The 71,582-nt window shown below is 44.9% G+C and overlaps 4 protein-coding genes across 6 annotated transcripts in view; 2 read left to right on the forward strand and 2 right to left on the reverse strand.

Moving 5' to 3' along the window:
* Positions 1 to 14,244, reverse strand: part of lingo4b (leucine rich repeat and Ig domain containing 4b) — a gene marked incomplete at its 3' end in the record, with an annotated part of 15,716 nt that extends 1,472 nt beyond the window's left edge. The window contains exons 1-3 of one of the 2 annotated variants that reach the window (XM_080005962.1): positions 14,144 to 14,244; positions 540 to 658; positions 1 to 348 (exon numbers count right to left, since the gene is read on the reverse strand). The exon at positions 1 to 348 is cut by the window's left edge and continues 1,472 nt beyond it. In XM_080005962.1, coding sequence (XP_079862088.1) covers positions 1 to 340 — 340 coding nt within the window. In that variant the 5' untranslated portion in view covers positions 341 to 348; positions 540 to 658; positions 14,144 to 14,244. Of the gene's footprint in view, positions 349 to 539; positions 659 to 806; positions 837 to 14,143 lie in introns of those variants that run through there. The other variant, XM_080005963.1, reaches the window with a different exon arrangement.
* A 16,491-nt stretch (positions 14,245 to 30,735) lies between these two features.
* Positions 30,736 to 46,534, forward strand: ctsk (cathepsin K). Of its 2 annotated transcripts, XR_013844297.1 has the most exons (9): positions 30,736 to 30,856; positions 31,815 to 31,941; positions 35,761 to 35,883; positions 39,264 to 39,416; positions 42,102 to 42,320; positions 44,046 to 44,211; positions 44,592 to 44,700; positions 45,794 to 45,945; positions 45,980 to 46,534. XR_013844297.1 is itself a non-coding variant. In XM_080006031.1 (8 exons), exons 2-8 carry the CDS (start codon positions 31,816 to 31,818, stop codon positions 45,891 to 45,893), a joined length of 996 nt encoding a protein of 331 aa, XP_079862157.1. In that variant the 5' UTR covers positions 30,736 to 30,856; position 31,815; the 3' UTR covers positions 45,894 to 46,534. The 2 variants fall into 2 exon arrangements, 1 of the variants encoding a protein (XP_079862157.1); XM_080006031.1 differs by having other exon boundaries at positions 45,794 to 46,534.
* A 1,834-nt stretch (positions 46,535 to 48,368) lies between these two features.
* On the forward strand, positions 48,369 to 60,456 carry ctss2.1 (cathepsin S, ortholog2, tandem duplicate 1). The gene is made up of 8 exons (XM_080004922.1): positions 48,369 to 48,458; positions 50,632 to 50,759; positions 51,965 to 52,087; positions 54,230 to 54,382; positions 55,395 to 55,619; positions 56,354 to 56,519; positions 58,167 to 58,269; positions 59,985 to 60,456. Exons 2-8 carry the CDS (start codon positions 50,637 to 50,639, stop codon positions 60,082 to 60,084), a joined length of 993 nt encoding a protein of 330 aa, XP_079861048.1. The 5' UTR covers positions 48,369 to 48,458; positions 50,632 to 50,636; the 3' UTR covers positions 60,085 to 60,456.
* A 5,406-nt stretch (positions 60,457 to 65,862) lies between these two features.
* Positions 65,863 to 71,582, reverse strand: part of onecutl (one cut domain, family member, like) — a gene marked incomplete at both ends in the record, with an annotated part of 8,116 nt that continues 2,396 nt past the window's right edge. The window contains one exon of the mRNA XM_080006115.1: positions 65,863 to 66,173. Within this exon, the coding sequence (XP_079862241.1) occupies positions 65,863 to 66,173 (311 nt within the window). The remainder of the gene's footprint in view (positions 66,174 to 71,582) is intronic.

Raw genomic sequence — 71,582 nt, forward strand, 5'->3', positions numbered from 1 at the left:
TATTCTTAATGTGCAGAGTCCTGAGGTTCTGCAGCCCCTGGAAAGCCTCCACCTCAATCATGGAGATCAAATTATCACTGAGGTTCAACTCTTGAAGCTGAAGGAGTCCAGAAAATTGTCTGCGGCCCAGAGTCTTAAGCTTGTTGCGGGATAAATCCAAACGCCTGGCATCGCTGGAAAAGCCCTCAGGCACAGAGGTCAGATGTTTTCCGGAACAGTTTACTTCTGTTGGCTCGGGTCGACACGCACACCGCAGAGGGCAGCCCCCAGCTGAAACTCCATATCCAAACTGAAGCAGGATGCTCCATGCCCCCCATCGGACGACAGACTCCACAAACATCTTGCCCTCTGCCTGGGGAGAAGATACACACATAAGTCATGATGACTTTAATAATAACTGCACTAATGTCAATGACAGAAAGTTGACAGAATGATTCATTTTATGAAATACATTACATATCCTTAAAAATTATGAATTCCCGCTGGGATTTTCTTGCACATATCAACTGAAAGCCGTACTTTAAGTCGTAAAGTCATACCGTTTCAATGTGAGTGTGCAGATTTTCATAACCAGAAGCAGTCGGGTTGGAATCAGGCTTGAGTTAAGTCCCCTGTAGAGATGGAGGTCCTGTGCTTAAAAATGTCCTGAAGACCGGGCCTGCAGGCGGCGAGAGACAGAGACAAAGAGAGAGAGAGAGAGACACACAGAGAGTGAGATTGAAATTACCGAGAGAAGGAAAACAACTCAACCTAAACTGATATAAAAAGAACTAAATGCAGTTTGGATTAAGGCTTGAGTTTGCAACCTTTTTCGGAGAACACCCAAAACATCGTCTGGGATCTTGACATATCAGGAAGTGCAGACGTGGATCTGGATAAAAAATGAATAAATAATAAACAAACAAATAAATAAATAAACGAACAAACAAACCAGGATGTGCTCATTGTAGGTTGCACACAAAGGAGCATCACAAAGCAGATGTCCCCGGTGACAAGAACGGCGCACGTCGTGCCACAGACAACAAAATCCCCGCTTAACCGATTATCAAAGAATACATCCCGTCACACACTCTTCAGCCGGCACGTTTTATCCCCGTCTAACTTTCAGGACAGAAGAGTTCGAGCAATTACCAAGTGGATTTAGGCTTTTAGGAGTCAAGGCCTATGCTATAGCCCAGCCTATGTTATAGTGTCCTAAAAGACACGTGCGGTATTAGTGATGTAGAGTTCTGCTCGGCTGCCCTTACTGGGGCAGATGAGACCGCAGAGGGATGATGTTCGTTCCCTTGGGCAAGGCATCTGTGTTTAAGGAGGGCGCCTGGAGTGAGTACATGGGGAGTTTGGCTCTAAAATATGGTGAATAACACTTTGAAATTTAGTTAATAATTGCGACTAATTCTGACTAATTCTGACTTCGCTGTGAACTCAAAATGAAAATTGTTAAATCCAGAATGTTTTCATTAGTTTTTTTTTTAATAATAGCCAATGGAAATGTCCAAATCAGTCAAGTAAGTCGAACTTAGTAATTGAAATCACTCAAAGATGCTCAAATGAAATCGAGGCACCACCCTCTGTCTAAGAGTGGAGTCTTCAGCATCAAAAGGAAGTAAAACAAATGACACATTTCAAATGAATATAAAAAAGGGTTATGGGGGTTCAACTAGAGAGCACCATATAGGTGAAATGCCTTGCAGCGAGCCAGGTTCAAATCTGGCCTGCCGTCATTCTCTGCATGTCACTTTCTCTCTCTCTCTCTCTCTCTCTCTCTCTCTCTCTCACCCTCTCTACCCCAATATTCCATGACTTTCTTCACTTCACTCCACAATAAAAGCAATATTTGCCAGCGAAAAGAAAAGAGTGTTATTACTGCCAATACCACTCTAAGCAAGAGATTCTGAGAATAATCTGCTCAAGTCTGGGTCAAACTACTTCAACAAACAGGAAAGTGATTAAAATATGTACTGTAGTGTGACATGCTCAGAGCAACAAAAGTAGGGTAGCATGCAAAAACATCGCAATTTCTCCAAAATGTTCCAGCCACGCATACATTTTTTTTATAAATAAATAAATAAATAAAAACTGCCCCAAACATGCTCCAGTTCTATCCTACTAATCTGATATGAATTAGAACTTGTTTTGTACAGAGTTCAGACAAAAGGTACAAACAAACAAAGTCTATTCTGGGCTCAGTCCGACCTGGTGCAGCCGCAGGCTCCGTCTGGTCGCGCTCATCCCCGGTCCCGCCTCGCCGGGAACGCCGACCCGCGACCGCAACCCTCTGCTCGCGCAGAGCCGCGCAGTGTATTGAACTCTGTGTGTAGTCCCACGGAAAGGGCTTTACACAATTTGAACGTGTTGATCCCTGCACCACCCCTACCCCCCCTCCCGCCAGGCCCCCCGATGGAGGCTTGTGAGAGACGGGGTCGGGCAGGTGTATGATATCTGTGGCTGGTGGGCGTCGACGCGGAGCGAAGCTGTCAGTCTCCTAAGCCCCTCCGAGCCTCGCGGGGATCAGGGGCCCCCCTGCCCTATGGCCCCCGCGGACGGCATAAAGCTTGATGCCGGCCGGGGGGTCGCGGCAAGAGATGACCCCCGTCCGTCAAATTAGAATGCGGGGGAATAAATACATTTCCGAAAAGATTTCAATCTGCGTCTCACCCTTCTTGGGTCGCTGTCAAGGGCTCTTGAGTTACGGTTTAATTGCGCTAAGTATGTTTCTTTCTTCCCCGCCGCCACCTTTGGTCGTATTCATGGCACGGTGCAAAGTGAATGGAGGGGAGGGGGGGTGTTGGGGGGGTACCCTTCCCCCTGATCTAATTTTAATGAACATGAGTCTCTCTCTTCCACATCTCAAACGTGTTTAACCATCACATTAAAAAGGCAGGACCGTGCGCCGAAGAGGTGTAATGAGAGTGTGATTTTCTGTTGGCATTTCAATTAACAACAACAAAATTAAAGTACGCTTCGCCACAAATTCAACTAAGCTAAGCGGATGACGAAAAAAAAAAAGGCATTCGGTTGTGTGTGTTTTTTACACAAATACATCTTGAAAGTGTTCAAATTATTGAAATATTTCAAAAGTAACTGTACAAAACGGTACGATGAAATATTTGGGCGGTGTGATTTTAAACAAATAGCTGTAACGATATAATGTAACGATATATCTAAAGCTATGTAATCACATAAGCATATATGCACACGCATGCTGAAGAACATAACCTCAGTCACACACCTGTATTTTCAGCACACAGTGTTAATTCCCACAGAAATCCCAACCTTGGATTCCTGCCGCTGCCATCTTTGTTTTCGGCCTCACCGCGATGCAGCTGCAAGAGCGGGAACAACACCCCATTGTCCGTTGCGCGTCACAGAGTTTGCCTCATCTCGAACACGTACCAATCTGTGAGGTCAAACTGACCAAATATTATTTCTGACTCCCCGAAATAAACAGTTTGTCTCAGGGAGCTGCTCCTCGAGCACATCGCTGATCCGACCCTCGTGACAAGTAAAGACCTGCGTCCGTCTGCCTCTTTATTTAAAACCACCGACTGACAAACTGCAGATTAAAGTGACCCTTTCATTTCTGTAACATAGCCAGTACAGGAGGAATGACTACAGCGGGGGCAGCCAAAAGGGTGGAGGCCGCGGTTTTTTGACTGGAGAAGTTTGGATACGACTTGGTTTTGGGTTATTTCAATCGATACCTAAAAGGTATTGAGTACCAATACCCAACTTGACTGTAGTATTATATCTGTTGTTGTATTGCATCTCTATGTATATTGATCGGATTTCAAGACTTTCAATAGTATTGAAAGTCAATAGTATTGAAAGTCTTGAAATCTGATCAATATACAAGCTGCAAAATCTTTTGTATATTATACAAAAGACTTTGCACCTTTCACAGTTACACACTTAACTATACCACCAGCAAAACTGAAACAATTTTGAAAATGATTGCAAATAAAATAATTCGAAAATTCAAACTCGAAACCTAACATATAAAACTTGAGTGGCAATTTAAATGTCTAATTTCTATATTCCAGTACAGTAAAGCCTTAATATACGGTATAAAAAAAAGAAAAAGAAAGAAAATGCAAAATAATCAACATACGAACAAAGTCATTACAACAGCGGAGGAGAAACCAGAGAGTCAAATAAAATAGTGCAACTACAACGCCGCCTGTTAGTGTTTATAGGTCATCGTGCTGTGATTTATGTATTCTTATCACCAGAATATTTTAATTTTTTATTCTTGGGACTCGTTTGCAGCGTTTTGGTAGCTTAGCGCCTGGTGGTGCAGAGATCTCTATCAGATCATAACGGATGGTGTCTACAGTATCTCATCTACGCCCCAACAGATTCCGTATCGCCACCTTCCTCCCAATACGCGGATCCCTGCGATATGGATCACAGGAGGAACGCAGAGGCGGGAACGGGAAAAGGAGTTTTCATCGGGTTTGAGCGCCGAGAAGCGTCGAAGGCAGACGACAGGCTGACGGCGGAGCCTCATCCACATGAGGCGGCGGTCCGACAGCGCGCTCACCCACCTACAGCGCCGATATCCACGGCTCCCAAAAAAACCCCGCGCGGTGGGCCAGCTCTTACCTAACAGGGCCCCTCGCAGCGCCAGACGCAAGCGATAACCGAGCCAATCGGATATAACCTTGCCTCAGACAATCCCTTGGCAAATGTGTTTGTGGGCACGCAGAACAAAAGCTATTGCGTAATTCACCGAGAAACAAAAGCCTTTCCATACTGTGATTCGTTTATCCCCTCCCCACCGGGATCAAATAAACCATCGCAGCCAGGAAAACCAACGGCGTTGCGTCAAAAAACCACCGCTCTTCCGGAGAGCACACAGTGGCAGATTCAGTGATCTCTGCGCCTTTGAAATGACTTCTTCCATCTAATATTTACCACAGCTCCACTGAGCCCCTGGAGCTGTCTCCTTATCCTGAACTAACCCGTGAGAAAAAAAAAAAAAAAAAAAAAAAAAAGAGGAAGAAGCACGGAAGCCATTTCCAATTCCACGTGCATCCTCCCCTTTCCCCTTTCCTTCTACTCCGTTGTGGATTCATTATCCTCCAGACGCGCGGCGAGGCGTGATGGCTCCTCGGCGGCCACCGCCGCCGCCGTGCGCTCGCACAAGGCGCGAACCTTGGGCGGGAACTCAACAGGTGTTTGATGTCCTACGCCGCTGCACCTCGGTGTCCCCCCGGGAGGGTCCCCCAAGTATTTGCCTCCCAGAGTCGACGCCCCGGGATATAGAGAGAGAGAGAGAGAGAGAGAGAGAGCGAGAGAGAGAGAGAGCGAGCCACACAGCGCCTGACGGAGGCTGCTCGGTTGTAGTCATGCTTCACTTTGTGACTATTTTTGTCTTTAGTCAGAGGAAGAAACACAAGAGCTTGGCTCAAATCCCCAATTAGGGAGACTGGGACTGCACATCAGCGACATAAATGGCAGTGTGTGTGTGTGTGTGTGTGTGTGTGTGTGTGGGGGGGTGTGTGTGTGTGTGTGTGTGTGTGTAAAGTAAAGAATGAAAAGTGTAAAACAAATGTATAAAAGTTTGTTTGTTTGAGCACATTCATTTGTTTGTGTGTGATTATGTGTCTGAGGTTGAAATTGTTTCAATTAAATGTTGAAACGGGACAATATGCGGCTGTAATAATGGGGATGTTATCTGGTGTGTGAAAACAATTATAGTGTGTGTGTGGGGGGTTGTAGGTTGATTGTGTGTGTGTGTGTGTGTGTATGTGTGCGCGCGCGTGTGTGCGTGCGTGTGTGCGAGAGAGAGGGAGAGAGAAAGAAAGAAAGAAAGAAAGAAAGAGTACAATACATCTACATCCCATATCATCTATATCCTAAGTGTGTGCATGTACTCCTATGTGCAAGAGTGCACGTGTGTGTGCGTGCGCGTGCGTGTGTGTGTCTGCGTGCCTGTGTGTGTCTGCGTATGTGTGTGTGTGTGTGTCTGCGTGTGTGTGTGTGTGTGTGTGTGCGTGCGCGTGTGCGTGCGTGTGTGTGTCTGCGTGCCTGTGTGTGTCTGCGTATGTGTGTGTGTGTGTGTCTGCGTATGTGTGTGTGTGTGTGTCTGCGTGTGTGTGTGTGCGTGCGCGTGCGTGTGTGTGTCTGCGTATGTGATTGTGTCTGCGTGTGTGTGTGTGGGTGTGTGTGTGTGTGTCTGCATGTGTCTGTGTCTGCATGTGTGTGTGTGTCTGCATGTGTGTGTGTCTGCATGTGTGTGTGTGTGTGTGTGTGTGTGTGTGTGTGTGTCTGCGTGTGTGTGTGTGTATGTGTGTGTGTGTAAGTGTCTGCGTGTGTGTGTGTGTGTGTGTGTGTGTGTGTGTGTGTGTCTGCGTGTGTGTGTGTGTGTGTAAGTGTCTGCGTGTGTGTGTGTGTGTGTGTGTGTGTGTGTGTGGGTGTGTGTGTCTGCATGTGTCTGTGTCTGCATGTGTGTGTGTGTCTGCATGTGTGTGTGTCTGCGTGTGTGTGTATGTGTGTGTGTGTGTGTGTGTGTGTGTGTGTGTGTGTCTGCGTGTGTGTGTGTATGTGTGTGTGTGTAAGTGTCTGCGTGTGTGTGTGTGTGTGTGTGTGTGTGTCTGCGTGTGTGTGTGTGTGTGTGTGTGTGTAAGTGTCTGCGTGTGTATGTGTGTGTGTGTGTGTGTGTCTGCGTGTGTGTGTGTGTGTGTCTGCGTGTGTGTGTGTGTGTGTCTGCGTGTGTGTATGTGTGTGTGTGTCTCCGCGTGTGTGTGTGTGTGTGTGCGTGCACGCGCGCGCTCGTACTCCCGGCACCTGCTAGCAGCATTTATTAAAAGCTTTATGGGCAGAGCAGCTGTCGGGGGCGCAGCGAGCTAAACAAAAGGGCGCGGAGGATGTTTATCTCCCCGCGCCGCATCTCGGCTCTGCCGGGGAGCGTCTGGGAGCGGGCGCCGGTGATGGAAAAAAGCAAATAAAGAAATAATTAAAAAACTCTGAGTCACACATTTCATTCCGTTACAGAACTCCGTCGGTCCGGAAAAGCAGCTGCGGAGGGGGACGCGGACCTCCCGTGTGGATGTTGTTGCGGCGCGGCGGGGCGGCTCCTGATAAAGGAAGCCTCGCACCCTCGCCCTGGCCCTTCGCCTTCGCCGCGAGCCTCTGTGACAAACGTGATTGCGTTCGTCGTGCGTCTCCGCCCCGACGCCTTCCTCTGATGTTTTAATATTTTTCAGTGTTTGCCTCCTTCCTACAGATCCTGAGAGGTTCCTGTGGCGGGCCGAGGACGTCTGCAAATTGGCAATAGAGTGAGTGAGCGAGTGAGTGAGTATTACGACTGTTGTTGCTATTGTTGGTATTTATTCATTTTTTCCCGTGGATTTCATTATTTCATTTTTGCGCTTCGGCGATGCAAGAATTATTTCCAGTAAAGCAAATTAAAATTTTAAAGTTTGTGAGTGAGTGAGTGAGTGAGAAGTAAGAAAAGAGTGTGAGTGAGTGAGTGAGTGAGTGAGTGAGTGAGTGAGTGAGAGAGAGAGAGAGTAGTAGTGAAACTATATGATAGAATGAGTAACTAAGTTCATGTGTGTGTGTGTGTGTGTGTGTCAGAGAATGAGAGAGAGAGAGACAGCAAAAGACTGAAGGAGATGGAGGGAGTGGGAGTGGCAGACAGGGTAGAAGATTGAATTCCCGGAGGACTTGTACCAGAACGTGTAGCCGCTCTCGCGCGCGCGTGGCGGGCGGCAGGGCGCGGGGGGGGAAGTGGGTCACAACGACGACCTGCTGGAAAGAACCGGGCGTGTACCCGGGAGGCGGGCGGCGTCGCGTAGATCGTAATCCCCGATTCTGATGCGGGGAGGGAGTTGAGACGCCGCGCGAGGCGGCTCAAAGTGCACCGTCTGCAATATTAATAATAGCGCAAATAAATGAGGGAAGGGAATTGGTCTCAGCGCAGCGCCGATGCGACGCCAGCGCAAATGAGGTCGTCTCATCGCTGTTGTTGGCCCCACCTCGCTCCCCCCCACCCCCCACCCCCACCCCACCCCCCCAGCGGGAGCGAGGTGGGGCCAAGAACAGGGCTGACGACGGAAGGCTCTGGAACCGCGATGGGGCTCGCCCGGGTTCCTCGGAAAAACACGCCCGTTCACCACACCTCCCGAAATTCAAGCGAAATCGAACCGAAACGAAGGAAAAATGGATTCATATTTTTTGGTTCCCCCGCCCCCCTCTTCAGACCGGGGTTGATTTAGAGGAAACGGAGCTTGGCTGACCTCCGGGAAATGGCAAAACAACAACCCCCCACCCCGCCCCTGCCCCCACCCCGCCCCCCACCCGACTACAATTTGTTGTGGTTTTACCTACGTAATCCCCTCGCTCTGCTGACAAGGGGAGCTTTTTCCCCCCTCGCTCTGGCACACTTACGGAGCCGCTTGATAATCCGCTCAGGCTGCTCCGCAACCACACCTGCACGGCGATGTGCAAAGGCACAAGGGAGCGGAGCGGGTGAATCATTCTTCCGAGCCTGTTGCCCGGAGGTGGAGGCGGGGGGGGGGGGGCGCGCACGGAGCGAGCACGGCAGGCGCGGACGGTTTGAAAAAAAATAAAATCAGAGGGACGGTGCCACTGGCGTGTTTCGGTTCCTGGCAGGGGAGGCGGCGGCCTTGAGCAATCACGGGGGAGGCGGGCGGCGCCCCGTGCTATGACCCTCAACCCGGTGGTGACTACGTGCGTCCGGGCGGGGAACTATCGCGACGGCGGACGTGCGGCGACTTGATTAGCAAACTTTCAGCTGTTTGGTTATTTTTTCTCGATGCTTTCTCTGTCGGCCGCGATCGCATTTGATGTGGGGCCAGGATTTGATGCTGATTTTTTTAGACTTTCGGTTCTGGTTCAGTGTGCCGGCGTGTTCCCGCTCACAACCGGTGCTTTTGTTCTTCTGATCTCCTGAAAGGCGAGCCACTTTTCAGGGCCAGCCTGACCCAATTTTGTTCACACTAATTGTTTTTTTGGGTTACTTCAAGGAAAGTGAAACGCGCTCGTTTTAGCCGTCTGCTCCCAACACACAATTTAAAAAAGTGCAGCTTTGGGGGGGTGGGGGGGGGGGGTGTACCTCTTATATTTGGGTTATTTAGCATCTTGGGGTATTTTTTCTTCCATCTGTTTTTGTCAAATTGCACTGTTTACGTGATGCAGCACATTGCACTGAAATACCAAGATGGGAACCAGAGCTGTTAAATGGCCAAATACACAAATATTCAGCTGAAATAAGTGGGTTTGTCAATGTTTTTTTTAACACACTGGCAATAATTTGTAACATTATTAGTAATATAATTAATAATGTATTATTAGTAATGCTGCAATACTGTAACTTCTACTTACCGTAGACTAACTACCACCCGCCCATATTGTGCTCACTAGTTAACTGTATGAATAGGTAGTTAGTGTACATATGTGTTATTTCTGATCTCATTTTAATATGTATTTCATTCTTGACTGCACTGTTTTTTTGCTGCTATAATATTATCTTATCTTATTTTACAGTATCTTATCTTATCTTATATTTTCTTATTTTACAGTGTCTTATCTTATCTTATCTTATCTTATCTTATCTCAATGATCTCCAACTGACGTGACGTAGTGCTTCGGTAACAGATGTCTTCTATGCGTGGAGTAATCAAGCACACTAAATCCCACGTTCAAACTGAAAATAAACCACGTGACACAATGAGCATGAGCATCATCGACGTCGACGAAAACCAACAAAAGAAAATGTGCCACACAAAGCAACATGGCCGCCGGCGGCAACCTCCGTGACCTACAGTACCTCTATTCAAGAGCAGGCATTGTTGACCTTGGTCGCTGGCCGGCTGAACTCACTGCTTCATTCATGGTTTCCCTCTAATGCTGCACCAGTCGCCAGCATCTGATCTACTTATCGGCCACAATAACTTAAAATGGCCACGTGGCCTGAAAAGAACACTCGTGTGCGTGATGGTACGCTCTGTCCAGGAGAGATGACGTTTATGCACAAAGGATCCAGATCCAGGGAATGGTCCTGGTCTTCAGAAACACACACATATGAATTATGTATGAGATATATGTGTGAAATTTAAACCACTTGTACATACAAAGAATTATGAGTGTGTGTGTGTGTGTGTGTGTGTGTGTATGTGTGTGTGTGTGTGTGTGTGTGTGTGTGTGTGTGTGTGTGTGTGTGTGTGTGTGTGTGTGTGTGTTTGTGTGTATGTTAGTGAAATCAATGGATTGGAGTCTTAAAATGTGCACCATCATTTCTGAATTGAAAAATAGGTTTTAGACATTTAAGCACAATTTTATGTTGCTCTAGTGACTTGTTCCATTCTGTGTGTGTGTGTGTGTGCGCTTTAGGGACGTCTGCACACACATTGTTCGCCAACGCACACCTAAAGATATGTTGTATATGCTTTTATACACACATTTTACACACACACGCACACACACACACACACACACACACACACACACACACACACACACACACACACACACACACACACTCACACACATCGTAATAAAGCCTGGTATTAAGGACTGCGGTTGGAGGGGCGACAAGGCTGCAGCAGAACAGAAAATTGTAATTTCTTTTAAAGGGGCTCTGCCAACAGCCCTCCGGCCTCCACAAGCTGCAGAATATTAAACAAGTTGAACTTCAGAGTAACAACCGCCACGATGACAAAGCAAAACAAGTTGTTTTTTTTGAATGGGGACATGTGTAAGTCCACCCAGGTTCGGAGCAGTAGGAGGCTCCAGCTGAAGCAAGGAGAGCGTTGCATTCCCTGCATATCAACTGCCCTCTGATTAAATTGCCCATTTGGCAGAGTTCCAAACGGCGGATCCTCGGCTCTGTCTGGATGTTGATCTATGAGCCTCCGTGCAGCCGTTATGATGGCTGCCCTCTTTATGGAGGAGGAAGAGTTTAACTCGCCTCCACCCATCCCATCCCACCCCATCCCATCCCATCCCATCCCAATCCACCCAATCCGCCCAATCCCATCCCATCCCATCACATCCCATCCCATCCCAAACACTAATCCCGGGCCATCCCAGCAGGTTAGACATTAAACAACAACTGAATCTAGACTCAACCAAGATTGACAATTAAATCATTCGATATTTTGCGGATTCCACAACCAAAATGCTTTCCTGTAAAACGAGGGGGGGTGGGGGGGGTGGGGGGGTTATTTGAGGGTTGAATGCAAGAGGTCGAAAGGAAAGAAGAATGGAGCCATAACTGATCAGGGACCGAGCTTTATTCCCAAAGACCAACGGTCGGAAAAATGTCTGGTTCAAGATGTTTAGGGTTAATGTTATAGATGATTAAGTTTAGTTAAAATGTTAGAAATCGTTAAGTTTAGGTTTAATGTTTTAGGTGGTTAAGTTTAGGTTTAATGTTATAGATGGTTAAATTCAGGTATAATGTTATAGATGTTTAAGTTTAGGTATAATGTTATAGATGGTTAAATTCAGGTATAATGTTATAGATGGTTAAGTTTAGGTATAATGTTATAGATGGTTAAATTCAGGTATAATGTTATAGATGGTTAAGTTTAGGTATAATGTTATAGATGGTTAAGATTAGGTTTAATGTTATAGATGGTTAAATTCAGGTATATCGTAAAAATGGTTAAGTTAAGGTTAAATGTTATAGATGGTTAAGTTTAGGCTTAATATTAATGTTATAGATGATTAAGTTAAGGTTTAATTTTATAGATGGTTAAGTTTAGTTAAAATGGTAGAAATGGTTAAGTTTAGGTTTAATGTTATAGATGATTAAGTTTAGTTAAAATGTTAGAAATCGTTAAGTTTAGGTTTAATGTTATAGATGGTTAAGTTTATGTATATCGTAAAAATGGTTAAGTTAAGGTTAAATGTTATAGATGGTTAAGTTTAGGCTTAATATTAATGTTATAGATGATTAAGTTAAGGTTTAATTTTATAGATGGTTAAGTTTAGTTAAAATGGTTGAAATGGTTAAGTTTAGGTTTAATGTTATAGATGATTAAGTTTAGTTAAAATGTTAGAAATCGTTAAGTTTAGGTTTAATGTTATAGATGGTTAAGTTTAGGTTTAATGTTATAGATGGTTAAGTTTAGGTTTAATGTTATAGATGGTTAAGTTTAGGTTTAATGTTATAGATGGTTACGTTTAGGTTTAATGTTATAGATGGTTAAGTTTAGGTATAATGTTATAGATGGTTAAGTTAAGGTTTAATGTTATAGATGGTTAAGATTAGGTTTAATGTTATAGATGGTTAAGTTTAGGTTTAATGTTATAGATGGTTAAGTTTAGGTATAATGTTATAAATGGTTAAGTTTAGGTTTAATTTTATAGATGGTTAAGTTTAGGTATAATGTTATAGATGGTTAATTTTAGGTTTAATGTTATAGATGGTTAAGTTTAGGTTTAATGTTATAGATTGTTAAGTTTTGGTATAAGGTTATAGATTGTTACGTTTATGTATAATGTTAAAAATGGTTAAGTTAAGGTTTAATGTTATAGATGGTTAAGTTAAGGTTTAATTTTATGGATGGTTAAGTTTAGTTAAAATGTTAGAAATGGTTAAGTTTAGGTTTAATGTTATAGATAGTTAAGTTTAGGTATAACGTATAGATGGTTAAGTTTAGGTATAATGTTATAGATGGTTAAGTTTAGGTTTAATGTTATAGATGGTTAAGTTTAGGTTTAATGTTATAGATGGTTAAGTTTAGGTATAATGTTATAGATGGTTAAGTTTAGGTAAAATGTTATAGATGGTTAAGTTTAGTTTTAATGTTATAGATGGTTACGTTTAGGTTTAATGTTATAGATGGTTAAGTTTAGGTTTAATGTCATGGATGGTTAAGTTTAGGTATAATGTTATAGATGGTTAAGTTAAGGTTTAATGTTATAGATGGTTAAGTTTAGGTTTAATGTTATAGATGGTTAAGTTTAGGTATAATGTTATAGATGGTTAAGTTTAGGTATAATGTTATAGATGGTTAAGTTAAGGTTTAATGTTATAGATGGTTAAGTTTAGGTTTAATGTTATAGATGGTTAAGATTAGGTTTAATGTTATAGATGGTTAAGTTTAGGTTTAATGTTATAGATGGTTAAGTTTAGGTTTAATGTTATAGATGGTTACGTTTAGGTACAATTTTATAGATGGTTAAGTTTAGGTTTAATGTTATAGATGGTTAAGTTTAGGTATAATGTTATAGATGGTTAAGTTTAGGTATAATGTTATAGATGGTTAAGTTTAGGTATAATTTTATAGATGGTTAAGTTTAGGTTTAATGTTATAGATGGTTAAGTTTAGGTATAATGTTATAGATGGTTAAGTTTAGGTATAATGTTATAGATGGTTAAGTTTAGGTTTAATGTTATAGATGGTTAAGTTTAGGTTTAATGTTTTAGATGGTTAAGTTTAGGTTTAATGTTATAGATGGTTAAGTTTAGGTTTAATGTTATGGATGGTTAAGTTTAGGTTTAATGTTTTAGATGCTTAAGTTTAGGTTTAATGGTATAATCTTAGAGATGATTAGAGGTAGGGTGTCTTCCATGTCCAATTGGACATTTTTCGGACTACTGGGGTTTCAGAATAATGGGCCATCAGAACAATGGCATGGCACAAAAATATCAGTCAACCAATTAAGTCAATCAATCCATCAATCAATCAATAGCGGTTTCTCTATTGATTGATTGATGGATTGATTGACAGATCTAGTTTGGGTACGGGGCTGCAACAAAATACGTCTTTAGAGATGCTCAACAACCAAAAAATAAAAAAAATAAAAATATCTGATCGAACCCACCTGGATTAAACTATTTGTTTTGCATCATACGCATTGGACATCCGAAATGTGCTGCTGTTTATTATGTCCAGAACTCGTTGTGTGTCCGGAAATAAAACGCTTTCGCATCCAATATGACTTTGAATAATAATGACGTCTGGGTTTTTTATTTATTTATTTATTTATTTATTTATTTTTTAAATATGTTTCTTATTATATTGTTTCTTTAATTACTTTGCAGCTTACGCTTTCACATGCGAAGCATAACCTGAAAGTCGTGGTGTTCTGAAGTCGCGCATTGGAAACAAAAGTTTCTACCAAACTGCATTCGTTGTAGAGACAAAGCAGAGAAACTTACTGTACCGGAGGGAGGTTTCACTGAAGCCACAGACTGTCTCTCCACCTTCCCCCCCTCGCAAAATCCAGAAAATGTTCTTTGGGTGGAAGTGATAAAGGTGAAAACAACATCCCTCCTCATGCTGATGGGCGCAATGTGGCGCGTCCGCCGGACTCGAGTGCGGCCGCCGCGAATGTCCGCCCGCCCTCCTCCCTCCGCCACCCGCGGTTCCTCTAAATGTTGTTTCGGGGAACGGTCGCCGGGATGAGGCGACGCGGCTCGTCGCGCCCCCGCTGCGTCCCGGGGCTTTGGAAAGCGCGCCTTGCCCGCGCGCGCTCCCGCGGCGGTGCTGATGCTGAGGCCGCGTGCGCGAGCGGGCTCCCCGGAGCCGGCGGAGCAGGTGGGATCAGCGGGGCGTCGGTTCGAGCGGGCTCCGAAGGGGCTCCACGGGCGCGCAGGTAATGACAATATGGTGAGAAAATCCTCGAGCTGCCTGTCAGCTTGGACGGGATTTGCGCGGTCGCGTGGACGTGCGTGCGCGCGCGCGTGTGTGTGTGTGTGTGTGTGTGTGTGTGTGTGTGTGTGTGTGTGTGTGTGTGTGTGTGCTAGTATCCGTTATACTGAGCGAGTGCTGGCATGTGTCCAGGGCAGTACACTGTCACGTAGCGTGTGTGTGTGTGTGTGTTTCTGAAGGGAGGGCATGTCAGATGGGCCTGCCAAATCTCTGGATTGAACAGCAGCTGCTTACTGTGACCACAACAGAAATTAAGGCTAGGAATCCCCCCAACACACACACACACACACACACCCAACACACACACACACACACACACGCACGCACGCACGCACGCACGCACGCACGCACGCACGCAAACACAAACACACCGAACACCACCTGTGCTGATTCCTCACTCATCCTCATCACATTGTGTTATGAACGTCACAAACAAAAGGTTTCTTGGAAAACTGTCCCTCGTTACAAAGCCAGTTGGCAGTTATTATTAATAGCATGATGGCACTAAAATGTTATCAATGTACTTGTGCTACGGAGAGTTATCTCGCAAACCTACCCGCGGATCACTTGGGTTGGCAGGTTTTACGAGGTGGGGTTTGCCCGGTGGGAAAGTGCATAATTACATTTTCCTAAATATAAAGTAATATGGCAAGTGTCAAAGTATCCAAAATGCACCCACATCATGTACAATACAAATTTGTTATCGGGGAAAACAATATATTTCCCGAAATTTCACCAATGGTGGATTAATAAAGTATTTTCTTATCTTATTTTATCTCATCTCGTCTTATCTTATCTTATCTTATCTTATTCTATATACCAACTCACACTTAAACAGATGTATAACTACTGATACTTCCTCTGTTGCATTGGGTCTAAGCCTTTAAAGTTGCACAAGTCTGTATTCGGAAAGCAGATGGAATGAAACTTCTTTATTTTTTTTAATTTATTTTAACATTCTTCTTCTTTTCAGCCAAATTATTGACTGAATGTGAAAATGTCTGCAGCATTCTCCCCCCCTGGTGAGGTGGTGGCTTTTCTCCTCAAGTGACCGCGCCGGGTCCATTGAGGCAGATAATAGAAAAGTAACACTCACTGAGCAGAGAGCGCGCTCCGCTCTCACGCACAATGCACCTTAGAAAGATGCGGAACACAAAAATGCAATTTTCCCGACATTAAGAATTTACTCTGTGACGTCGTTTCTTTTCAAAACAACTTGAAGTTCACGTTGGGGCGGGTGGGGCAAGGAAGCCGGAGGAACAAGTGTTTACTTGACTTTACATTGACATTTATGCTGCACAGAGGAGAGGAGAAGGGGGGGAGGGGGCGAGTTGAGGAGAAGAGAGAAGAGAGGAGATATAAGGAGAGGAGGAGAGGTGAGAATGGAGAGAAGGAATGGGGAGGGGAGGGAGGGTGGGAGGAAGCGAAAGGGAACGAGAGGGTAGGAGGCGAGAGGAGCAGATAGGTTAGGAGAGGGGAGGAGAGGAGAGAGGGTGAGGGGAGGCAGGGATGAGAGAAGAGGGAGGATGAGGGGAGAGGGGAGGAGTAGAGAGGAGAGGAGAAGGAGAGAAAGGGAGAGAGAGAGAGGAGAGAAGAGAAAATAAGGCGGGAGGAGAGGGGGAGGAGGAGAGGAGGGGATGAGAGAAGAAGGGTGATGAAATGGGAGAGGGGGGAGGAGAGTTGAGGAAGGGGGAGAAGGGAAGGGAAGAGGGGAGGGGACCGGAGGGTGGAGGAGAGGAGCTCGGCCTCCATCTAAGGTTTTCGGGGAGATTGGGGATCTGGTTCTCAGGGTATTTAACGATCCCTCTCATTCCTTCACAACAGCTGCGGAAAATGAATCCTGCAGGAAATAAATTCATACATTTTTAGTTTGCAATTATCAGATATGCACTGAGAGAAATGAGCCTGCCCCACGGCATGCTGGGTAATCCCCCGCCATACTGCACGTATAACTGTAAGATTAAATTTATCGCCTTGTTAACTCTCGTAATTGATGAGTCGTCCACGCCGTTCACAATCGAAAATCAGGATTTTTACAGTTTTGTGGCTTTAAACGTTCAACATGAAATGGTTTTGCCTCGAATGTGATGTTTCACCCCCAATTTACAGCTGTTCACCTTGTTTATTTGACGCACTTTCAGTATTTACAGCCATGTTTACAGTGCATGGTGCTGGGACGGAGAGAGAGGAGGAATGAAGAGAGAAGAGGGATGGACTGGAATATTACATCATGACATCATGAGAGAGGAGGGATGGAGAGAGAGAGGAGGGACAGGGAGAGAGGAGGGATGGAGAGAGAGAGGAGGAATGGAGAGAGAGGAGGGATGGAGAGAGAGGAGGGATGGAGAGAGAGGAGGGACGGACTTTAATATTACATCATGACGTCATGAGAGAGGAGGGACGGAGAGAGAAGAGGGATGGACTGGAATATTACATCATGACGCTATGAGAGAGGAGGGATGGAGAGAGAGGAGGGACGGAGAGAGAGAGAGAGGAGGGACGGAGAGAGAGAGAGAGAGGAGGGATGGAGAAAGAGGAGGGACGGAGAGAGAGAGAGAGGAGGGATGGAGAGAGAGAGGAGGGACAGGGAGAGAGGAGGGATGGAGAGAGAGAGGAGGAATGGAGAGAGAGGAGGGATGGAGAGAGAGGAGGGATGGAGAGAGAGGAGGGACGGACTTTAATATTACATCATGACGTCATGAGAGAGGAGGGACGGAGAGAGAAGAGGGATGGACTGGAATATTACATCATGACGCTATGAGAGAGGAGGGATGGAGAGAGAGGAGGGACGGAGAGAGAGAGAGAGGAGGGACGGAGAGAGAGAGAGAGAGGAGGGATGGAGAAAGAGGAGGGACGGAGAGAGAGAGAGAGGAGGGACGGAGAGAGAGAGAGAGGAGGGACGGAGAGAGAGAGAGAGGAGGGATGGAGAGAGAGAGAGAGGAGGGATGGAGAAAGAGGAGGGACAGAGAGAGAGAGAGAGGAGGGACGGAGAGAGAGAGAGAGGAGGGATGGAGAGAGAGAGAGAGGAGGGATGGAGAAAGAGGAGGGACGGAGAGAGAGAGAGAGGAGGGACGGAGAGAGAGAGAGAGAGAGAGGAGGGACGGAGAGAGAGAGAGAGAGAGGAGGGACAGAGAGAGAGAGAGGAGGGATGGACTGGAATATTTCATTGTGATATCATCGTTTGGGAAACAAGCGGATAATTCCCAGAAAATAAAGTTTGGTATTTTCATCTGACGGTGACATGTTTATTTTCAAACACACATTGTTTGTTACCTGGACTGTAGATATATAGATAGATAGATAGATAGTTAGATAGATAGATAGATAGATAGATAGATAGATAGATAGATAGATAGATAGATAGATAGATAGATAGATAGATAGATAGATAGATAGATAGATAGATAGAAAGATAGATAGATAGATGTTTGTGTGTGTGTATGTGTCCTTGAAGACATATTTTACACACTTGCACGCACGCACCGCACACACACGCACACACACACACATACACACACACACACACACACACACTTGCGCTCTTTCGTTCCTGAAAAGTCAAATCAGCAGGGGGCAGGGTGTTTCCATGCAACGCTGAGATTGTTTTCTCGAAACAGAAGCAGATTTCCAGTCGAATCCCGTATCTTGGCACCAGGCAGGAAACGCTAGATTGGGGCTCAACCTCACGTGCCATTTTAATTAATCCTCATCTGGCCGCCTGCGGCTCTCTGATTAGAGCGCCGCGGCCTCGCCCTCCTTCTCCTCCCCGGAGCCGAGCAGCGAGCATCTGCCAGCCAGGATGCTCCTTCCGACACTCCGACCGGAGGACGAGCGGAGGACGAGCGGGCCCCACGCAGCCCTCACTGCTTGTTCATTCAGGTCTGAGGGCCACTGGGGCCCCAGACATTCTGCAACTGGATATAGATTAGATAAGATAAGATAAGATAAGATAAGATAAGATAAGATAAGATATGATAAGATAAAATAAGATAAGATATGATAAGATAAAATAAGATAAGATGAGATAAAATAAGATGTGATAATAAATAAGATAAGATAACTTTATTAATCCCTGGGTGGAAATTAGACTGCTACCACAGCGGGAGTTGACAGAACGGCGCCAGCCAAAAAGAGATAAAACATAAAAAAATGAAATACAATTAAAATATATGTAAAAATCTGCAAAACAGAAACAACAGAAAAATTGTATTTCCTCAAATATAAACCGGTTGTCAAATTAAAAACCGGGCCTCTCATGGATGCCGGGTGCGTGGTCGACACGGGCAAATAAAAGCCTGCCTCAAATACTTCTCTCCAAACAAGGCAAATAAAACCGTGTTTTCATTGTCCAGTAGATGTGTTTAATTTACTGTGATTCCTGCTGCTGCCGAGCAGATTGCAGATCGCTTCTCGGGGCCAGTGTCCCGCTCTCGCTCTCCAGCGCTCCGAAGCAGGAAGTGATGCGTCCGCGGAAGACTAGGACCACCACAAGTGCGACTTTTAGAGGGCGTTTGAGCTCCCCCTTTTTTCACCATGCATGTGTTTGCGTGGCATGGCAACCAGACGGAGGTTTTTGATTTAAAATTCATACTGAAATATGATCAAATATACTTACCGAACAGAGGGAATTAGATATAAAAGCCTGCCTCTAATATAAGCCTGCTTCCAATAAAGGCCTGGAAGCCACTGCAGTTTAGGTAAATAAAGGCCCTGGTCACTATTAGAGCAAACACTGTAAACAGGCAGTAGCGCTAGGATTAGGGATAGGGTTGGGTGAAGGAGGAGGGATCTTGATATGGGGGCCATCATAACCTGATATTCAGGCCCCCGGGTGTTGTATCGCAGAACTGACGACCGCATTGCGGGCGTCCCATGTTCCACCAAATGGCCTGCCAGCTGGTTGGCTGCTGTTCTGCGGTGCCTTACATTGGATTTGTGATGGCTGATGCGTTGCCAGAGGGGGTTTTCTTGCCTCCCCCCGCCATGCATATTCCACAGGTGGCGCACTTAATCTAATACGGACAGTTTTTGGTGTTATAAAGTGATTTTGTTCCGTCCGTAGGCTGAAATGATCCAGTTGTTGCAAAAAAAAAAAAGTAATGTTGAGGAGAGATGGGTGTCTAAATCATTTTTGTATTTCCTGTTCAGGGCCACGGATTGCGGCGAGGAGGAGGTTACCGGTGGGAAGATTCTTCCGTCGTCCCTCTGTTTCGCCATCTGGTGCGTTCTGTCCTCGGTGTGTAGCCCCTGGCCTTTTTGGAATCTCAGGAGTTGGGACTTCACTAAGTCCTTAAATGTTTGCTGAGGGTACAAGTTGGTTGCGTAAAGCAGGGCGTGACGTGCATTTCTGCAGGTGATGAAGGATGCAAAGTCCTCCATTGACTGTGCCCGAGGCGTGGTCGGGTCCCGGCGCACGTGTCGCCATTGCCGACTCCTCCCAGTCCGTTAGGTATAGATTTGCGTCGCTTGGAGAAAACTTCTTGCCCATGGTCACACCATGGATCTGGAGGAATTATTTAGGGTATATGGTGTAGGGGTTAGGGTATAGGGTGTAGGGGTTAGGGTATAGGGTGTAGGGGTTAGGATATAGATTATAGGGTGTAGGAGTTAGAGTATAGGGTGTAGGTGTTAGGGTTTTGGGTGTAGGGGTTAGGGTATAGGGTGTAGGGGTTAGGGTATAGTGTGTAGGGGCTAGGGTATAGGGTATAGGGTGTAGGAGTTAGGGTATAGGGTGTAGGTGTTAAGGTATAGGGTTAAGGGGTTAGGTTATAGGGTGTAGGGGTTAGGGTTTAGGTTGTAGGGGTTAGGGTATGGGGTGCAGGGGTTAGGGTATAGGGTGTAGGGGGTTAGGGGTTAGGGTGTAGGGTATAGGTTACATGGTGTAGGGGTTAGGGTATAGGGTGTAGGGGTTTGGGTATAGGTTATAGGGTGCAGGGGTTAGGGTATAGGGTGTAGGAGTTAGGGCTAGGTTGTGGTTAACTGAGCCCTACACGGGCAGGTTGCAGTGACACTAAAGTGAAGTATAAATAGTATATAACAGTAGTGTGTACTGTAGCAATAATATGAATGGGAGTACTTGTAAAAGGCTGCCATAGTTAATATGTGCATATCTACAGTATATTGTGTAAGCAATAGCAATAGTGACAATAACAATAGTAGTTTGATGAATGACACTAATAAATAATTAAAACAAAATAGCAAAAAAAGTGAAATGCGAGTAAAAAGGTAGGGAGCCGCTGCTACAGGCAGGCGAGAACATGACGCTGACATTGAAAGAAAAGTTCACAAGTGGTCCAACACACGACTTACACTGTTAACAAAACGTACATTTGATGCACTAACTGTTGAACCCGCCGCCCGAATTTAACGCCAAGTGACCTGAACAACAGCACAACATCTTCTGTGCTTCCCGCAGACAAAAACGCAGCGTGGCTTTAAGAGGAGCAGCAATCCACATTTAGTGCTTCCATAAATCATTGTTTTGGGAGGACGGCGGCGGCTCTGGCAAACCCACAGAGCGATTTAATTAGAACTGGTCCTGACGGGACGGTGTCTGAAATGAACAATGAGGTTTGTGGCCCAGTGGGAATTGGAATTGAGGACCCTCGGTCCCCAAAAGAATTCCGGTTGAGTCAAAGTATTACGAGAGGAAAAACTGGGACTGTAGTGGTATTGATGGTGTTGTCGTAGAACGTAGTTTGTGTATCATTCTGCAGAATTGTGACCAAATTTGAAACAGCTTGAGGCCACTCGGCAGATGAAAACAAATTTGATGGTTTGTTGCCTCCCAGTGCGCTCAAATGTGTGTGTGTGTGTGTGTGTGTGTGTGTGTGTGTGTGTGTGTGTGAGCAGATTTACGACATTTATTTCGATCAATGTGACGGGTGTCTTATCTCTGAAATTATAATAATATTATTATTAATAATAATAATAATAATAATAATAATAATAATAATAATAAAAACATAAAGGCAAAAGTAAAATAATACTGACCCTACTCCAAAAAAGAAATAATAATAGCAAAATAGCATCAAATAAAATACTACTACTAGTACTGCTATTACTACTTCTACTACTACTACTACTACTACTACTACTACTACTACTACTACAACTAATAATAATAATAAGAATAACAATAATAATAATATTAATAATCATCATCATCATCATCATCATCATCATCATCATCATCATCATAAATAAATAAATAAATAAATAAATAAATAAATAAATAAATAAATGAATGAATAAATGAATAAATAATAAATATACTAATAATAAAAATACAAATAAATAATAAATAATAATAATAACAACAACACATTTTAAATCTGTAAATTAATTCCCTGAAACAATCAGGGACTATATATATATATATATATATATATATATATATTTCTTTAGCTTTTTTTTTTAAATTCAGGCCATGAAACGGGTCAGGTTAGGAAACATAGGAAAGCGAAAGAGAAAGAGGTATGGAGACACCGCAAGAAGAAGCGACGGGAGAAATTCCTCCGAGGACACACCACAACCCTGATGAGCCGCGAGCTGCGAGCGGCGCAACATGTTCCGCTCCCGTGGGCCCGTGGCGAGGTCAGGGCGGCGCCGGGGAGGAGGTGTGCGTGGAATTGGATCCTCCAAGTGTCTTTGTGAATCCTAATCCATTTTTATTGGCCGCCACAAGCAGCTGGCCCGGGCCTGTGATCAACAAAGCGGACCTGCATAAACATAATTATTACAACACATTTACACATCCAAAAGTAGGCGCTAAGCAGCGGGTTATTAGTGTAGATCTATGCCCATGCACATACTCATATGTGCACATGCTGTTGCTCACCGGAACATTTCCATCTTTCGACCGTGACACTTTGCGGGGACGGACCAAAGGTAGCTCAGCGCCGTTCTAGAAATAAAGACGAATAATTAAAATGCGCTATTAAGCTCCCGCGATTTCATCAATCAGAGTACCTCAGTGACAACTGAGCCATTTTGGGAGCGGAACTGCCCCGCGGATCCACCCCCCCCGCTTCATGTTCTTTTTTAACAACGACAAAATATAAACGATACAAATGCAAATCCCCAAATGCCCGGCGGCTAATTCCTCTTGCGCGTCCGGTTCAAACACCGATCGTTTGATGACGTTTTACCGAGTTGAACCCCTTCTTTCCTCCGTCCAAACCCCCACGCGGTGCACATCGGAACTGTGTTTCAAGCACCGACGGTGAAGAGGAAAAACCGGCGACTTCGACACAATAGAGTGCGGCGACGCGAGTCGCCCCCCTTCCCCGTTATGAATGGGGGGCGCGGCGGAATCGGAAACCGGTTTTCAAAGGTCACAGTAACGGGATTCCACGGATCAAAGCGAACAGGGACGAATAAACCTTTCAGCTTTTAAAGCCGCGTCGAGGCCTCAGCTGTTTCCCCGGGCGGGCCGCTTTAATGACGCCGCCCCCACCCACCCCACCCAGCCCTTACCCGCCACCACCACCGCCCTCCCACTTGAAATATTGGCACGGCCATAAAGTGAGCATCACTTAAGCTGCACCGCCACCCACCTCCATCCCTCCCGCAGCCGCTGCTGCCGCCCCCGCCTCATTTAATTCCCCCCGTGTCAGCACTGTTGAGTTTGACCCCTGTTTAAAAATACGCATTAGGAGACACCGTGAGGGGGACGCACCGCCTTTCCCTCCGTCCCGCCTCGGCCGCTAATCCCTAAAGAGCGAAAGTTGGAGAAGGCTCAGCGTGGCGGCGGCGCGATCGAACCGCCGGGATAATTGCGACGGGTGGCGGGAGCTTGTTTTGTTGTTTCGGCCAGGCGGGGGGGTAAATGGTAATCTCTTCAGCGCGATGGGCACATGTGTAACGGAGGCCGCATGCCGCCGAGCTCAATGCAAGCGGAATAGATGTCGGGAATCCGTGAATGGCTGCGTTTTGGTTCACCTGCGCTTGCGCCCGCGGAGAGGAAGCCTCCGCGTTCATCTGGCCACACCATGCTGCAGAAAATGTCTGACTCTCTGCCATAAACACATAGAATTATTTACAATCACAATTTATTCCCATAACCAAATAACTAGTCCTGTGCATAGGAATGCATTGTATATTCTGTATATTTATATATTTGCCCATCCTTGCTTTGCTTTTTTTTTGGCCTTTTGTGTATATTTGGCAATTTTCATTTATTTCTTTATTTGTTTGTTATTTTGTTTGTTTGTTTTTTGTTTATTTCTTTATTTATTTGTTTAATTTTGTACTAACTTGTTTATTTTTATTTTTCTTTTATCTTGTTTTTTTTTTTTCTCAGACCGTTAAGCTTTTTTTTTGTCATGCTAATCATCTGCAGACACACACCAATAATCACAATAATCACAATAATCACAAATTCCTGTAGATGCACCAGGTGAAATAAATGGATTTTAATAAACTGCACTCAACTCAATTCAACTTTGTTTTTGGGTACCCTTATGTGAACTGGCGTGTGAGCGTATGTGCACATAGATACACATTACAGATTACACATTAGCAACAGTATCTACTGTATATAGCTGTGTGTTCGGCTGTGTTACTGTTTCTTTGTTTTTTTGGGTGTTTCGTTTCCTCTTTTTTTGACTGTATGCCAGTTCTTGCCCAACTGCTGTTGGGCAAGAACTATAAAAAAATCTATAAAAAAATCACCACAAAAAAATACAGGAAAATCAATTTCAGTCGAACTCAAACTCATTTGTCGCGACATAAAATAGATCAAATTGAGAGATAAGTCCTTGTCAGCGGAAACCCTGCTCAACCCATCGCTCTCTTAAACGCCCGGCCCCCCACCACCCCCCACCCACCCACCCCCTCTCACCCTCATCAGCCTCTTCGTCATCCTCCACAGGGGGGGATGTAAACAGAAAGGTGGCGGGCCGGACGTCCCTCCTCCTCATCGTCATCTTCATCCTCATCCTCATCCTCACTGTCAGGGATCCAGATGATGTCACCCTCGACACCGACTCCGGACCGACCTGAGGGCCCCACACTTAAAGGATCCTTCCTCTGTTCATTTCACCGTTCTATAGATAGATACAGTAAACATCTACATATACGTACATATATTACAATGCTGCAGCATATTGCAACACACCGGCTGCTTCTATCTGTGTGCAAGTGCTGCTCCCTGTGTACCTACGGTATATTTTATTTCATTTTAACTCTTTTTTTTTTTATTATTGTTTCAATTTCCCCTCAAGCGTTATGTTATCTTTGGATTTTACTTTTGTTTCGATTGTCGCGTGTGTGTGTGTGTGTGTGTGTCTGTGTGTGTGTGTGTGTGTGTGTGTGTGTGTGTGTGTGTGTGTGTGTGTGTGTGCTTAAAACGGATGCTTCCCTCGTCACGAACATGGTTTTACATCCACCTCCTCCGCATCCCTCGGAATCGTCGCCGCCGCACCGTAACGACGGCCTTATTTTGATGTGGAGCCTGAAACAGTTTGATGATTCATGATTGCAGCGTTTATGTGAAATGTTCATTTTTCCTGCCGAAAGCCGAAGTGGCGCATTCGTCCTACCTGCCCAGGAAGATGGATTGAAGCTGATTATTGTGTTTTTATGGAAGTCGCGCAGGTTGAATAATGCTCGGAAAGTCTCACTCTTTTGGTTAATCATGAAGAACTGAGCTCTGGTCACAAGCCTGGAGCAAGCAGTCATTGGTCAAATGCGTTGCTATGTTATTTAAAAGGCGACTTTCAGCATTTTTTTAATTAAGTTTATTGTTTAAGTTTATCATTTGACAATATGTTGGCAAAATTCCCCATTTTCTCTCGCTTGTGTTTGATATGTAATTTTGATGGTCAAAATGATCATCAGTCTTAAATAAAATATCATATCAAACGTATTTAAATATGGCCATTGCCACATGTTTCCCCTTCCAATGAGTTTACACAATCACTAGAATAAAGTACGGATGAAAACCTTCGTTATTTCCAGTATTGTTACTCTTATGATCTGTACATTGCCGATTTCAATTTAATAACAAATCATTTTAAAATGGTTGTTTAAGAACTGGCATGTTTGATTCCATCGTCTTATTTGAGCTGCTATACTTACTATTGATGGATAGAAGTAATTTCTGGATAGGCTCATTATGTCCTTGAATCACCAATGCATTGGTTGGTGTGGTTAGTGATACACAGTTTATATTCATTGTATTTTGATACTTTTTTTTTTACCATTTATTCAGAAGCGAAGTGCTGATCATGACTTTTCATGACTCGCTGGATTCCTCAGGAGGCAATGTTCTCATTGGCTGGACCGTCGCCTCATAAAAATCAATCAACGTGGAATCATTACATATTATCATATCAACATTTTTTTCCCTAGTCTCTTCTTCTCTCTTGAATTTTAAGGGGACAAGTGGCAGACACACACTGGTCGGCAGGCGAACAGTGTGTGTGTGTGTGTGTGTGTGTGTGTGTGTGTGTGTGTGTGTGTGTGTGTGTGTGTGTGTGTGTGTGTGTGTGTGTGTGTGTGTGTGTGTGTGTCTGGGTTTAGAACGAAAGGAGACAACACAACCTAATCTGCCTGAACCGAAACAAGGCTTTTAAACCCCATTCGGTTTCTAATGCACTAATCTCTGAACTGGCCGGTGAAAAGTGCACACGCTCTTCAGCCCCCCACCCGCCTCCTCGGGAAGGCGGACAGAGGGAGAGAATGTGACCGAGTAAGTCCGACGCTCCTGAGCCGAAACACTCTCATCAGAGCTTCCGCGGGAGCCGACGGCAGATTTGAAGGGTTACGCAACGCCCGGGCAGGGTGCTGCGCGCGTCGGGACGCATGATGGAAGCGGGGACGAAACCGGGACGGGTTGCCTGAGCTCAGGGCAAACGCGTCAACCGGTCCCGCCGGCCCGTGTCCGGTGCAGCTCCGTGAGTCACGCCGGTCCCGTGACGGACGGCAGGAGGGGGAGCTGAGCGGCTTCCATGTCCGCGGCAGGGCCTGAGCGGCACGCGGCCGGATTGGGAAACAGATGTGTCCTCCCACAGCTAAGGAAACACAGAGAGAGAGAGAGAGAGAGAGAGAGACGGAGAGAGAGAGAGGGGGGGGGGGAGAGAGAGAGAGAGAGGGAGAGAGAGAGGATCAGAGAGGAAGTGGAGGAAGGAAAGGAAACGGCCCTGGAGGTCCAGATGGGCTTCACAACACTGAGTCTAAAGCCTGTCCAGGAGTTACACCAAATCAATTCCCTGCCATAACAAGATGTCCGGCGCTAATCTCATCAATATGGCTGCATTTGGATTACTCAGCAATTAAGGGAGAGTGGACAAATGCGTTGGGAATATCGGGGGATAGATAAAGAAACTAATGGCTTTTAATAACACTCCCAATAGTACGGCCATGTGCGGTTCACGGCGTGCACTCACTCAAACACACACACTCACACACTCACACCCGCACACACGCACACTCACACACACATACACACAGGCACACACACACTCACACACACACAGAGGTCACGACACCCAGGCTGACAGAGAGAGGGGGATGGGAGAGCGACGGTGGGCCGATGGGAGATGCTGTTGCCCGTCCCATTATCTTAAGTAGCTGCTCGTGTAAGAGCGGAGGAAGTGCATCGTTTTGGGGACGAGCATCGTTTCCTCTGGAATGCCCCGCCGCATCCAGGAAGACCCGGGGTGGAGCCGCGGGCAACGTGGTAGCGCCACTGCACGAAATAAGAACTCAAGTGCAAGACGCCAGCCTGGCGGACGTCCTCCCGCATTCACGCTTCGGAGGCTCCTTCCCCGACTCCACCCAAAATGGAATATGGCTCCAAGCTCCTCTGCAGTTATGTCTCGTCGCAGAGACGTCCTTCAAGCCAGAGGTCACAGAACGATAACCCTGCATCAGTGATGTGCACTGCGGTGCGCACGTCCTGCATTCAGAGCTATCTAACGCGCGCGGCGCCACTTTTTCAGCCTGAGGCCATTATTTTTTTCACGTTACCAAGTCTGCATCTATATTCACTACCATGTCAACGCAACGAATACCGAGGGTTCCATGCTTCGGGAGAGTTGCTTTGCATTAAGGCAACTTAAGTAATGCGATGTTCCTCCGAGAACCTCTCCCGTTTCTCACGTTCTCCTCTACGCTCACCGTAGGCTGCGGCGCAGAGACGGAGGGGGCGGGCGGAGCGCTCGACGCCGCCCTTGACCTTTGGGATGGGCTGACCTGGCTCCTCTGGGAGACGGATCTCCCATCTGCGCTGCTTGGCTTTTCGGGGAGGATCGAACATTTGGCCCCGGGCACGTTTCAGCGTTTGGAGCTGAAACCTCAGCTATAGACCGCAGGTTCTTTTTTTTTCCGCCACGCAAATGGCACTGCTTCCCAGATTCCATACTCCGTTCAATGAACATAGCTCAAGTTGTCCGTCGTGGGAAATACGGAGGAACGGACACCCTCCATGGACTGGACCTCTTACTTTATTTTAAAAGTAGATTTCCAATTTAGTGCAGATGCTGTTTTTCTGATTATGAATATGCACAATGACATTCAAGTGGTTTAGATTGTTTGGTTAAGATTATTTAGTCAAAATAAAATACAATATTTCATCATTGTATAAATATGCTTACTGATTAAGCTGGCCCTTTTTAAGAAACGCCCGTTCAATGTATTTCCATGATGCATTGTAGTAGTGCAGGACATGCAGTAATTCATGGGGAGCGGTAATACTTATCGCATTAATGGAGGTAGCAGAACATAACAATATTGACACCTCCCACCTTTAAAACTCCACATTCCGTCACTCGTCGGATCTCCATCCCGTGTTTGAGTGACATAGATGTTGCAAGATGTGTTGTATGTTGCGGTTTGAGACGTGTGAGGCACAGGGGATGTACCCGTATATAGATTAGTGACTTAAGCAAACGCCAGACTGCCGTGTGACTGTATAGCCACAGCGGTCATATGACATGTTCGTATAGACAGACACACACACGCACACACACGCACGCACGCACACACACACACACACACACACACACACACACACACACACAGCCCTGACACATTCACTCAGGACCACAGGCTGTTGACTAACACCATAGGGAAGTAGTTACCTGCCAAAAAAAGAATGCACGGTGGTGAAAAGAAGCAACGTGGGCCTTTTTCAAAATAAGACGGAAATTTTTATGATCCGTTTTGCTCAAAGACAAGTCCGTTTCGCACACAGTGGAGCAGTGCTGGAGGAGCGCGGGTACTCCGTCCCGGTGGAAAAAACGCCGGAAGAGAAACCTGCCCGAAAACAGCCTGACCGCGGCGCAGTAAAATTCATAAATAATAATGACAGAATCCGGGATCAAAAAAAAATAATGTAATGTGGTAAAATCACTTCGGCTCTGACCAGAAACCCACTCCGCACCCTTTGCAAATATAAATTATTTAAATTCCCCTTTTGGAAGTAGGAGTAATGGGCTGGCAAAATGTTATAATCCCCCTGATACACCATCAGTCATTTTGTGCCGCACTTCAAGTTAAAAGCGCGGAAAAGGTTTTCTTCACCGAGCTATGCACGGGCATCAGATAGAGACAATGGGAGTAAAGTGTGGAAGTGTCGTACAGAAGAATCGCGTCGCGAGCAGCCATTACACGGGAAGGAGTCGTTCATTCAACCCTTCATTCATTTATTCATGCATTCCAGTGAGCGCTGCATTCAGGTAATTACTCCCATCAGATCCATTCAATCATTTCTCTTGTTCGTGTATGGGCGACCGCGTGCACGTCTGAATCCCGACGCGTCACCGCGGCAGCCGATGAAATGCTCGCTTTCCGTACGGGAGAGTCGAAATAAAAGAAAAAGAGAAGAAAAAAATGGTCGGTCGCGGAAATGGTCGCTGCTCATTATTCCAGTCAATTCATCTTTGTGATCAGAATTGTGAGATAAGATACCCTGATCTCATTTTACTCTGCAAGCGACCATCATGATCAAGACTAATTGGATGGCTATTGCAGACATAACTGATGATGATGAATGATAATAATGAAAATAATGATAATTTTGCAGGTTTTTCTTTTTGTTTTGTTTCTTCTAGTCCTTTTGTGGCTGAGGAGCACGGACAATATATTCAGAAGATTTCATTGTGTGTCGTAAGTGAGCATCAAGGGAATCCATTCTTGGGCCCAAATACTGGTTTAACATTGTGAGAAATAAAGATGCGCGAAAGCATCAGAATTTCAATGAGACGGCGAGAAGAACTAAAGTTTAATGGTGTGTGTGTGTGTGTGTGTGTGTGTGTGTGCGTGTGTGTGTGTGTGTGTGTGTGTGTGTGTGTGCGTGTGTGTGTGTGCGTGTGTGTGTGTGTCAAGAAGTACTGAGTGATGTCATAGTTATTTTCAAGGATATGGACCTAATAGTTTGATAAGAAATCCTAAATCACCACATTGATTGATAAGTCATTGACAGCAGCACGGCTGCGTAAAAAATGTAGCAGGTAAAAAACATAGCTATTTCCTTTGAAATGTCATGGAATAAAAGTCAAAAGCATTGTCAAATTCACCGTATTCACAGCTTTATCGAATTCACCGCGGGTGCATTTCACTTCTTGCGCGTGTTCGACTTTGACATTCTTGCCGGGAGTGGCGGACCCCGCCACCAACCAACGAAGGCAGCGGCCTGTGGGGAAGCACATGCAGAACACAAATACATTGAATGGCTGCTTCTTACAAAGTGCCAGCTGAATGAAGAATCAAACGTGTGATTTGTGTTGACAGAATAATCTTACGGACTACCACTTTAAGTAAATAACAATAAATTGTACCTATATTTGTGACTTTAAACTGCGTGTTTGTGTGTGTGTGTGTGTGTGTGTGTGTGCTTGTGTGACTTTATGATCCTATGTTGGTTTTTTGGGGTTTTTTTTTCTACTTAATATTATATTCATTGAGGCTCAAGTATTCGTTTCAAACAGTCTGGAACAAAAAGCGTTTTTCCAACGGGGGCCCAGACCGAAAACTTATTCACAAGCTGCTGAGACTGAAACCTGACGCCGGGCAGCGTCTGCTCTGCGTGCGTGCGTGAGGATTCCAGATGTGAATTTCCCGACACAGGCCCCTTTTTTCTCCTCCTCCCAGAAGCGTCCGGGCACTTCCTCAAACTTCGTGCATAAAAAGTTTCCCGCTGAGCTGGCTCAGAAACCGTCGCTCGCCAAAGGCTCCGGCAACGCGCTCGCCTCGACCCACCGTCCGCTCCCGAGGTAAGACGAGACGCGTCCGATCGCCCAGATGTTGGTTTCGTGAAATCTGCTTGAAATGATTACGACACCAACGGCAACAAGGGCAACAATCGTCGTGCCTGTTTCGTTTCGCTTTGGCCGAGTCGTGATTCGAACCAGAGACGTGGTACTGTTCTGAAATATATTTATTGTATTGTTTATTATAATATATTATTGCGTGGGCCTTTTACTGCCGACTCTTATCTAAAAATAGAAAAGACACTATACATGTCTACGACTTATTTCTGTCAAAAGCGAAATATATTTTACAGAACGGAAACTAGCAAAATGTCAAAAGTAGATTGTGAGTGTAGATGTGAATGTGAAGCTGTTGATTTGACTTCGTCTTGGTAATAGTTGGTGCATAGTAGCGTGAACAACTAATAATAATAATAATAATAATAATAATAATAATAAAATCTGTGATTTATATAGCTCCTTTCACAAGCCCAATGACACTTTACAATGGAATAACAAAAAACAAAACAAGACATAAATAGACAGAAATAGAACACACTCCAGACAGAAAGACCTGTTTGGTCTTTTACAAAATCACATTTATTTACTGAATGGATTTGAATTTCCACAGGTTTGTCACAAAGCTATTTGCGGGAAACAGAAATACAAACATATAGTGTCGACAGGTAATACCTGGGGAATGGTCCAAACAAGTGATAAAAAGGTGAGAGTCAGGGATAATAACACACACTGTGAGCTGCTTGTCCCGTGTGTGTTTCTGCTTCATGTCTCTGTGCACAGAACACTGGAGCTGAGATGACGCCTTATATTAACCACAAACCAATGCACCCACATGTCCTCACCGGCAGCCATTAGACTGGGATCTTTCTTTTTCAGTGTTTGTTATTCACATAAGCTCTTCGCTGCCACTGTTGTGTTTGCTTGTTTGTTTGTTTGTTTGTCTGTTTGTTTGTTTTCCCAGAATGCATCTGTGTGTTTGTGCTCTGTTGCTGGTGGCCTCGGCTCTGGGCCGCATGCCGGATGAGACGGCGCTGGACGCCGAGTGGGAGCAGTGGAAGGTCACGCACAGGAGGGAATACAACGGCCTGGTCAGTGCGTGTGTGTGTGTGTGTGTGTGTGTGTGTGTGTGTGTCTGTGTGTGTGTGTGTGTGTGTGTGTGTGTGTGTCTGTGCATTTCAAACTACTTTTGCCTCACTGTAATTTCTACCTCTCTCACCCTCTCTCTCTCCCCCCTCTCTCTCCCTCCCTCTCTCTCTCTCTCTCTCGCTCACCCATCACTTCACCTTCTGGACTTTTGTGTTTACTCACCGTCTGTGAACGTGGCTCATTCCCTCCGTCCGTTTGTTTTCTGCTTCTCTCGACACCAAAGCACGGCCTTTTATTTTTATTTTATTTAATTTTTTTTCATTTTTTTCAGAAAAAAACGGGGGGGGGGGGGGGATATTATATATTTTTTTAGACGTCGGGTCCGTTTGACCTTGGTTTAAATAGACTAATTCCTGAAGGGCGCGGGCGTTCCGCTCAAGCACCGGGACAGAGGGAAAGGAAGCCCCGAGCGGTCACGCGGCGTCTGTGGGCGTCTGACCCCGCGCCGACGGGTGGGTTATTATTTCAAAGCTTTAATTTATTCAACCCTTCCAAAGACAGTTTCCTTCCATCTCCCGTTTTAATCTGGCGTTTCGGGGGATGGGGATCCCACGCCACCCGCCATCAAAGCGATAGCTAAGTATGTGATTTGACGGGTCCGTCAGAGTGTCAAATATGTTGGTTAAAGCATTTGCTGCGGTAAAAACTATTGATGAGCCACACACATTTGTTAAATGTTGGTTTGTTTGTACGTTTGTTTGTTTTTGTTTTGGGATGTTTTTCTCTTCTCCCTGAGCCGTGCTGTTCCCCCCCGGAAGCCTGAAACAAGCGCCGTTGAGCCTTCAGACTCCGTCTAGATTTTACATATGCGTCCGTCTATGTTCATTACTGGGAAAGCATTGTGGAGGCCGCAAATTCTGTGTTGGAAAAAGCTGCCGCGAGACTAGAGCATGTGTTTTCTTTTAAGGATTGAACATTTTTTTCGGATGAAACGCCGGACTCCGCGGCTCCCTTAGAATGTGTCCACTCTGCAGTGTGTGGTGGCGCTGGTTTTGCCGCCGAGTGTACGGCGCGCAGCCCAGGACGTGTGTTTCCAAGGGAGCAAAACTCACGTGAGTCCCGAATTGGCTTTTCCTCGTCACGGGATGACGTCAGCAGTACATGTCGAATGCTCCCAAATGTAAATTTAACATTTGGGAGAGTCACGGCCATGGACATGTAGGCGACGAATCATTTTGATGAGCAATTTAATTGTGTTTATTGCTCATTTTCTGCCACAGTCTGCCAAACATCATTTATTGGCGTTGGACATTGGTACATAAACATTTGGGTAAAAGATTCATTTTGTTGAAATGCACCAACTTTGCATTCACTTTGTCCCAACATTTCTAGCATTGGTTTAAAATTTACCTTAAATTGGGACGGAGGCGATCAGGTGATTATGTAGTTATAGTTCTATTTACTCTATTGACATTTACACTCAGTTTTATACTCTGTAGTCACAACCACAGAGTGAGATAAGGCTTCAAGATAAAATATGATATAATAAGATAAAATAAGATAAAATAAGATATGATGAGAAAATATAAAATAAGATAAGATAATACAAGATAAGATAAGATAAGATAAGATAAGATAAGATAAGATAAGATAAGATAAGATAAGATAAAATAAGATAAGATAAAATAAGATAAGATAAGATAAAATAAGATAAGATAAGATAAGATAAGATAAGATAAGATAAAATAAGATAAGATAAGATAAGATAAGATAAAATAAGATAAAATAAGATAAGATAAGATAAGATAAGATAAGATAAGATAAGATAAGATAAAATATAATTAAATAAAATAAAATAAAATAAAATAATATAAAATAAAATAAGATAAGATAAGATAAGATAAGATAAGATAAGATAAGATAAGATAAGATAAGATGAGGCTCTCCTGACACAAACAGAAAGGGGGGAGGGGATCATCGGGGGGGTCGTCGCAGAGGAAAACAGACGGGAGGAGCGGGGAGGGGGTGGAGGATCCTGGCGAGGCCGTAAACACCGGCGCGGTAGACGGAGGCAGTGACCCAAATATCACAGCCTGGAAGAGGGAGGAGAGAATTAAGACGTGGAGGACATGAAGTGTGAGAAATATTCAAGTTATCTCTCCCTCTTACGAGCAATTCAACACTTGGTTGCATCTCGACTTCATCAAACAAATAATTATGTTTTAATTTAAATATAATTATAATTATATTTATTCTTCGTGAAAATAATAGTTGTGCTCTGAAGTTGAACTCTAAAATGATATATATATATACTTAAAAAAATATATAAAATATAAACAAAATAAACAATTATATATATATTTATGTGTGTGTGTGTGTGTGTGTGTGTGTGTGTGCATGCGTGTGCGTGTGCGTATATGTGTGTGTGTGTGTGTGTGTGTGGTATTCATAAATTTGTAATGTACTAAGTGAATGGAAATGTAGACTTTCTCCCTCTCTTTTTATCCTCTCTCCTCCTCAGTTGTTCCCTCGAGGTCTCTGATGTAAAGATACTTGGACGTCGCTCAATGTGTTTTGTGCTTTGAACCAAACATCTGCAGCATCTTTCTCACCTTAGGCCAAGGGTCACTCCCCAGCTGTGTGTGTGTGTGTGTGTGTGTGTGTGTGTGTGTGTGTGTGTGTGTGTGTGTGTGTGTGTGTGTGTGTGTGTGTGTGTGTGTGTGTGTGTGTGTGTGTGTGTGTGTGTGTGTGTGTGTGTGTGTGAATGAATCCGCATGTTTTTTGTCATATTTCTGTATTTTCTTAACACATGTGTTTTTTGTGCAATTATCTTTGTTGTGCATCCTCAGCCTCAGTCACCCTCCTCTGTGTACATCTTTATTTTGTATATGGTCCTCGGGGTTCTATTTATTTTTATTTTTTTTCTGCATTTTAATCTCTGTCATGGTGTCTGTTTCGATTTTTGGCAAATTCTCTCAAGTATTGAGGGATCAAATTCTTGTGAGTCATGGTTCCCTGAACGGTACAGTAACTTGAACTCCAACTCGCTCCTCTATCTTAAATCCCTGTGATAGGAGCGAACTGCCGGCTGCGTCATTTGCATTTTCCATTAGTGGAATGGAGATCAAGATAGAAAAGTAATCATAATAGTTATGCAAATGTGAGGTTCACACCAAGACTATAAAGTGGAACATGGTTTTCCTGGGGCTCACCAAGCACTTTGGGTGTGTCGCTTTCTGAAATTCTGTTGTTGTTTTGTTTTTGTTTTTCTTATAAGATGTTCAAGTTTTATTCAAAGTCAACAATTTGTACACAGTGCAAGTCTGGAATTCATCCTGATTTATTTCTGAATATACAATTTTGGAGACATTATGGGATTGGTTTAGTAGCACGGTCAACAAAAATAGATAACAGAATATAAGAACTAGGTATCGGAAATAGTGCAAAACAGTACGGGGAGAAATAAATCATTAATATGCAGCTTGAAGTTTACATTACTAATTAATTAAAGAAGAATAAAATAGGATAAAATCCTCAATTGAGACACGCTCTCTTTTCTTTAATGCAAATACTGTCTCTTAGAATCTGTTAAAACCCTTTCAGAGATGGAACAGAGACAGAACAGGAAACTATTTTTCAAACCCTTCTCTTTGGAGCAAAGCTTCATTATTTATCGACACAATTTAGAGAAAAAAAAATCTGAACACAGGGGCTAAAAGAAAATCACACTTTATTTCACACAAGCATCAAGTTTCAACCGTTTCCTCGACCTGTGAAGACCTGTGTGGCCAAATTTCGTTTTTTGTGTCACGGCGTCTTAGGACGAGGAGGGCATCAGGAGAGCCATCTGGCAGAAGAACATGCTGATGATCGAGGCCCACAACCAGGAGGCGGCGCTGGGCATGCACTCCTACGAGCTGGGGATGAACCACCTGGGAGACATGGTGAGTCCGGGATAGATAGATAGATAGATAGATAGATAGATAGATAGATAGATAGATAGATAGACAGATAGATAGATAGATAGATAGATAGATAGATAGATAGATAGATAGATAGATAGATAGATAGATAGATAGATAGATAGATAGATAGATAGATAGAGAGATGGATGATCTCTATAAAGACTATATAGTCTAAATAGACGTAGACTAATAGACTTCATTGACTCTTCAATACTTAGACTATCGATTATATACACTGCAGACTACATAGACCGTCAACGATATTCACTGGACGATAGAATCTACAATATATAGACTATCGACTGTATAGACCATACACTATGTAGACTGTACACTATACAAATTGTAGACTACTGTATACAGACTATAGACCTTAGACTGTATAGACTATTGACTATAGACTGTATAGACTGTATACTATGTAGACTGTACACTTTACAAATTGTAGACTACTGTATAAAGACTATATAGACTATTGACTCTATAGACTATTGACTATATAGACTATTGACTCTATAGACTATGACTATATAGACTATTGACTATATAGACGTTTGACTCTATAGACTATTGACTATATAGACTATTGACTATATAGACAATTGACTGTATAGACAATTGACTCTATAGACTATTGACTATATAGACTATTGACTATATAGACTGACTCTAGAGACTATTGACTATATAGACTATTGACTATATAGACAATTGACTATATAGACTGACTCTAGAGACTATTGACTATATAGACTGACTCTAGAGACTATTGACTATATAGACTATTGACTATATAGACTGACTCTAGAGACTATTGACTATATAGACTGACTCTAGAGACTATTGACTATATAGACAATTGACTGTATAGACAATTGACTCTATAGACTATTGACTATATAGACTATTGACTCTATAGACAATTGACTATATAGACTATTGACTCTATAGACTATTGACTATATAGACTATTGACTATATAGACTATTGACTCTATAGACTATTGACTATATAGACTACAGTATATAGTGCAATTGCCACATAGGGAGGGAGGATGGAGCCCAGACACAGCTGGTGTGTCTTCCCCTCTCCGCTCCACCGTTCATGCTTTGGAAGCAGAGACTCGGCTCCGCCCGCTCCGCCCGCTCCGCTCCGCCCGCTCCGCTCCGCTCGGCCCACTTCGTCTGAACTGTCCACGCACCCGCGTTAATCGTCGTCCCTTCACCCGGTGAGGTCACGTGATTCCTAGAGCACAAAGTATTTTGGGTCAGTGTCGCAAACGCACTAAGCCGCATCCGCTAAGTGCCAGTGATACGCTTTCACTCTGCTAAAAAGGCCGCCGCCGTAAGCCGACACAGACGGAGGCCATCTGCCTCTTTGCCTCCTCGCCGACGTGTTTGGCTCCGAAAACAAAAAAACAAAAAAAAGCAAAAAACACAAAAAAAGCAGAAAAAAACAAAGGCTGGTGCCCGGAACCCATTAAATCAGCCGAGGTGATGAAGTGTACGTGTCGACTTGGGTCTTGACAAGCGGTGTTTTGTTTTTTTCCATCCATCCAGGGTGAGCATCAAAAATGGATGAAAATCAGCGGCGGTGAAATATAGCGCCATTAGCGCCTCCCACCTTTTTTTTTGTTTTACTTGTGAATAATGGCCGCCGGGTTGATGCGTTTGCGTCGAGGATTTAGGATGAATCGCCACTTCCAGCGGCGTAGGAAAAGTGAGCCACGCCGCCCTCGTCGTTCCCGCGAGAAGCTTTTTGATCAAATAGATCAAAAAATAAATTTAAAAAAATCATTCAAATGAGTGTTTTGACGCGACAAAAATAGAGGAGACGGCGCCATTGTCCCTCTCTCCCCTCACCTACGTCCCCGTTCCTTAAGCTGTCTTAATGAATCCCTCTGGTTTTAAAAGCCTCCTCTCGTCTTCCAGCCTCCTCCTCCTCCTCCTCATCCTCCTCATCCTCCGTCATCTCCTCCTCATCATCCTCCTCCTCTTCCTCCTCCTCCTCCTCATGATCCTCTTCCTTCTCCTCCTCCTCCTCCTCCTCCTCCTCCTCCTCCTCCTCCTCCTCATCCTCATCCTCCTCTTCCTCCTCCTCCTCCACCTGATCCTATTCCTCCTCCTCCTCCTTATCCTCTTCCTCATCCTCATCATCATCCTCATCCTCATCCTCTTCCTCCTCATCATCCTCCTCCTCCGCCTCCTCATCCTCTTCCTCATCTTCCTCCTCCTCCTCCTCATCCTCCTCCTCATCCTCCCCATCCTCATCCTCCTCCTACCAATCCTCATCCTCATCCTCCTAATCTTCCTCCTCCTCCTCCTCATCCTCCTCCTCATCCTCTTCCTCTTCCTCCTCATCCTCCTCCTCATCCTCTTCCTCATAATCCTCCTCTTCCTCCTCATCCTCCTCCTCCCTATCCTCCTCCTCCTCATCCTCTTACTCATCATCCTCCTCTTCCGCCTCATCCTCTTCCTCCTCATCCTCATCCTCATCCTCATCCCCCTCTTCCTCTTCTCACCTTGAGCCCCCTCTTCACCCCGCTCCCCTCCTCCCCAGCCTCTCCCGTCTCCTCGCTTCTCTTCGCTCGTCATACACCACCATGACCACCATCGATGTTTTGGCCTGTTCCTCTCTCCGTCTGTGCTTGCAGGGAACTCTCTATCACTCCGGCCACAATTAATGAAGTGTTTTTAAAGATAAAGAAGTAGATATGGACCATTTTAAGTCCTCTCTCTCTCTCTCTCTCTCTCTCTCTCTCTCTGTCCTCTCCCACATCTTACCCTTTCACCTGCTCTGATAATGACAATGTCTGTCTGGGGAAAAGTGAAAAAGACTCTTTCATTTCATTTCATTTCAACTTCCATTACTTTTGTCAGACTCCCACTGTTAGCCAATAATCCACAAGGGCATTTTCAAACCAGTTGGCCTTGCCCCAAGAGCCGAGGCCCTTGTCTATTCACCTCCTAATATTATTTGGTTGTTTGTGATTCACCATTGACGTGATATTCAATCTAGGTTCAGCTGATCCCCTCAAATCAGTTTGACCTATAGGGTGGAGTAATAATCCAGAGGTGGATGAGTCCAGGTTCGGAATACAAAAACCCTGTTCCCATGGTTTTGTTCCAGCCCTGCACTGGTCTCTGGGTTGATACTCGATCGCAAATCCACAGAGCTTACCCAAAATCCCGGAGTGGAATTTCACTTTCTGAACCCAGATTTTCCACCTCCGCAATAACACAGGGCTCGTGATACAATCTACCACAATATATTGAACAACAATGGCGATTCTCCTCATTTATAAATACCTCCTGATCCGTAATCTTCAAAGCGCCCCCCCGTCTGCTCTCTCCGCCCAGACATCAGAGGAGGTGACGGAGAAGATGACCGGCCTCCAGGTTCCCACGAACCGGGACCGCAGCTTCACCGCCGCCTTCGGGGACAGACTGGAGAAGCTGCCCAAGTCCATCGACTACCGCAAGAAGGGCATGGTGACGGAGGTCAAGAACCAGGTCAGAGGCCGAAGGTCACGCCACAAACACACACACACACACACACACACACACACACACACACACACACACACACACACACACACACACACAGGTCACGTCATGTGGCGTAGGACTTTGGAAGTATAGGTGACCCCCATGGAGTGGAGGAAATAACCAAATAAATCCGCAACAGCATCTGCATGGAGGCTGCATATTGCTGGGCTTATTACACCGCTGCTTACAAAATAAAAATTCACACAGAATAGATTGATTTGAGACGATCGTATGACTTGGAGCCACCGCTAAGACAGTGGACAGTGGACAGCAACGTAGCTGAGCCAAATTACCCCAGGAATGACGCTTCTATTTACGGTTATTCATGTAAAAGTGGACATGTCCTGATGTCTTGAATGTCCGCATCGCTTCTGTCGTCCACTGCAGTTTCTACATGGGGTCTCAAGATGGCGCCACTCGCTCGTGTTATGAACAGATCAGGTCATCACTCAAAAGGAACCGTACGCTGATCACCGCTGTCGGAACGCAGTGTTCCGCAGAGCCGTGTAAAGATTTGGAATTCCACATTTAAAGCGGAATTTTCCGCCGGGGGGGGGCGATGACCTTTTGCCGTTTCGCAGCCGTCACCGTACCGAGAAGGGAACCGTTCGCAGTGGCAGCGGCGTCGCGTAAGCCTCGCTTGTCCGCTTCTGACAACGAGCTAGCGTTTTCGATTACGAGATGTAATGCATCATTACGGGTCAAATTTAATGATGTGAACGCAGGCTATCGGGTTCAGCGGGACATCAGGTACAACACATTTAAATATGGCTCACATCTGTGCCGCGCTGACAGGCAGATGAGCCGCACTGTGGTGCCATGTTGTCTAATTAGTGCGTCAGTGTGTACTCTGACCCCTGCACACTTACTTATGCTAAACCAGTCTGGATAACTGAGTAAAATTAATGTTTACTGTGTGGTATACCGTGTATAATTATACCATGTTTAAGCAAGAAATCCAAAGTTTTAAATAGTCTATCCCTATACATTATTCTTCTTCTTCTTCTTCTTCTTCTTCTTCTTCTTCTTCTTCTTCTTCTTCTTCTTCTTCTTCTTCTTCTTCTTCTTCTCTATTATTATTATTATTACTATTATTATTATTATTATTATTATTATTATTATTATCATCATCATTATTTATTTATTAATTTATTTATTTATTTACTTGTTTGTTTGTTTGTTTGTTTATTTATTATGATATATATTTTTTGGCAAGGCAAGTTTATTTATAGAGCACATTTCATACAAAGGGCCATCAAACAAGACATATTGAAGCAAAGAAGAATAAAATCATAGAAAAAAAGCGACATAATAAAGCGACATAATTAAATCACGCAATTTCAAACTGGCCGCCACTGACAACATGACACTAAATCGCACCCACTAAGGTTTTTTGGGAAACTCCGCAGGACTACTGTTAGTACACGCTAAATAAGAAAAAAATACCCCCCCAACCCCCCCCCCCAAAAAAAATAAGATAAAGAAAGGTTTAAAGTGTAATTTAGGACAATTTTATGAAAATAAACAGCCATTGAGCAAGGCACTGAATTCCTACCATCATCCTGCTGTACTAATCAGATTTTTAGGGTGGCAGCTGAATCGCCAAAACGAAAATCAATTCTGGGAAGGCGGTTTTGGACCGTGCATGTGAGCGGTGTGTGATGAACCGGGGGATTTATTGACCTGTTATGAAAGCCTCTGCCTGACGCCCATGCATTATGCAGCAGATTGATTGGCCGCGTTGCAAACCGTCGTCTCTTCCCCCGGTTCCTTTTGTGATGATTACACCGTGTTTTGTTGCTCCTCGTAAGCAATTTTACCAAACGGCCGCAGCTCGAGGAAGACCCTCGAGTGAACTGATCTCTTTTTCCATCTCTTTTATTTTTAATTGCAAAGGCGATTCGGAGCAACGTTGGAGGCGCCGCCACTTAGCAAAGGAAAAGAGTGGACAAAACCCAGGAAGTTTGTTTTTTATAATAAGACGATGGGTAATAAGAGCATTGGAGCCACTGGATTGATATTAAATGGAGAAAGGAAGACCTTTTTTTTATACTGCTGTACAGTGCATCTTAAGTCTTAAACTTGAGAGTTGCACAGGTTTTAGTCATTTCACTATTTTATCACTGTCAATTTTTTGTTTCATTTCTTTAAGCTTAATATTAATCTTAAGTTATCTTGCATATATATATATATATATATATAGGGGTGACTCAGCAACCCCTAACGGGAGCAGCTGAAAGACAAAGGGAAGAGAGAGAGAGTGCCACTTCGAGTCATTATTATATTATATTATTTATAAGTATATTATCACCACAAATAGAACCCCCTAAATTACACAAAGCATGGTTGACTGTATAGTATTTGCATGTTTTATTATCCAGTACACAAATTTGAATATATGTTAACAAATAAATACATAAATAAATACATTTTATCGAGACAATTTATTTGTGTGAAGCTCCAGTTTCAAAGTTGCCAGATTGTGACCCCTGGTGTTCAGATGGAGCTACTGCAGTCATTTTGTTTCAGTTTATTGGATGTTTGTGTGGCTTTCTCTTAATTCTTCTGTTGTTGGTTAAACATGCTAATTACTCATTCCTTCCTCCTCCTCCTCCTCCTCCTCCTCCTCTTCCATTTCCTCCACACCAGGGCTCCTGCGGTTCCTGCTGGGCTTTCAGCTCGGCCGGGGCCCTGGAGGGGCAGCTGGCCAAGACCACCGGGCAGCTGATTAACCTCAGTCCCCAGAACCTGGTGGACTGCGTGACGGAGAACAACGGCTGTGGCGGCGGCTACATGACCAACGCCTTCAGCTACGTGTCCCAAAACGGAGGCATCGACTCAGACGACATCTACCCCTACGTGGGACAGGTGACATGACGGCGGGACTGGGCCCATACACAACATGGGCGGAATTGAACAGGAAAAAACATTCAGTGGTTGCTTAGGACAGTGTTTTTTAACCCGGGCGCCAGGATACAATTTCTAAAAAATGTCTAATTCAACTTTAAATAAATAAATATCGGAAAATATTATCACTGGTGTTGCAAGATCAAAATTGCAAGGTCGCAATTATACGTCTGTTCCAGACCGAGTAGCAGCAATGAGTAGGCCATAATAATAAGCACAACTATATCGGAGAGAGAGATTGGGAAACGCTGGCTTAGGTGTTGGATTTTTGGATACAAGTGGGAAACCGCTGCTGTGTGGTCGCCTTTGAGCAAGGCACTGGGAACAATCACTCACATAGTAATTGGAAGAGAACATGGGGTTCAGTATTGAAAACTCTGGTGCTGTCGAAGGGTCGTAACCTTTAAAAAAGTCACTTCACACAAAAGATATCAACCCTATAAAAAAAACAATAGAATAGTGCTTGGTTGTCCATCCAACTTGTTCTGATTACCCGAAAAAGGGGTCTACGCACGAAAAGTTTTTATTTCCAAATCGTAAAAACAAATCTTCATGTAAATACTCTCGAATCGAAGCTGACAATCTGTACTTTAAGCTCATAGTCATTTATAAACTGACTGTTAATCTAAACATTTAAAGTACAGCCCAATACAACGGAAATAGAAGAGCAGGGTGTTAATGGACTCGAGTGCAGACAGTAACCATATTGTTGTATATCTGCCCCGGTTTCCAAATCTGGCTTGGCATTACAACACATTATCTGTTGAAAAAAAAAAAAAAAGACCAATGACTTCTCCTTTCTCTAAAGCTGTGGCGGTTCTGCAAAACAAAAGAACAAATTTAAATTAGTCAAGACACGATATGTGAAACCTGCAAACCAGAAAATCTGGTCAATAAGCAGTTTCATGCGCCTTTTAAAAGGGAAGTGGGAATGTAAATGATTGAATGGGTGTATATCAAATGCATGCAGTCATTTTTTAAACTTGGGTTTTGTTTTTCACAAGAAGGAAGTAGGAGCAGCTGATGGTTGGGTTTCGATCTCATTGCAATTTCTCGAACTGACGCCACCTGATAAACTTGAAATGGCAAATGAAGTACATCACGTGGAAATGGGGTGACAAAAAAAGCAGACGTGACATTTCCAAATGAGGGATGAACAGGGGAAGACACTTTAATGAGTGTGGTTTAACAAATTCACAGATTACAATAACAGATTTTATTTTTTCAAGCACAAAACTTTGACCAATTTGTTTTCAGAATTTCTTGAACCCCAAAACAGGAAATGAAAATAATAATAATAATAATAATAATAATAATAATAATAATAATAATAATAATCATTATCATTATTATTATTATTATTATTATTATTATTGTTATTATTGTTGTCATTATTATTATTATAATATTTAAAATTGGTCTTACATTTAAACAATAATATTCAATAATGTATTCATTTTTAAATTTATAAAGAAGATGTACAAAGTTCTAAAAATTAATTTGGGATATGTTTTATGCTTTAAAAAAAAGATGTAGTTACAGCTTATGACACATAATGGCATCGATTAATCTCATCCATTTTTCATTGAACTGCAATGCAGTTGACCTTGACGGTCAAGGTCAAGGCATCTCATCTCACGTTTTCTTATCTCGTCCAACTTTATCTCTCTCTTATCTTGCCTGCAGGACGAGCAGTGTGTGTTCAACGTGTCGGGCGTGGCTGCCCAGTGTAAAGGCTACAAGGAGATCCCCGTGGGCGACGAGCGGGCCCTGGCCGTGGCGCTGTTCAAGGCCGGCCCCGTGTCCGTGGGCATCGACGCCACGCTGGGCACCTTCCAGTTCTACCAGAGAGGTCAGAGGTCACCCGGGCTGCTGAAAGGCTGAGGGGAACAGACCGAGGAGGGCGTGGAGGGAGCGGAGGTGGGGCGGGGATTTAGGCCGCCGCAAAAATATAATGATTATCATATTCATAATATTCCGTAGTTCAGAGCTTCTTTTTTTGTTCTGTGGCCGCGTTGTCCGTCAGCGCGGCAGCTCGGGTGGAGGTCGACTCCGACCGCCTTGCAATCTCAGGCCCACGACCCCACCGGCGCCGCTCAGTCCGAGTTGACTTTTCAGAAATGACAAAAAAAAGTCTCCCTTTTCCTTCCGCCCTTTCCGTCTTTCCATCCCTGTCACCCCTGCTCTCCCTCTCCCTCTCTCTCTCTCTCCCTCTCTCCACCGTTCGTCCAGGCGTGTACTACGACCACAACTGCAACCCCGACGACATCAATCACGCCGTGCTGGCCGTGGGCTTCGGGGTGACGCCCAAGGGGAAGAAGTACTGGATCGTCAAGAACAGGTGGGACGCGGCAGCAGGTGGCACCGGCCGCCGCCCCAAATGAGACGATATGCCGCGGGCAGCAGATAAGAGGCGTCCGTGTCCCAGATCGCTGACGCCGCGTCTGCGCCGCGTCTCGGGATGAGTTGAAACGCCGCTGGACTGGTGGCGGTGTAGACGACGTACCTCCTCCGGCTTCCTTTTTTGAGATAAGATAAGATAAAATAAAATAAGATAAGATAAAATAATATAAGATAAGATAATATAAGATAAAATAAGATAAGACATGATATGATAAAATAAGACACGATTACATAATATAAAATAAGACAAGACAAAATAAGATAAGAAAAGAGAAGATAAAATAAGACAAGATCAGATAATATAAAATAATATAAGATAAGATTAAGACAGAAAAAAACATTGCAGTCAAGAAAGAGATTAGATAAGAGAAATTAAATTAGATAATAAATATATACTGTATGTACACAAGTTAACATGAGGTCGCTCTTTGCTACCTAGTGACAAGAAGCATCTGGTCTACAGTGACGCGTGCTTCACACCGAATCCGTAATCGCACCCGAGTGTCGGTCGTCCCCCTAGTGGCCGTCGCTTGAGCTGCGTTCGAGTTTCGCGTCCAAAAAACATGTCATCGCGGGAGAGCTGTTTTTATTCTTTTCACTACAGCAGCGGGGAGTTTGCACAGCGTTTTGGGGAGTTTGCAAAGTGCGGAAAAAAAACCCAACCCACACAACTCACCCTGGACTGTATATGATGAAAAGAGATGTACTGATGGTGAATGTGGTGACGTCCAAGGTTATTCCGCCCGTTTTAAGCCCAGTTCCAATAAAAAAAAACTTCCGCTCGTGGAAATTTCAAGGCGTCACAGCTTTTCCTGTGTCACGGGAATAAATGGAGTTTCCGGTTCCACGTTGTCGTTTTTTCGGATTCGGTGCGAAGCTGGCTTAAGTTCACCTTACAGTTCCTTATAAAAGTGGCATGCAGTAATAATTTCCTTAATACTATTAACACTATCTCTCTCTCTTTCTCCAGCTCTTTCCTTTTTTTTAAATTCTTGTCTTATTTCTTTTTTTTTCTCCCCCGTTTTCGACAGCTGGAGCGACAGCTGGGGCAACAAGGGCTACATCCTGATGGCGCGTAACCGCGGCAACCTCTGTGGCATCGCCAACCTGGCCAGCTATCCCGTCATGTGAGCGCCAGGGAGGGAACAGAATCAGGACGGATTTGAACGCCCACGCTCGCACACACACACACACACACACACGCACACGCACGCACGCACACACACACACACACACACGCACACACACACACACACGCACACGCACACGCACATCCATATGCGTACACAACTTCACGGAGGAGCGGTGGCCTTGCATTCCTTGAAGCACTTTGCAGTCCCTGATGGAATCCCTTTGTGTTCACCGCCAAATTAATTACACGTCAAGTCCCACAAAAGGGTTTTCATCAAAAAAAGGCTTTTCCTACAATTTGTTCGGCACTGATTTGTTACCGGAGTGTAAAAAAAAAAAAAAAAAAAAAAAAGACACAGACACAGTGCAAATTTGAAGCTCTGGTTGTAATCCAGGCTAAATTGAATCTGATTTCCATGTGAGCGATGACCTTGCGGGGCAATGGGTCATTTTTGATGCAAAGTCAAGTGGGAGAATTGTGACTTTTAAACTATTGTCTTTTTTTTTGTTTTGTTTTGTTTTGTTTTGTTTTTTTTGTTGTTGTGGTCGTCGTCGTCGTTCCGTTTAGCGCTTTCCGGATGATCGGACTTCAGGCTCAGTAAAATGTTTTCTATGTGATGAAATAAAGGTTTCAGTCTGGATCCCTGCGTGTTTGGATGTTTGTTCCCGTCGCCGCGCTGTGGGGCTGAGGGTCAGTTTGAAGGGCAGGTTAATGTGGAAGCGGAACCACCGATCCGACCATCTGCAGAAAGGGAGATGGGAAAAACTGCGGGTGTCGGTGGAAAGCACCAAACTACAAGTATTTTGTTTCGTTTTCCCAGCGCGCCCCCTGTACTTACACATTTGGACGCCTAAAAGCCCTCAGCGGGAGGTGAGCTCCCTGTGTTCGACCCATCCAGCGGTCAGCCACAGGGACCAGCTCCGGAGCTTGACCGATGCCTTGCTCAGGGGTCATCGTGAGAGGCCCCTGTCCGCTTGGAACCAACCACCGCAGCGGTGCACCCCTTTTTCCCAAATCTGAGACAAAGCAATCTATGAATATATTATATGAATAGATTCATATATATATATATATATATATGGGATGGTGGCTCAGGCGGTAGAGCTGGTGGTCTAGTGATCTAAAGGTCGCTGGTTCGATACCAGGCTCCTCCTGCTAGCATGCTGTAGTGTTCTTGAGCAAGACACTTAACCCCTAATTGCTCCTGATGGCTGCGTCCGTCAGTGTTTGAACAATTGTAAGTCGCTTTGGATAAAAGCGTCTGATAAATGACTAAATGTAAATATATATATATATATATATATATATATATATATATATATATATGAATTAATTTATTTGACTACATTTCTAACACAGTCAGCTACTTTTTTATTTTTACTTTTATTTTTTCCGTTTTTTTTACTTTAGGTTTTTACCTTTTTCCCCCCCATCGATTTGGGGTTTTCAATAGGTTGGAATTGAGGCGCCCCTCTCGCACGCCCCCTAGCGGTGACGTCCGCGCACTGCCCCGAATCATCCCACCCCCCACTGCTTCGTCAATTAGGAGCTTAAATGAAGTTGGTTCTCCCAAAATTAATTTACATTTGAATGGAAGGGATCATCACTTTAAAGCTACCGTACATCCCACCCACATATCAACCCTGGCAGACCCCAAAATATGTATAATATTAACATAATAATGATAATAATAATAATAATAATAATATAAAACATGTATAATCGGTGGCTTATGGGGGGTGATGTAGGTAATACTTTACACCACATTCAGGGCTCAAGACTCAATTCAGGACTTTAACGTTTAATTCCGAACAGATGAGGTGTTTATATTATTTTATTTCATTTTATTGCACTTTATTTCTGCGTTGTTAATTCCTTCAGTTTTATTGTTTTTTTTTTTTTTTTTAAACAATGTGCAAACAGTCAGTCATAGCAGTTCAAACATCAGAGAAAGACGACATCAAGTAATAACAACTATAATTAAAAAAAAGACAATAAATGAATGAAACATACAAAACAATGAATAAAAGCAAAGATTCAATTTGGTGACAAACATCTCCGAGTAAAACTTTAATTTCTGACGCGCATTTCCCATCACAAGTCACACATTAAGAGAATCGAAATAACAAATCAATTTCAACCAGAAGCAACTTGAACGATGGCGCTGAACTAAGAAAGTACCGCTCGGTTGGCGTGAAAGGTCCCAAACAGAGTAAAAAGCTCAACAACAGCACATCCATTTTTGTCTTCACATTCGAACTAAGTGAATTAAACTCAATGGTCGCCCAGATGAACTTGTTATTACCGGGACTCAATTCTAATCGCGGTGGAGTTACTGACATCCAGGTGTCCAAACTCAAAGTCACACCTTTCCTTTGCTCGGGCCCTTTTCATAAGAGGGAGGCTGAGTTGCGGTTTCTTGTTCGTCCTGCGGAACGGGGGAACGCGGTGTCTGGTCCGCCCGCGGGGCTTTAGGGAAGGAAGGCGCCGACGCGCCGTCCACTCCCCCGCAGAGAGAGAAGGAGGAAGCGCGTCGATTCAGAAGCCGATCGCTGCGCACGGAGGTGAGTCCGCCCGTCACCCGGCGAGGGGAACGCGTTCGCGTCCGTCGATCCGGTGTCCGTCCACTCTTCCCGCCCGAGCCGCGTGTTATTTCACGTTCGCTTATTTGTTTTTTTTGTTGTTGTTTATTTTGTTCGTCGTCGTCGTCGTCGTCGTCGTCGTTCTTTGCTTTACTTTCGCTTTTGACACGTTTCAAGGACGCGAACGACGCCGCAGGTGTCCGCGCGGGGTCCGTTCGCTCCGCTCGGAGGCTTCTCCCGTTAAACGGTGACGAAAGAGCCGCTTCTGCCGCCTTTTGGTTAGTTTGTTTTTTTTGTTGATTGCGTTTATCACACTGGGTTTGGGTTTCCTTTCGGGTTTTGAAGCCCCGTCGCTGTGAGGGGGCTTTGGTTTTGCTGGTGTTAGTTTCCACAAGGTGAGGTTAACGACAGCGTAGTGTAATCTGATCCGATCGGATTTGATCGGATCGGATCTGGTCTCGGGATGAGGAATCCTTCCCAACCGGTTGATAAACTGCTGTTACCGGTAGCTCTGGACGTTCTCCAACCACGGTTCTGCTTTTTTGTTTGTTTGTTTTGGAGTTAAAATGAAAAGTAAAATAAAACGTAATAAAATAAAATACATCTCAAATAAAGATTAAAAAAAAACAAAACAGTGTTCTCAATGTGTTACTGAGGGGAACGGGGAAGATAAGCGGCCGCAGATGACGCATGGAGAGGGAGACAGGTCCCGATCTGGACCTGGTCTCAGGTCTTGTTATTGTACGATTATAGGTTCAAGATTCAAGAAGCTTATTCGTCACATACAGTACATATGCATACTTTCATGCATATGTGCAGTGAAATGTCTTTGCAACGCAACATTATGCACAGTAAGTGTATAAACCGAACATAATAGCTAAACAAATTTCTACCTAACAAACAAACTAACTGAAACTAACTGATTCCTAAAACGTAATGCAGTTAGTGAATAGAATTATATAAAATACAATTAAATTCAATTCAATTCAATAAGTAAATAAGACTGAGTAAATAAGACTCAAAAACGTAATACAGAATGGGGGTACAAAATAGAAATAAAGGGAGTAGAGTTATGTATATGGGATAGGCTATTTGTATATGCAGATGTGTGCAGTAAAGTGGGATCTGAATAAAGTGAGGTAGAGTGTGTGGAGATATACAGCACAGTACACAACAGTACGGCGCAGCAATACAGTATCACCCAACAGAACAGCGATAACCCAGTGCAGTGATACAGTATGCGGTACAGTACGCTTCACACAGTACAGTAAGGCAGTGGGGCCTGTGTCAGTGTCTCAGTGAGGACCCCTGGTGAGTTCAGCACTGAGGGTCGTACCGGCTTGCGGGAAGAAACTATGTTCTGCAGCTTCCATTCTCTCCTCTGCTCCCGTGAAAAGTGAAATGTGACTCCGTGCACAAAGCCGCCCCTTGCACTTTCACTTCTGTAGCGTCCGACTAAGTATTGATAACACGCTTAGTATTTTACAAATTACAGTACAAAATACAGTGTGTGTGTGTGTATATATATATATATATATATATGTGTGTGTGTGTGTGTGTGTGTTTGTTGCATTTAAAAAAAATTTAAATACAAATGTGTGGATTGTAGTATGTATTCATCATTCTCCAGTGACATAAAACCAGCAGCAACTTTGTAAAAGGTCAAAGCGCATCCGCTCTTCTGATGTTTGGGCTTTGAGAAGGAAGCCACCAGCACATTTGCTCAATTAGCTTCACCTCTTAGTGAAGGGAAGTTTTAGCTTTCTCTTCTAACGTCAATACATTTTCACATGCATTTCATCTTCTGACGTATTCATCTGTCATTAGGCTTTTTATCATATTAATCACATTATTCATAAAGAGAGTTGGGATTTCCAATTGGTCAATCAATCTACAAACACTTTAATTTAAACAGGTTTTTCTTTGTTTGTTTTCTAAACATTTGTTTTATTAATACAGTAATTGTTGTTGCTTATGGAGTTTTACCTCCAGGAGTTTTATACTCTTTAATTGAGATCATAATTGCAAACAACAACATTGTGAGCTTTAAAAGGACAGGTGTGTCAGCATGCACACACTGAACAGTAGATAATATTCCTCAAACAGCTTTATTAATATGTGACTTTATTTATCAACGTGCTGGTCATTATTCCAGGCAGGATGTTTGCACTGAGCCTGTTGCTGGCGTCGCTGTTCTTGGGGGTGGCGGCCATGTTCGACACCACCCTGGATCTGCACTGGACGATGTGGAAGAAGACGCACAACAAGAGCTACGAGACAGAGGTGAAATAAAGTTGACGTGAATAGATGAAATGTATTCTGATTATCTTGTTTTTATTGCTCCTGCGTTATTTAAAGGCACACAATCAGTTTTATTCAAAAATGGGATAATCACAAATCATAATGCGTATATCAGATGGATTAATTTACATTATTTCCGGAACTGTGAATTATGAATCTGTTAGCTTGCATTTATTTTAAGATAGATTTATTTTTACATATTCCCGGGGATTGGCAAAGTCTTATCTTATCTTTTTCCATTGTTATCAGAATCAGAATCAGAATGACTTTATTTTGCATTTACATGTACTGGGAATTTGTCGTGGTGATTATGGCTGCATGTCTGCAGATGATTAGCATTACAAAATGCTTAACAGTCTTAGAAAAAAAAAAAGAAATAATAAAAAAACAATTTGGCCAAATATACACAAATAGCTGAAAAAAGTAAAACAAGAATAATCAAATGCATAAAATATACAGAATACGCAATATGATCCTATGCACAAGTGAAGTCATCATCATGGTAATAAATTGTAATTATAAAAACTATGTATTTACTAGGTTATCACAGTTTGTTCGTTGTTTTTCCACATATATAATTACACAAGTATTAGAGGGCCTGTTGGTGAGCTGCACCGCCATGGGGCAGAAGTCTCAAAAAGGTGGTGTCCGAGAAGGAGGTTGAGGTGCGCAGGTTCCTCGGGGGAAGGAAGGTTGCAGCGGAGACACGTCAGTCGACGGAGGCTCTTCAAGTCAAGCCGTCGTTTGTTTAGTTTTTGTTTTTTTGTTTTTTTGTGGCAGCTTGAATTTCTTCATCTGCCGCAGGAAGTGCATCCGCTGCCGGGCCTTCTTGATGTTTAGCTGCCACTTCAGGTCCTGAGCAATTGTGGTGCCCCGGAAAGAGAAGGACTCCACTCTGTTTGATGGGAATTTGGCCATGGTGTGGGTGGGGGTGGGGGGCGAGGTCGGCCTTCCCCCGAAGTCCAGCACCGTCTCCACTGTCTTCAGAGCGTTGAGCTCCAGGTTGTTCTGGCTGCACCAGGAAGTCAGGTGGTCCACCTCCCATCTGTGGGCAGAGTCGCCACCCTCTGAGATGAGTCCGATGATGGTGATGTCGTTCTGCTTCATTGTCATACTTTTTCATTGCTTGTGTGTGTGTGTGTGTGTGTGTGTGCATGTGTGTGTGCGTGTGTGCGTGTATGTGTTAGGTGGAGGAGCTCGGCCGCAGGGAGCTGTGGGAGAAGAACCTGAAGCTGATCAGCATCCACAACCTGGAGGCGTCCATGGGTCTGCACAGCTATCAGCTCGGCATGAACCACCTGGGAGACATGGTGAGAGGGATCCCCTCACAGTCGTGGGCCGTGTCACGTTCACCACAAAAAAACTGAAGACGGCTTCACACCAAATCGGAAACAGATCAGTCGTACCCTCCCACCCCTTAGTGGCCATCGGATGAACTGGGTCTAGGTTTTGCATCACAAAATATGTTAGTTTTTTTTCTGTGGGATGGAACCAGACGGTCTAGACTTCACTCCCCACGTGCATCAATGAGCCTTGGGCGTCCATGACCCTGTCGCCGGTTCACCGCTTGTCCTTCCTTGGATCACTTTTGGTAGGTAGTAACCACTGCATAACAGGAACAGCCCACAAGATCTGTGGACAATGTGCTCCTTGTCAAAGTGGCTCGGATCCTTACACTGCTTCAACACATCAACTTCAAGAACTGACAGTATATATAACAGAATATATAATATTATTATTATTAATAATAATAATAATAATAATAATAATAATAATAATAATATGTAACAGTATATATATAATAATAATATATAACAGTATATAATAATAATAATAATAATAATATATAACAGTATATATATATATATAATAATAATATATAAAAGTATATATAATAATATATAACAGTGTGTGTATATATTTATATATATATATATATATATAATATATAACAGTATATACAGTATAATAATATATAACAGTATATATAATAATAATAATAATATATAACAGTATATATAATAATAATAATAATAATAATAATAATAATAATAATAATAATAATAATAATAATAATAATATATCCCACCCCTTGACAGGTGCCATTGTAACCAGATGATCCATGTTATTCACTTCACCTGTCAGTGGTTTTAATGTTGTGGCTGTATACATTTACTCACAGGTGTGTGAATTGACCTGTACAGGAAGTGTCCATGGTGCAAAATGATATAACGTTGGTTTTACCATTTCCCACATCAACATAAACAGTCTTTCTGGTATAGTGCAACGCAAACTACTACATCTACGGTTTGTTTTCCTGGAATGGATCCTTCAGGCTCTGGATAATAATTGATCATTGACCGGGCAACAGGGCAACCTGATATTGAAATGATTAATTTCAAGGTGATAGGGTGTAGAAAGCAGCACCGCCCATCGGTCACGGCGGTCATCACGTCCTTTTCTGATTGGCTCCTCATTTTATTGGTTTTACTTTATGATCGTAAGGAAGGCTGGTCTGGGGTTATCTCTGTGTATAGCGCTGGTTATCTCTGTGTATTTATCATGTTTTTCTAGTTTTTTCCTGCTTCCTCCCCACCCCCCTACGTACAGTAGGACGCAGGCAGGTTTCATCCTCTGCTCCAGGCTGGACGCTCCATCCAACTCCATCAGGAGTTCAATGCTAATAATGGGGGACAAATCTGCAATCTGCCTTCAGTGCAAAGACGCACTCCCCATTTCAGGCAAAGCTGCCATGATGCCACAGCAGCCTGACTTTGCAAATTTGAGGAGTTTGAAAAAAAATTGTAAAAAATTAATTGATTTCTAATTGACGTATAATTGATTTAAACGTTGATTTCTGTGTGAAATGTGAACCTTGGCAAGCCCCTTTAGTCTGTACTGCGATTAAGGGCCGTAGAAATATACTTGACCCGGCTTAACATCCCATTTCTATGTTTTACACGGACTCCTGTAGCGTATATTTAGATGCTCTGAAGCAGTGGTTCTCAACATGGGGCCCGGGGGACACCCCAGGGGCCCTTCCAGAGGGTCCTGGGTGGTAAAGGCAAAATGATTTAAAGTTAAACTTCACTGTTGTTTAATTATAGAATGTGCAATAATGTTTTGATTCAGTTTCATGTTATCTCCCTAACTAAGTATAGAGAGGTATGGATGTTTGGAATAAGTCATATTTAACAATAGAAAAATTATCTTGGGGTCCCAAAATCTTATAAAACGGCGTCTGTGGCCAAATGTATATTACACTGAGGGTCCTAATGAAATAGGTCTCTTTTTATATATTTGGGGTTTTTTTCAGTATTATATGGAATGGACTCATCATTTATTTGATTTCTCAGAGTCGATCTGAAAAAGTTTACAAATGTAAACTAAATTTTATTTTATTATAGCTTGATTCCTTCTGTTTGTCAGCCTTTTTTTTCTCCCCCACCCAGACACGGGATGAGATCTCCCGGTCCCTGGCCACGCTCAGCGTCCCCTCCGACCTGCAGAGGGAGCCGTCTGCCTTCGCCAGCTCCACCGGCGACCCCGTGCCGGACACGGTGGACTGGAGGGACAAGGGCTACGTCACCAGGGTCAAAATGCAGGTTCGATTCCGGCCGAGGTCCGCGCTTAAGTAACCGGCAACACGGGAAGTGCTGCTGGTGGAACCGGGGGCAGGTGGTCGCTGCAGCCTGGTTGAGTGGGGTTGTTTGTTTGTTTGGCTCCACCCTTGGTAAATAACTACACGTCAAGAATCATTCAGGTTGTTTTTATATATATATTTTTTTTATATTTTGAATATGCACGCGGTCGGCTTCCCGTCGTTTGAAATCAGACCCAGAAAGGCAGCGTTTTTAAGTCTCAGTCGAAAGACGGCCATTTCAAGGACGGGCTTTTCGTAGAGGAGATCGGGATAAAATAAGCAATGACGAGATACGTACATAAAGAAAATAAGATTGAGGATTTCCGACACCTGGGGTGTGGTTTTGCATTTCAAATTCATTTTAAAAGGTCAAGAAAAGTCTTTGTTTTCCCTTCTTTTTTTCATATCATGCTTATGTCAAAGAACAAGGTGAGCTGCTGAGCACTGGTGTAAAACCGGCAGTTTTGGATCCCACCACTTATTTTCAACTTTGAATGTGAGATTTTAGAACAACAAAGCAAATCCACTGAATTCTGTGGTGATTTTCGCTCTGAATTGTCACAGGTTTTTATCTCCATAATGGCCACAGTGCAATAAGCCGTTGTATGTAGGTCAGTGAAATGATATCAATAAATTAGCTTTGTGGAAATTTCGAAATTGGGGGTGTTTTGTTAGTTTTATACACAAAAATATTTTTATTTATTTGTAAATGACATCAAATGTAAAATGTAATGAAATTAAAAATTCTAAAAGCGAATATGAAATGTAAAGAATACAATAATATTTGTATTTTAGATATTTTAATAATTTAATTGATTGATTAAAAATATATTTATTTCTAATGTGATTTATATAAACAATCATGTCATGTCAATGGTAAAAAAACAAAACAATATAGCAACCTTTCCAGCACTTCCCGAGTGTGTACAGAACATTAGTTTGATCCCGCTCCTCTCCCCCGCGTTCCCCACCAGGGCTCCTGCGGCTCCTGCTGGGCGTTCAGCGCCGTGGGGGCCCTGGAGGGCCAGCTGGCCAAGACCACGGGGAAGCTGGTGGACCTGAGCCCCCAGAACCTGGTGGACTGCTCCAGAAGGTACGGGAACTCCGGCTGCAACGGGGGCCTGATGCACAGGGCCTTCCAGTACGTCATCGATAACCAGGGCATCGACTCCGACGCGAGCTACCCGTACGTCGCAGAGGTGAGACACAGCTCAATGAATGAATGTCGTCTGACCTGTGTAGTTTGAAAAAAAAGGATTTTGATTTGTTAATTTTCTTATTTTATTTTACATGCTGTGTAAATATATTCTTCTTATTTTGATTATTTATTAGGTTGAAAATTTGAGAATATGTAAAAAAAAAAATTTTAAAAAGGTTGTATTTGTGATATTTCACGACGCTGTAGACGTGCATAATAAGCCCTGACAAAACATGTTCCTTTTTTTTTTTCTTTTTTCAAGTCGAATGCACCAGAATCCATTGTTTATCTTATGCTATTAGTTGTAAACACGACGTGCTGTGAGCTTTTGCAAACTCCGGACTTCAGGCTCCAAAAGTCTGTGTCTTAAGCCGAAGGAGTGATTTGGAAAGAAACTATAGTTCCTTACTCAGAACGCCTTCCCTCTTTAAACCTTTAAAAACAAAATGACCTGCAGATATTCTCACTCACCGGTTAGGGAGAAAATAAAAGGATTGAAAAATACATATTTGAGGGCGAATGGATAATTCGCCTTCATATTCCACTCAAAACAACGTTTTTAAGGAACGCGACGTGCTGTAAAACTTTCCAGGCAGGGAGGTAACTCGTCCGTTGCGTCAGTCGACAACGCTTTATTTCTCACGTTGTAGGGCTGGGATGGCGCGCTGATAACGGTCCCCCAAACACATCCCCACCCCCGTCTCCCTAACGCTAACCCTCACCCTAACCCCTCAGGAGCAGCAGTGCCGCTACCAGCCGTCCTACCGGGCGGCCAACTGCTCCAGCTACAGCTTCCTCCCCCAGGGCGACGAGGCGGCGCTGAAGCGGGGACTCGCCGCCATCGGACCCATTTCCATCGCCATCGACGCCACGCGACCCCAGTTTGCGCTCTACCGAAGCGGTAACGAAAAATAAAAATCCTAAAATTCCGATTTCCGAAGGGGGGGGGGCGCACCGCGAGACCCTCATCCCTCTCGCTGGTGCGACACCCCGGGGGTTCGAGCCGCCTGCGCCGCCCCTGGTGGCCGCCGTCGGCAGTGCACGCGTCTGGAAGTCGGGGTCACGAAATACCGAAACGCTCAATCGGGAGAGAGCGGTGTTCTCATCAGTGCAACAGCCGGTTGCTGCGCAGAAGGAGACTTTAAATCTCAGAACTGTTTGCAAAGAGTGGACAAATCAAAAAAAACACACACATCAGATTTTATTGATATCGATGGCGATAACCAACGTTGTCGTTAATAACTTTGATTTTTATTCTATTTAATTGGAGATATACACTGTATGTATACTATGTATGTTTATTCTGTCTGTATATATTTTGTTTATTTAGTGTACTCTCACATCTATACTCACTTCAAGATCCTCACTGAGCTACTGTAACTGCCCAATTTCACCCCCAGGGGATTAATTAATTATCTTATCTCACTTTTAATCCCAGTTCCAATAAATGGCTTAAAGCCGCTTCCCGTCCTGGTTTCCAGGGCTGTACCCCACTCACAGTTTTGGCAGTCGAATGGGATTCAGCTGGTCAACGCAACATTCAGCCGAGGGTTGGGTGACTGTATTATGGAGAAGCTCCGACGTTACCGGTGCTGATAACGGTATTGGGCAAATTAAGGACATTTATTTTCTATTTATTTCGGCTATACAACCTGTTTCGAACTTGCAAGGAGATTAACATATTCGTCCAAGCATTTTGGCGACAGCATTTTCAATATTGTCAGAAGAGACATCTCTCTCTCTCCCTCTCTCTCGCTTCCGTCGCCGGAGATATGCGTGAGGGGGGCGTGGCCGGCTCCCTCTGCTCACACACACACACACACACACACACACACACACACACACACACACACACACACACACACATGCGCGCGTAATGCGCAGAAAATAAAGCGGTGATTAATCTGCTCTTAATGTGTTTTAGTTTTTCGCTTAAAAAATGAAAAAAAAAAAGAACCGATCAGAGTACCGTTAAAGTACCGTTAAAGTACCGTTAAAGTACCGTTAAAGTACCGGAGGGTACCGGATCGATAAGCAGGCGTCGGTGAGAGCGGCGGTGCCGTTTAAATCCGAACGGTCCCCGCTCCTCCAAATGAAACAACTAAAAACAGTGCGTTGGGTTGTTTCTTTTGGAGGGCGGGGCACGCGTCGCCCTCTGCGTCGGGCGGATCCGTGTACGATTCACACGCGTGAAAATATACTCGTGATTCCTCTGATTCACCATTCGTCATTGAAGTCTTCTCCCTGTGCATTTTGTAAACCTCTATCTGTTTTATCCTGTTATTGAAACGCACACTGACTGACAAAAACAACAGAGCGACGAGCTCGCCGGGGGCAGCCGTGGTCGTTTCGGATCCGATAGAAACCAAAAAGGACGGCGGCGCTCGTAGATCCCTTGGGTTGTGACCCTCTACAACACAACTTATGCTTGGAGTTGTCGCCGTTCGTCGGATTCGGTGCGAAGTCGGCCGCAGTGCGCAGACGGGCGGGCAGGCGGGCGGGCGGGTTGGCAGACGGGTTTTGAACCCTTCCACCGCCGCCGTTCCAGGCATCTACGACGACCCGGGCTGCTCCCAGAGGGTGAACCACGGGGTCCTGGTCGTTGGCTACGGCACCGCGGCCACACACGACTACTGGCTGGTGAAGAACAGGTGAGCGGGGCTTTTCACCTCTTTACACAATCACTCTGTTCATCCTCTGCTCCCCATCTGCTGCTCACACACACACACACACGCACGCACGCTCGCACGCACACACACACACACACACACACACACACACACACACACACACACACACACACACACACACACACACACACACACACACACACGCTCGCACGCACACACACACACACACACACACACACACACACACACACACACACAACACAAGCGCACATGCACACACACACACACGCACACACAAACACGCGCACACCCACACACACACACCAACACACACATGCGCGCACACACCCACACACACACACACACACACACACGTAAGAGTCCCCATCTGTTGACCTGCTGTGCGTCTTGAACACATTCGGGGACAATGTGTGAAGTGAATTGAGGAAGTTCTGTGAAGGGAGGAAAGTCCAGGCCGTCGACAGCGTCAACACAGGGTTGTTAACTCCAGTCAACGGAGTTATTAACTATTTTCATGTACTGTGGGAATCTTCCGTGGGGGAAATCCAGTTGCTCTTTAGAAACCACGAGTACATTTGCACTCGTGGTTTCTAAAGAGCAGCTTTCAGCAGCTTTTTGGTTTTAGCTTCCTGGGCTGGCACAACCAGGTTAAAACTTTAACTGCTCAAACTTTTACTTAATTTCTCAATTTAAAATGGAAGACCTCAAAAGATCGAAAGTTTTTACGACTGGGAAATGATTTCTCAATTTTCTCAATTTTTGTGGAAATTTTTGAACAATATGTGCTGTGCGTTTAAAAGAATGTTTTACAGTTGACTCAACGGCTCGGATCCAGTTTTCTTTGAGAGGGTTCACTTCCTGCTTTGAAAACTCCCTCAGTAACTTGAAACCGCGTGCCGTCCTCTTGTGCAATTGTATCCATTCAGATAAAGGAATAATCAAAGCACTCGTGTAAATGTTTAACTCTGTTTAACTTTTTTTAATTCAGGATGTTGTTTGTAGAACTAGTTTTTACTTACACTTGAGTTCATATGTCTTTTAACAGTGCTGTCCGGGAATGGTAAAAAAAAAAAAAAGATTACTGCTCTATCTGTAACGGTACTTTTACTTTGCTTTATTGAAATGCTTATTACTGTATATGCCTTTGAATGAAAAACGATGGAACCGGAATGGAAAGTGCGTCTGCAGCTGCTGCATCTCTAATGCATAAGTCTGTACCTGTGTAAGTAAGAGTGATTTTAATTTATTGTTGTGTTTCAAATTCATAATCATATTCATTTATGATCTCATTGGTAGAGGACGTCTCCTCAAAAGATACTCGGCCGTCTCGCTCGTTTCCTGATTATAAAACAGATCTAAAGGATCACCAGTGTTTTTCCGCCTATGCATCACCTCAGTACCTATCATGAGAATGAGGAAAGTCTCCTCTGCTACCGCGCTCAAGTTGCTTTAGCGGTTTGTTGTTTTTAAGTGTGGTGTTTGTGTGAGCTCTCCCTATTTACATTTTAATTTATTTACTTACTTCAGTTATTGAATCATTTACGATGTTTATTTCTTATTATATTTATGCCGAAAATGTTATCTTTCCCACATTTAAGGCTTTTTTTTTTTTTGTTTGTTTTTTTTATGTTTTGTAACAGCGCAAATGTTCTTTTTCTCGTGCAGATCGTATTTTTCTAAATTGATTTGCTGAACCCCAACCCCTCTCTCTGCAGCTGGGGAACCTCTTTCGGAGATGGCGGCTACATCCGGATGTCCCGCAACAAGAACAACCAGTGCGGCATCGCGAGCTACAGCTGCTTCCCTGTTATGTAGCTTTGCAGGCGCATTACGCCGCGGGATTTCGTTTTTTTTTGTTTTTTTCATTCATCAACTCCTTTTGAGTTTTTGATTTTTTGATTTTTTTTTTTACGTGAACAACGAACAACCAGAGGTGCCTGGCCTTCAAAATACTAAGCTTCGACACCGACGCCGGAGTCAGTGTGTGAGATATTCTTGATACGTTTGAATAGTTTTGCAATAAACATCATAATGGCTCACTAATCAAACTAAACGTTCCTCTATTAAATGTGTGGTTTTCCGTGTGTGTGATAAACAATACAAAGGTTTATTTCCACAAATTATTCATCAGAAACTACATCACTATACATTCATTAGTGCGTGTGTGTCACAGAAGTCGGAATAAAGTCAGCCGAGCTGGAGTGCCGTTGGGTTACAAATGAGTCATTTTTATTATTTTTATTTTTTTTTAGTGCAACATCACAACAAACAATTTTCACATGAGGTATTCAAAGGGGTTTTTTTCTTTAGTTGTTGATACAAAATGTCCCACCATGATTGACGTTTTTAAAGTGTTGTGTATCTTCTTTTTTTTATTTTTATTTTATTTTATTTTATTTCTTTTAAAGCCTTTGGTTGGTTAGCCACATTCATAGGTAAGTCTATAACACATGGACAAGAATGGCACGATAAAGCATGGTGGGGGTTCGGGGGGTCCGCGCCGAGGTTAAAAAAAAAACTCAGACTTAGTCAAATATAATATTATTTCCCCCTCGACTCGTCCCCCCATTTAAAGCTTTTTGTATGGATTTCATTAATTCCTACTTACAACAGTGGGATCAAACAGTAATTCAACTACACTAAACATCTCGGAGAAAAGGGGAGTCGGGGTGGGGGGGGGGGTCGGCGGGGGAGGGCGGGTGGGGTTTCGGGGGTTTCGGGGACAGGGTGGTTTTACAAATGTGGAAAAATAGCCTTTGTCTCCGCTGACCTTTCTTGGGGGCGGTGGGGTTGGCGGGCGGGGGTTGGGTCGGTGGGGTGGGGTGGGGGGGGTAGCGTTCGATTCTTGGGCTTTTTCTGTTTCAGCAAGTCACATGATTCTAGGTTGTTGTCCTTTTTTTTTTTTTGGTTGGGGGTTTTTTTTTTGGAAAAACAAGGATTAGGCAACGTTGATTACAGCAAGATCCTCCTTGCTTGGATTGTCACCTCCCTTCTTTTTAGTTTTTTTTTGGTCTTGAGAATGATTTTTTTTTTCATATATATTTATATATATACAGAACATGGATAAATATGACGCTCTCGCATACTGGGTTTTTTTTTTGTCGTTTTTTTTTTTGTTTTTTTTTCTTCTTTTTTCTCTTTTCTTAAGCTTTGGCTGGGACAGGGCCCCCGTCGGGCTCCTGCGACAGATTGATTCCAGCACATTTGGTTTGAAGTGAAAAGGGGGGATGGAGAGGAGACAGGCGGACGTACGGATAGGTAGATGGACGGAGAGATGGACGGACACCCTGAAAGGATGGGATCTTTGGTTAAAGAACATTGTTGCCACACAACATCTCACACGGTTGAGGTAGATGGGTAAAGTCTTCGTGTACACTCAGGGAGGTGGTGCTGACGGCTTTGGGGGGACACGGGGCGGGGGGTGGAGGTGGTGGTGGTGGGGGGGTGTTCACAGAGTCAACAGGCCTCCATCCGCAGATGCTGCCTCGTGTCAGTTCCTCAGTTCCAGTTTAAATACGACAACATCACCCCCTGTTTATATGCAACACAAGTGTGTGTGTGGCGCCCTGAAGAGAAGCCGCTGGTGCTACGGTCGCTTTGATAGGGAACTGCGTCAACTACCCACGAAGCCTCTAACCTTTCTGCAGTTACCCATCAATCTTTGGTTGTTGTTTTTTTTTTTTTTGTTTGTTTTTTTGTGTTTGGTTGTTTTTTTATTTGGCTTAAACTTTGACCCCGCTAGAAAAAAAAAAAAAAAAAGTTTGATTCTGTACTGTACGTACACGGCTGTGTTTTGTTTTTTTTTTGTCTTGTTTTTTTTCCCCTCTCGTTTTTTTTTTTTTGGATTATTTTTGCTCCTGTCGCAATCGCTGCTGGTTCCAGGGTCAACCCTCCACCTGGGGGCGCCAGAGGCCGGAACAGCAAACCGCACTGATCACCTGCAGAGGCCTCCCCCTCCGCCTCCCCCCTCCCCTGTCCGCTGAGACGGAAGAGCTCCCCCGTTTTGACGCAGAGCAGAAGGTGATTTGCCGAACACCACGAATCCCCGTCCCTCCGTATTCGGGGGCCCCCCCTGGTTGAGCGTGACAAAGGGGAGCGTGGCCGCCGTCGCCCTCGCTCCTTTGATACGGCGCCGGTGGAGGGGAAGGGGTCGAGGGAGGAGATGTTTTTAGGGTTTTTTTCTCTCTCTCTCTCTGTCTCTGTCTCTCTCCTCCTCCTCTTCTCTGCACCAGACTCGACCCTGCGTCCTCGCCTCCACCCCTCCGCCCTCAGCATGCTTACAATTGTTGCTCATTAAAGTTTAATTCAGAGCCATGCCCCACTACTCCACCCCCCTCTGTTCCAGAACCCCGCCGCCTCCACCTCCACCTCCCGCCCCCCCACGCCCACCCTCCCCAAACCAATTCTGGATGATTCCGCCTGCTCTCTGATCTCTCTCCACGCCCCCGCTGAATGCCCCCTAAAGCCCACAGGTCTGGCCGAGAGCGGACCCCAGACCAGATACCCAGAGAGGAGACAGGATGGAGGGAGAGAGAGGGAGGGAGGGAGGGAGAGGCAGAGAGAGCGAGAGAGAGGGAGAAAAAACTCCCTTTGAAGTGCGCGGAAAAAAGTCGATGGCCCCTTTCATGACGCCCGTCTTTCAAGTGCACGCTGTGAGAGGGGGCCCCGGCAAACCACCCCCACCCCCCCCCCACCCCGCCCCCGCCCCCTTCGAATGTTAAAGACCCAAAAAGAGAGAGAGGCGGAGGAGGAGGGCGCTGGGCGACCGGAGGCCGGAGCCCAGAGCCGGGGCCCCCGCGACTCTTTGGGAGTGTTTACGTCGGGTCAGGGGAGCAGATCGGACGCGACTTAAAAAAAAAAAAAAAGAGGTTCCAGAGAGAGTGGGGGGGGGGGGGGGGGGGGGTCAGGTAGTGAATCCCTGGAACACCACCCTCATGAAAAAACCAACAAAGCAAAGCAAACTAACGATGAGAAGACCCCTGTGGAACTGAGGGAACTGGCGGATGCGTTTGGCAGGTGAAGGACGGTTCCGTTCGCACTGATTTTGGGATTTTTTTGGTCAAGAGCGTGTGTCCCGCGTCGCCGGGGCCGAGGGGGGCCGGCGGGGTGGGGGGGGCATTGGAGGTGGGGTTGTAAAGAGGGGGGGGGGGGGGGTGAGGGGGGGGAGTCACAACCACGCAGTCCCCAGGCAGACGCACCGCGCGCCTGTTTGCATGTGGCCCTCAAGGACACGCGCGCGCACACACACTCGGCGTGGTGGGGGACGCCGCTCTAAGTGGGTCCCCGGACGCAGCGTGCACCCTCTGCCCGGCGGCGTTTGCTCTGAGCCCGACTTCACAAGCAACCTGTGGACCTATGGATGTCACATCATCATCATCATCATCATCATTATTATTATTGTTGTTATTATCTGTAAAGTTATTGTTTTTATTGTTATTATTATAATTATTATGATTATTATTATTATTATTATTATTATTATTATTACCACAACATTGAAATGAGCATTGACCTTGTCATTAGGAGCGGACCACAGAGACATTTGCAAGAGTAAAAGGAAATCCCCGTTATTCTACAAAAATCAAACCCAAAAAGCAAAGAAACAAAGCAAGGCCACGAAGGCCTTGAAGCTAGAGGGGGGTACGTCACATAGTCGGGGGGGTCGAGGGAGGGGGGGTGGGGGTGGGGGGGGCAGAGGGGTCAAGGTTCAGGTCGTACATTCAGGGAGGACAATCTTAATCTTTGGTATTACGATGGGATCCTACAGCTAAAAGTGCCCATCAGGAAAAAAGTCTTTAGTTTCACACGGACATAGAAAGCATCGTTAAATAAATACTTACAGTATATAGATAGCATAAATAAATAACCAAATAAATAGAGAGAGGAAAAGTAAATAAAGTAAACAAAACAATAAATTACACAAACTCAGTAATAAATAGGTTGATCGGATCAGCAGTTGCATTCGAAACCTCTCCTCGCTCCAATTTAACGACTGGCTATAAGGAGGCATATTAAAGCCCTTCCTTTGTGGACCAAAAAATGACCTTGTACGTCAGCGGGGGGGCCCGGAGCGTCCGCCCCGCGCTCCCAACGTTGTTCCTATAAATAGAAGTGATGTGCTTGAAATCTGTACAAAAAGGGCTGAAAGAATCACCGTCCTCCGTTTGCTGGGATGTCTGTTTGAGAGGAGAAAAAGAAGGGAAAAAAAAAAGACAGCGTCGGATCTCGGCGCCGGGGCCGAGGCGGCGTGTTCGGTTGGGTTGTCGGGGGTAAAATGGGAGGAAAAAGGAGAACTGAGACGTGGCTGCGCGCGGCGTCCGGCGTTCCCCTTTCCTCCGCGGTTTCATCATGTCTTTTTTTTCGTTGTTTTTTTTTTGTGGGTTTTTTTTACGTGTTTTTTCTTTTTTCCGTTTTGTTTTGGAGCTTTGCTTTCTCGTCGGAAGCTCCGGCGCCCCGGCGTGAACCCCGGAGGGGCCGCACCCGCGCGGCCGTGTTTTTTTTTTTGGTTTTTTTTGCCCGCTTCCTGCGTCCGCGTTATCGATTGTGTCTCGGTCTGCCGCCCCCCCCCCCCCCCCCCCCCCCCCAAAAAAAAACCGCTGATTTATTCAAGGCGGAACCATCACTCCGCCGAAACAGGACGGGACGGTCAAGGTTTCCGGCGAACGGGGGGGGAAATGATTGACGGCTGGGAGTCCCGCCACCGCCCGCCCCCCTCCCCTTCAGTAATCCGGAGTTCCGAAACGCACCGACGGGGGTGGGGGGGCCATAACCGTGGAAACACATTCTAAGAAAAGGCTACTAAGTTCTTCGGAAACAAAAAAGAAACAACAAATAAAAGCGTGTCGTTCGAAAAAAAAAAAAAGCCTTTTCTTTCTCTCGCCTTGATTCTAGAGAAAATAAGGCTTTTAAGCACATTTTTTTTGGGGGGGGCGGGGTTAACATCTTCACAAGGGAATGGAGAACACTTTGGATTTTTGGAATACACAATGGAGCCCTCCAAAGTGTGAGTGTGAGCAACGCCTCGTGATTCTTCACCTTTGGAGAGCCGACGATAGATTTCGAAGATACATCAAAAAACGCTTCCTCCTGATTTGTAAAACCCTCATCGTCATCGTCATCATCATCATCATCGTCGTCATCATCATCCTCATCATCATCATCATCATCATCATCATCATCATCATCATCTCTAATCTACAAAATAAAAGGGGATGGGATGGCGTCCGTGACAGGGTGTGACTCTTCTCCCTTAAAGTCACGTCGTACGTTGCACCCTTTGTCCTGTACAAAGCGGGACCTCGTGTCCTAGCGCTCTCCTTCACCCCCACCCCACCACCACCACCCCCGACCTCCTTCATTCCGAGGTGTGCGATCGACTTTGGTTTTGGGGAAAGACAAAAAAAGAAACGCTTTCGAGGTACCTCTTTTTTTCCCGTTTAAAACCTTCTTCTACATTAGCCGCCGCTCCGGGGCCGCCATTACGGCCGACCCCCTGCCCGGAGCAGTCGATGCGGCTCCCCCTCTTCCTCTTCCTCCCCCTCCTCCTCCTCCTCCTCCTCCTCCTCGCCCCCCGCCCGGCGCGCCGGCGGCGGGTCAGGCGGTGCTGCAGGACACGGCCGAGGAGGAGACGCTGGAGCCCGAGGAGCCCGTGGAGGAGGGGCGCCCCTCGTCCGCCCACTTGTTGAGGTTGCGTCGGCGGGCGTTCATGAAGAAGTTGCTGACGGTGGAGAGCTCCAGGCCCAGTTGCTGGGAGATGGTGACCTGCAGGTCTTTGGCCGGACGGTGGTTCTCCCTGAAGATGGCCATGAGCGTGCGCCGCTGGAGGTCAGTGAACACCAGCCTGGTGCGCTTGGGCCCCTGGTTCCTCTCCAGCTTGCTCTGCTCCTGCTCCTTCCGCTTGCAGGCTGAGGTGGGGAAGTCGGGGGGGGGGGGGGGATAAGTTAAAATAAAAAATAAAATAAAAACAGGAAAAGGAGGACATAGTTAAGCTAAGAGCCCGGCTAGTTAACTAGGACAAATGGATTAGCCGGGAGAAAGTGGATTTGGTGAAAGAAAACAGATGAGCTCGACAACTTTGATTAGTTAAAAGAGATGAATCAGCAGCAGGAAAGGAATCAAGACGTTCAGGTGGAGAACTAGGGGAGGAGGCCCGGGCTTTAAAGCTCGTAATATTATCATTATATTCATCGGGGCCAAATAAATAGAGCGACTAAGGGGTTTGATTCAAGACAACATGCAACAAATATAACGACGTAACTTATTTATCTAGGGTTCCCGTTCAGACTGTGATTTATTTTAATTGGCAGAGAAACTAAAGGAAGCGCATTTCTACTGGAATAAAAATGTGTTAAATAGATTTTATATTAAATATATTTTGTATTTGTGTGGAAAGAACATTTTCACAGGCGCGAACGTATTTTCTCTCTTATTTTTTTCATATATATATATATTTTTTTTTTTTCGGGTGGCAGAACAACACGAAAAACAACGCGCAACCGCATCGGGAAGTCCGGGAATCTCTCAACAAAGCTCGTATTTTTTCCTCCCGAAGCATGGAAGTCCAGTCACAGAGACAGCGGTCACCCGATTTAATTGCGACGAAATGCGATCCGGGTTAAAATAATTTGGTTTGGTCGTAATTGGTTTGATTGGATTCCTCCTAACTCCGTGTCTGACCTCGTCGCGGCGCGTCGACGCCTGAGATATCGTGGATTACGCCTCGCGCTTTTATTGTTATGATTATTTTTTTACTTTTTCTTTTTCTCTTATTTCCACCGTGTTCCTGGGTAGATAATGAGCTGCTGATCGTGTGCTGCTGAATCAAGAGAAAGGGCCTGAAGTCGTCTGCAGCCCCAGCAAACAGCGATAATTAGGATCAACCCTCTATCCGCCCCAACATGAACTAAAGCCCACATTTGCATTTAAATTCTTATTTTTATTTTTTATTTACACCTCCAGCTGTTGTCTTTTCTAGGGCGGCGTTCAATCACCGCTAAAACGCAGGAGGCTGCGTTCTTACATCACCCACATAACAAGCAGCCCAAAATAATCAATGGCAGCAGCCGGGGCCCCGACACCATTTTCCCTACGAGGGTGGAATGATCACGTCAAGGCAGAGTGCCGGTCGGAGCAACGCTAAGAAATGAGCGGGGGAAAAAAGAAAAGACAGGTTGATTTTTTAATATGTCTTTCTTTTTTTTTTTTTTTCGTGCACGGAAGCCCGACAACTTTTCAAATTACACGATCAATATTTCCTTGAGAAAAATTCTAGGAAAAAAAAAAAAAAAAGTCAAACAATATATTTTCGAGCTAGAAGGAAATTGTAGGGAAAAAAAGCCGTGTTGTGTGTGTGTGTGTGTGTGTGTGTGTGTGTGTGTGTGTGTGTGTAGGTGTGTGTGTGTGTGTGTGTGTGTGTGTGTGTCCATCTTTAGAATCAGACAGCTTTCCACGTGTATTGACACTGTTGTTCCTCTGCATTCCAATCAGCAAAACCTCTTGATGTTGTAATTCTGTATCTTCTGAATTCTCTCTCGCTCTCTCTCTCTCTCTCTCTCTCTCTCTCTCTCCCTCCCTCTCGCCCTCACTCTCGTCCTCACTCTCTCTCGTTTTGACATGATTCGTTTCTCATAAAAGTAATTTACATGTGGCAGCGGGAGTCAGTAATAATCACTTTCCGGTGAACTAATTTACTTGCTATTAAGAGAGCCGTGGGGCGCGGGGCGGCTTGATTGAAACAACAGAGTGGGAATTTGCCCGGCCCTGTTGAGAGAGGAGCTCTAAGTGGACTGTAACATATTTGCGGGAGCCGGGTTATTACCTAAATGCACACTTTCTTTTAAGAGGTTTCAATCCGCTATGTATGTCTCTTTTTTTTTTTTTTTTTTTTTTGCTGATGCCATCAAAAGTGTCTTGAGTGCGAATACACACACACACACACACACACACACACACAGACAGACACAACAGACTACCGGATCCAAACAAATGCACACAGGCCTACACACTACAAGGCAGTTAAACATCAAGATGCATGCACACGCACGCATACTCAAACACACACATGCACTTAGCACGTGTACCACTTAGGTTGCCTCTGGTCGTATAACACCAGCAGGACGTTCAATTGATTGGCTTATATCTCCCCTCCGAGATCCGACTCACACACACCGACGGCCGATACTGATGTTTACTGAATGACTGACACTTCACTACCAAACACACAGCGCCAAATATCCCTCATTAGCCGAGCACTTGAGAAACAATCGTGACCTTACTGCCGCCTTTTCCACATAAGTGCCACCGAAAGCACCGCGGCGGGGGCGCCATAAAGGAGTTGATTGCCTGAATAGAAAAAAATAAATATATATATATATATATATATATATATATATATATATATTTTATTTTTTTATAATAAAAACACCAAGCTTCGTTTCTGAAAACCCCAGACATGGATTGGACATGAATAAATCTGGCTGTAAAAATTTCCCGGGGCTCATTCAGCAAATCATTATCTGAAGGAAATGTTTTGACTCGGGGATGTTCTCTTGTCAACCAGTGATTACAGGGACCTGTTCGCTTTTGGGCGTCTACAGCTTGTTAGCATTTCTGAGAGTTATTGAACCACGTCTCATTAAAATCTGAAGAGCCGGAGATGAAATAAAAAAAATATCTCCCCCCCGCCCCCCCCCCCCCACCACCACCACCACCACCACCAACCGAAATGCTGACTTTTTCACAGGCATTACCCTGCTGAGTGGATATGTACAGTAGCCCGGCGCCTCCGCGCAGAACGCTCCGCGGTGCAACCCGCAGCATCCGCGTAATAATAACAGGAGTGACACGGGAGCGGCGGTGGGCTTGCTTGTGGCGGGGATTTATGGGTTGTTGGAGGAGTCCGGGTGTCCAGCCACTTTCCTCCTCCTCGTCTCCATCCCATCCTCGCCCGGTGCTCGCATACCCGCCGTGATATTGCTGACCATTAAGTAAATGCTTCCGTATGCTGTAATCACGTGTAAAAGGCTCACAATTACCATGCTATAAATCCCTGGCAGCGGCGCTACTTGTGCAGACATAAATATCCCCCTGTAGGCTCCTTATGATCGTGGGAACAGCCCCTAATCATGATGTATGCCTCTGTCTCGTGTTGCTGAAACGTGATCGAAAGCCCTTTCCCTACCCCCCGGCGTCTGAACCTCCAACCCCCCTCCTAGCCTGCACCCCCCCCCCTCCACCCACCAACCCAGACCCCACCCCCACCACCACCACCACCCCAGATTCCCCCCCACCCCCTCCCCTATACAGCCCCAGCCCACCCCCTGCTGATTTCTTGGGCCAGGGGCTGATAGAAATTATTGATTAAATCTGTGCAGCTCAGACTCGTCGACCCACAGAGGCTGGTTAACCCCTTCAGCGCCGCAGTGTGCAACGGGGGAGTGGAGGAGGGGAGTGTGCATGTGTGTGTGCGTGTCTGCGGTGGTGGTGGTGGTGGGGGGTGGGCAGAGAGGGACTGTGCAAAACCCAGATAAATAAATAAACTAACAACAACCTTGTTTATTTGGGGGGGGAGCGCTGCGTTGTTGCGCACCACGGCGCTCCGTTGACAGTTCCTGATATGCAAATGTCCTCCTCTGTGACCTTTGGGCCCCCACTCGCTGGACGTGAACTATATGCACGGAGGACGCGGAGGACGGGGGCTTTGTGGGTTTCATTACGGTGGGGGTGGCGCCGGGCGACGCAGGCGCTGGAGCCGTCACATAAACCACATTGACCTTTCTTATTCATTCAGACCTTTAGTCAAGGGCTCCAGCCATCATCTTTAAAGTTATAGAGCCTGACCCCCGCCCCCCGCCCCCCTCCCCGACTTAAAGTGTCGAAACACGTCCGTGGTGGTCTTTATCCTTGCCTAGCCTGTCTTCTTCTCCCGCTAAGTCCTGATTGCCTCCTCCCCAGCCTGGGGTCGCGCCGCGGGCGCATCTCGCGCACCGCGGCAGTAATCCGCGGAACATAAGCATTACTGACCACAAGAAATGAAATAAAATAAAATAAAACATATAGATACGCTGCATATTCAGAGAGAACGGTGGGATGACCTCCGTCCACGTCAGCGCCTTGACACCCCCCCCCCCGAAGGAGAATTACCTCCAAGTGTGAATACAGAAAAGCCAATCACGGCCACCATTTTGCGCAGGCAGCAACCCCCTCCACCACCACCACCACCACCACCACCGCCGCCACCACCACAACCGCAACAGCAGAGAGAAAGGACATCTTGCGGGGACGATATGGATAACAGCCTTTAAACTGGATCATCTTAAAACTTGAGGCGTGGAGCCGAGAGCACTTGAGCTATCTCCAGTCTGGGGAGCACAGGGGGCACCGCGCATTCTAATTCCAGTCTCGATTTGCCGATGCAGCCGAGGTGTGTGTGGGCAAGGCGTGCTGCTCTTTCCCATGGAAATCAATAGCGGCTTGTAATTAAACAAAAGGGGGTTGGCCGGGGGAACAAAAAAAACACACACAACCCCCTCGGAAAGTAGGTTATGTAGAAAAGTGCCGAGCTGTCCAAATCGTGGCTCTGCCAGGAACAAAATATGCAAGTTTAGACTTGTGGCAGAGAAATAGAGAGGCAGAGGGAGCCATTGTCAAACATTAGCCCTTCACCTTCTCCCTGTGAAGGGCAAAGGACCATTTTATGAGCTTGATTGGCCCTGTGTTTGGATTTTTGAGTCCTGAGTTGTTAAAAAACAAGCCTCTCTGTTGCTGCAGATAAAGCCACTGAGATACCGCGTCATTTCGGCAGATTTTGTTTGAATAACTAAAGGGAAGGTTCTTCTCGCTCAGTTCAACAAAGGGCTGCTTTGCCCCGGCCTAGAAAGATAGAGCAGGCGTGACAGGAAGAGGCGTCCTGCATACAGTGCACCACGGGCGCCAGAAGATGGGATTAGTCGAAAAAAACGCATCTTATCTAAAACGGCGTTTCAGTCAAACTACAGTGCCACGACAACAAAACCCAAAGATAATTCATCACTCGGCCGGGGCGCGAAAAACGGTGAAACATTTTGCTGAACTGAGGATGTACACATGTGCCGCGAGAGCCCAACAATCAAAGATCAATAATTGTGTGGGGATTGCAAGAGCGCACAATCATTACCTATGAACCCTTTTGTGTGTTGTTGGGCTTAATCAGCGGAGCTGCTGACACCGAGTGAGAAAAAAGAAATCAGTGATCAACCGGGCTGGCTTGTACACACGCACTCCTCCCAGACCCCCGCAGTGAGCGGGGCCATAGTGGAAGATACACACACACTCGA

This window comes from Zeus faber (genome assembly GCF_960531495.2).
Source record: "Zeus faber genome assembly, chromosome: 8".
Lineage (NCBI taxonomy): Eukaryota > Metazoa > Chordata > Actinopteri > Zeiformes > Zeidae > Zeus > Zeus faber.

Excerpts from the sequence above, each read along its gene's own strand:
- ctsk (XM_080006031.1), top strand. The coding sequence starts at position 31,816 with ATGCATCTGTGTGTTTGTGCTCTGTTGCTGGTGGCCTCGGCTCTGGGC. Across the intron at positions 39,417-42,101 it reads TGACGGAGGTCAAGAACCAG|GGCTCCTGCGGTTCCTGCTG; the intron begins GTCAGAGGCCGA and ends CCTCCACACCAG. Across the intron at positions 44,212-44,591 it reads CTTCCAGTTCTACCAGAGAG|GCGTGTACTACGACCACAAC; the intron begins GTCAGAGGTCAC and ends CCGTTCGTCCAG.
- ctss2.1 (XM_080004922.1), top strand. The coding sequence starts at position 50,637 with ATGTTTGCACTGAGCCTGTTGCTGGCGTCGCTGTTCTTGGGGGTGGCG. Across the intron at positions 52,088-54,229 it reads TGAACCACCTGGGAGACATG|ACACGGGATGAGATCTCCCG; the intron begins GTGAGAGGGATC and ends TCCCCCACCCAG. Across the intron at positions 55,620-56,353 it reads GCTACCCGTACGTCGCAGAG|GAGCAGCAGTGCCGCTACCA; the intron begins GTGAGACACAGC and ends CTAACCCCTCAG.